Source organism: Saccoglossus kowalevskii, chromosome 14 (assembly GCF_978046115.1).
Source record: "Saccoglossus kowalevskii chromosome 14, keSacKowa6.1, whole genome shotgun sequence".
Classification (NCBI taxonomy): Eukaryota; Metazoa; Hemichordata; class Enteropneusta; family Harrimaniidae; genus Saccoglossus; species Saccoglossus kowalevskii.
The window spans coordinates 30,845,722-30,917,810 of NC_140654.1; positions in this window are offsets into that span (position 1 = coordinate 30,845,722).

Sequence of the window (72,089 nt, forward strand, 5' to 3'; positions counted from 1 at the left end):
TACAAAGTAACTTATACCCTTTCAATCAGAAACGACGTTGTGAGTGGTAGTTTCCTAAATTGGTGATAGATAGGCCTTGGTAATATTGGTCATAATTTCTCGATACGAACTTTAAAACGGTTTCAATGTGTTGTTGTCCAGAGAATTGAGTTATTTTAAGCAGTGAAGTCATAAAGCAGGTGTGGGCAGGAGTGGTCAGTACATCCGACTTACTCACCAACAAACCAATTTTGCTGGTTACCAGCAAACCACTGTAAACACAGAATACGTTTCTGACACGATGAAACGTGTAAATATTTGACAGTAATTACATCTCTCACAAAGGGGATATATTGCAATTCATATGTATACAAAGAACAAATCGTGCATCTATTTTAAGAGTACGTTTCATTTAAATTGACATTAATTGTTCCATTGTTGAATATAAAATGTAAAACTTGGTGATAGTAGCAAACATTCATTTATAATTGAATTAGCTTTTGAGCAAATAATTTTTCAACAAAAGACTGGGCTGCCCGCAATATTTTGGACAGTTCAATTGACTGTGGACAGGCAAAAGATGTCAGTTTGAAAACAATGGGTTGTGCAAGAGCCGGCTTGTCTTGTATACAATGTATGTTATTTATATTTCAATCCAGAAAAATAGTTATTTCTGTATCTTGCACTTTCAACGGTGTTCGAGTAAAGTACACAGAATTGCATTTGCGCATGTTCATGGCTTGGTAAACATGTTATGTATATAGCCTGGCAGACACAGGCAGTGTACCACAATGCAACATTCACGATTCACTGGCAATTAAAAAAAGCCTAATGTGAAATACCTCGCTGAAAAAGCTTATTGGGTGTTTTGTATGAAATTTATTTTCACTGATTTTTGATGAGTTGAATGTGAGACATAGGAAAAAAGAATATTCCCTGGATTTTATTTTCACTGAAGCATCCCTTCAGCAAAAATAGCAAAAATAAATTCCAAGCGGAAATAAAGTATTCTACAGTATTTACATAAACATACATGCAAAACTAATGAGAACTGAAAATATGTTTACAAATTGAAAATGTTATGTCCATTAATATCGTTAAGAGGTTCACTGACCTGTGACATCACAGGTTGCCGTCTCGTATTGGCAGTACAAGACAATTTAATTGAATTCAGTTCCAATCACCATTACTCATCTTTATGCGTTCGAACTAAAACAGTATCATGGTATGGACAATACTTTGGAATAAATTAATTTATCTTGACATCACATTATGATAAAACCGTCAAAAACATGTCGCGATTGGCGAAACATAAATAAAATGTATGTGCAACTGCATTCTTAACTTTGTATAAACATGTCAAACATGACATTGATTTATATTCTATTCATTTTAAGAAACTTACGGTTGGGTGGATGACCAGATGAATTAACCATACACATGAGTGTGAAAGGAAAACATATGTGCAATTAGAGGGTATTACATTTGTGGTTGATGGCATTTATTATATGTGTAGTTGGCATTTAATTTTTAGTACAGAATGTTTAGATTTATGTTGTTTCATTTCATTACATGTATGACACACTAACGACGTAAATACGAAAAAGAGAAAATGGGAGAGTAATTCTTGCACATAATGGGAAAAATAAAACGCTAGAGCATTTTGTTCTTCGTTGCTAATGGACGTACTTCCTTTAATACCCGTATTTAACATTTCACTTTTGACATTTCACTTTTGACATTTCACTTTTGACATTTTCTTTTTTTTGTATTTTTTCCCTAATTCTAATCCCTAATTTGATCCAATTTGTGTTGTTTGATTTGCAATTTATGCAGCTTCTATTTATTTATTTATTTATTTATTTATTTATTTATTTATTTATTTATTTATTTATTTATTTATTTATTTATTTATTTATTTATTTATTTATTTATTTATTTATTTATTTATTTATTTATTTATTTATTTATTTATTTATTTATTTATTTATTTATTTATTTATTTATTTATTTATTTATTTATTTATTTATTTATTTATTTATTTATTTATTTATTTATTTATTTATTTATTTATTTATTTATTTATTTATTTATTTATTTATTTATTTATTTATTTATTTATTTATTTATTTATTTATTTATTTATTTATTTATTTATTTATTTATTTATTTATTTATTTATTTATTTATTTATTTATTTATTTATTTATTTATTTATTTATTTATTTATTTATTTATTTATTTATCATGCGCTCCCGATACAAAAGGTTGGAACAATGAATAAATACATAAACCATTTTACTATATAAGTGAAACAGTTTAAAATATTTTGGAAGACAATACAACTTTAACAATAAAATACGTGTTATCCATATTCCCCCAGTCATTCCATTCATCACACGTCAAGTGTGTGCGTATAGCATTACATTACATTATTACATTTGTTCCACACACTGTCATAGTAGACAAACACTCAGGCATTTTCAGGACTATGGTGACTAAGCTAAACTCATTTATTTTAGATTTGTGTGAGAGCCATGGTTCAAACGCCACAGTCGTGTTGCCGCATTCAATATTAAACGTAACGTGACGTAATGGCGCGTATAAATACAGTGTTTGCACAAAATTCAAACACGCCCTTGGCGACGACGTAGCGTTTTTATATTAATCGCACTTCAAATTCTGAATGTAAATGTCAGCGTGCAAGCTTTGAAAAAAGTACACCAATGATCTTTTTCTGTTTTTATTCCCAAAATACTAAATGTAAATATAACATTGTTTCTTAAGTAAACCCATAAACTATAACAAATAGTGAGACATTGCACAGAATGACAGAGGCTGTATTTAACCAAGATATACCAAGTCAGCCATCATTCAGACTAGTCATTACGCATTCAGCTCATGCCGCAAACGAAATGTAAAGAGAAGTGAATTTTGCTTGGCCCACAGCACATCCATATCAATGGCACCATGCATCATAAAGAAGCTAATACACAAGTCTTCAATATCGCTCATACGTAATATAATATAATATCATATCATGTCATAACTTCCAAACAAGCATTTGTAAACTGGCAAATTTCATTGGTAAACCGTTGTACTTAATAACTGTTAAACGAGGGAGATATAAAAGGTTGCCAGATTGATGAGACAATTATGGCAAGGATACAAATATTCATATTTCCAGAGCTTCTCAATATATAATTATATCGTCATCTATAATTCAGATTGTAAGTCTGACTGTCTGTCGGTCTGTAGAAAATAAATCATCGCAGACCATTGTCTGCGTCATTAATGGCATTTTTTCAGCGAAGAAACAATCTGAAAGCATAGCTCAGTGGTTTTCAACGATCTAGGACGCAATACATTTGCAACTGAACATGTTCTGCTCATATCATTATTTTAACATTTTTTACAGGTTGCCATGTTACCGAGAGCTTATTCTAGGATCGCAGAGACGCGATTCGTTTGTGACGTCAGTATAGTATGATATTCATAACACGAGTTCTAAAGCGAGATTTATCCCAATTTCTTCGTTATCGATTCAGAATATGCAAAGTGAAGAAGACGATAATTAGAACAAACATGGCATAAACTAGTTTCAACTATCACTTACCTATCGACTATTTAAATATCGAATAATAGATTGTAAACATGCTTCACAGTTAAAACTAAGATCTTGGTTCAATGTTCTTTTTATTGGACATTCTAAACTACATTCTATCAAAGAAAATATTCCTTCATAGCACGTGGTGGTGTCCTGTTGATTTTCACCAAGACAGGTCAATCAATTCAATGATTGACGATGTTCCCATGCGGTGTTTAATAATTAGGGTTTTCACTAGAGCAACATTCAGATCCAACCTTGCAATATGGAGTTGGTAATATAGTCATTCGAAATATAATTGGGAGCACATTATCCAGATATACAATTTAATAACACAACCAGACTGCATGATTAAATATCGTTTTTCATGAACTGTAAAACACATCTAGCTGACTCCAGCAATCACCATAAACGGCATTTCATTTTCCATAGAAAGCTGGTACAACAGAATCCGGAAATCGAATTTAGAAGTACCTTATAAAATAGAAATAAAAAGTCACATTTAAATTGATTGATTACAAATTATGTTTTTCTTCTGAAGAGTATAGGCCATTGCTTGGAATATTACACAATTTGTATAGGTAATGGCACGACTAGTCGTTGTGTTTCAATGTAACAGCCACGCAAAATATGGTAAATGTTCATGGGCACTGGATAAGAGATTCGAGTAGCGAATATTTCTGATTGTTGAAAGTGCAAACTAGATCCACCAATCAATACAAATGCTGGAATGCTATCACATGATATGGGTCTGGAAAGTGCCATGAATCATGGACTAAAATGTTGTATTCACAATTACACTAATCTATTAGAAATCAGTTCTGGTAGGTGGAACAAAAAAAAACATAATTTGTGATTGCAATTAATCCTTAATTATGTTAAATAACTGTGCCTCGCAGAGTTCTAGTTCATCAATTTTAAATCGAATATTTAATCTGGAGGATGAAATAGGTATTGGAAAAGTCCTGGATTAAATGATTCATTAAAAGTGAGCAGTGCGTATCATATGACCTTAAATGTGTGACGCTGTTACCATTTATACCTAATACAAAATAATGAAATGAAACAATGACACACATATGAATTCGTAGCAAAAAACTTAATTACGTGATCTGTGTGAATATCAATAATTAAAATAAGCTGAGAGCCTCTCAGCAAATCAGAATACTTCACCTCCGGGGTTCATACACAAAAACGACCAGCTTTAAAGTCTCATTAATAGGTCAAAATTGAATAGGATAATTGTATTTGCTTGGAGGTTGTATCATATATATTGACCAACTCAAACTTTGGAATGAATGTTGGAATACACATTATAGTGTGAAGCCGAGTAATAATGTTCGATATCACTACACTATGTAACGTAAATTACGGCTATCATATTGTACTTTTGAAATCATAGCTGACATTCTCTGTTGTAGTTGTACATCATATTTTATAAACACAGTTAATAATAAATTTCAGTGTAAACCCATGTACACGTGAGATAACGTTTCTATTTCATCCAACTTCACTCATGTGTATTTCATCTATCTTGCAGTAACATAATTTAGTAATTTAGTTCGGCTTCTGGTTTCTGTAATAATCAATGTTTTATAGGAATGATTTATCAGCCCATAGCTCAAGATGGAGTTACAAAGATGGAGTGACCACTTCGAGGAAGTGTTAAACAGAAAAGATTCCGACGAACCTAATAATGATGATGATGCAAATTAGAGCATATAGACATTGAAGAAATTGACATCAGAGAACCAAGCAAAGTTGAATCAAGGTTGCATTTAAACAATTAAAGAATGGAAGTTGTTGCACCTGAAGTTGTTTCAATTACAGCAGAACTCCATGAAGCAGATATAGATGTTGACAAACAGACAACAGTTCAACACCTAATTGAAAAGACATGGACAGAAGAAGGAATACACATGAAATGGAAACATAGTTTGATAATAAAACTACACTAATTCCAATCGTAAGCAAAGTGCCGAGCCAAGTCATCATAGACAGAATAAAAAACGGAGTTTATAAAAATCTCAGAAACGTAATATTATTGTGAACAAATGGCACGCAACAAATTACGTTAATTTCACTGACTTTGGAAAACCATTTGATTCTGTGAACCGGGACATCCTTTGGAGAATAATGAGAATGTATGGTACGATAACAAGTCTTGTGAAAGCTTTTTATAATGACTTCAATTGTGCAGTGATGCAACATGGAGAAACATCGTAATAGTTTGGTCAATTGGATAATGACAAGGATTCTACAAAATGGCGAAACATTTGACGCTGATAACATCCACAAAACAACATATCCAACAAAAACAGACATGCTATACGAGTTGGCCAAAAAGAAACAAGGCTGGATGGAAGTCATGTGCTGAAGACAGAGTTACATCAGCTGATAGGACAGAATAGAGACATCAGTGGTGGCCCTATGTGCCACTAAGCATCTGCAGAATAGTTAGTATTTCTCCCTGAATTGACTGTGTTGTGTTTGTCCCCTTTGTTTGATTGTAAATTCACTGGTGGATTCTGTTGTCTGAGTTTGCACGTTGGGTATTGATATTCTATTTAACACCAATGCGTCTCTGGAATCCCAAATATACATTTACGCATGAGCGTAAACAAAAGATGATTCAAATGTTATATTTTGCGTGTTAATAATACCGCGGAATTAAAACAGTTTGAAGCAAAATCCTGCCCTATGTATGTACACATGAAAGTTGCCACACTTGTGTAATAGGTCTGATATAGTAGGGTCACTCGTTCCAATATCTTCTCTCGATATATAGATATAATCAGCTATACATCAGATCATAACATTTTGTAATGTGTAGGAGAGTGTAGATAAGATTACATGAACATTGTATAATCAATGGTGTATTATATCTCGTTAAACAGTCAAATGTTACAAGAATGTCAGTGTACTATAAGATATTGCAATACCGCAAAGTAGACACAGTACAACTAGTGCGACCAGTTCGTATGCGACACTGTATTACTGTAGTGAGTACTTAGCGGCACCCACGTATTAATATTATTATTATACATCTTCTCGATTCCAATCGCTTTGTGTGGGAAGCTTTAGGAATGTAGTAGAGGTTGTTTTGAATCATACCAAACTATGCATTTTATGAAGGTTTATGATTCACACTAACCTTTATGTAGCCATGTGACTTCTAAGTAAATAAATCCTTTATTGCAGATTCAAATGAGTACTGTTGATTAAAAGGGATACCATATTTTTTTTGGAATAAGAAAAAAAAACAGTCACATCAATTTTGCCTACTTTTCTTCCCGTTCAAATGTCAAGTAAATATAGATGATTTGTAAGCAACTAAAGACGTGACTGTGTGATTTATTAATTATTTAAAATACATGCAAACATTCCAATATACTTAGGATTTTGTATTAACATTCAAGGTTCACCATCTTGGAAATACTATAAATCATTTCTCTTAGTATGGAATATGCAATAACGCGAAATTATGACATATTGTACTTCAGAGAGATGCCGTGACAAAATACTAGACAAAGAACGTAAAAAACACTAATGTTATTTAAAATTATATACATAAAACCACAAGCCAAATTAACAACATTAACTTACTTCTAGTAAGACTACAATTAGGGAAAACAAGGTTATGGGCAGTATAAATAATTTACCTCTAGTAAGACTACAATTAGGGAGAACAAGGTTACGGGTAGTATAAATAATTTATCATCTAGGTATTGTCAAGAGAAATCATTTTGTCGTACCTTTACGTGATAAGAAATTCTAGCAACAATAAAGCGAATGTAAATCCCCATTAATCTACATCTTTAACCCACAACATATTTGTTCGTTTTCTTTGCCGTTTGACATACAATCTTAATACATGTATTACTGGTACATAAACAAAGATGACATATTTAGTCTACCATTCTTGGTACAGTAACTCGATGTTTCGGGCATTATTCTTATACATGTTTTGTTCGTATGAAGTTTACTAATTAATCACATCTGTATTCAGAAATAAGAAAACCGTCTCTATATGCATAAATATTACGATTTTAAATGTAACACATGTGGTTTTTGTACACTGCGTATCCGTTTTGGAGCTCTTCATATTATTCTGTGCATTACGTATTTAATTTTACGTATCTCGTTTGAGCACTACACATAGGCACTATGTATATCGTGTGTGAGCACTGTGTTATATCCTTTGTACGGACACCCATCATGGGCGTTGACGGGATTATTATGGGTAACGCTTGTATTGAAACAATATCAAGCATATCTTTACATTGCTATCAATCAACGTGGTTTCTAAAACAAAATCCGTGACGCTTTTAGCAAACATGTGGTATATGGGCAGCTGACAGTGAATGGCACCACGTGTATTAATATAATTGGTAAAACATGTGACGCTTTTAGCAAACATGTGGTATATGGGTAGCTGACAGTGAATGGCACCACGTGTATTAATATAATTGGTAAAACATGTGGTATATGGGTAGCTGACAGTGAATGGCACCACGTGTATTAATATAATTGGTAAAACATGTGGTATATGGGTAGCTGACAGTGAATGGCACCACGTGTATTAATATAATTGGTAAAACATTATCACCTGCTACAAATCAGCCTATAGAGCATTTCACCAAAAAGTGGAGGTGCTAAAATCACTTTTGTATTTTTTATTATTTTATTATTTTTTATACTTATGCTTATGTATTGAATCACTTTCTTATCATAAAATGTGTTTTGAGTCATGTGATGTATCATTTTGGATACGTGATTTACCTTATTAAAAACATGTTACTAGAGATTCAGGCAGACTCAGATACATACACAGATACACCGGACCTGGTCCACTTGTTTGCGTTCTGGGCTTGGCCAACGCCCAGATACAACTTTTGTACTCTCTGCTTCACAGTCTAAATCCATTATTGACACGAAATTCACTGTTGACAATTGAATAAATATTTGTGTACACGATGTATCTCACAGTGTTGAATGCCTTCAATTCAATTCAACATAGTAATGAAGATATGTAGATTATGTCAGAGTCGTCGCAACATTTTGGAAGCAAGATTACGTTCTATTTATTCAATGTGTAAAGTAAATTTAGTATTATAAAACCAAAATAAAGTTTTGCCCAAACTAAATTCAAATAATCTGAATTTATTATATGATTGATTTGCACATTTTATTCGCCTGGCAACGTGTATACAACCGGAATAGGGGATTTTAACTAATCGGCTTAGGGGCGAATTACACAGATTTCAATTATACTTTACTGTGCTAGGTGGCCCAATGTTTTTAATGCATTTTTATTTTCTACAATAATCTTTTTGCGATTAGCCAAATCGGATTCTAATTTCACTTCTTCCTGGTTACACTGAGAGTGTTTGTCACACATTACGTGTCATCAAAACTGCAGTTATGCTTATTTGAAATTGATTGGCACAGTTCAGTTTTACTGGTGCATAGAGCGTATGGCAGCGAAAACGCAGCCAATCCGACACAGAATGATGACAAGAAGAAACTGAAATAAATCACTTCATGTAGACAACGCATGGATCATTGTTATAATTTTGTGTTCTATGTGTCAGCGTAAGTACGTGGTATACATAGTACGCATGTTCAGCTCCATGAGAGATTTATTCTGTTGTTGGCATGGCACCAACAGAGTTGCTATGGCAACACATATTATGTATTGGGATATTATAAATATCGTAACCCTATAGCTCGCACGATATCTCACATATCATTATTTCGTTCTGTATATGATCACCTGTCATCTGTCTAATTTTTTTATGCATGAATTTCACAACTAAAATATTGAACTATCTACAGTTGGATTCATAAAATTGAGAATGTTTGCTTCATTGAACACGACAGTGTCAGTGCATTGTTAAGTAAACACTATCAACCACCAGGGACAGCAACACTGTTAAATGTATCACATCTTTGTGAAAATCACCATCACCGCGACCATTCAACACGTACACAGTAAATCAATTGAAACCCGACATTGTTGAAATTAAACCCAAGTGTATAATATTACAATACACCGGCCATTTCAATGAAAATAGTATTGTTTTAGTATTTTTCGGAGTAATTTACACTTGAAAATTAAGCAATTGTAAACACACACAAAATTATTTTTGTTTAAATAAGTGTTCTACATGGACATAAATGTTTCATTAAAGTGATATACTATTTATATAATCTAATAATACTAACAAAATTAAGTAAAAGTACTCGAACTACGAAAACCCCGGATAGACTTTAATATGTATGTGTATTATTGTATTGCCTTAGCCGCCTATGAGTTCAGTTTGAAATCAAAACACGTGGCGACGTAAAGACGTAATTGATTGAGGCTTGTGACGGTGATCACTGTAATACCATACATTTATCATCTTGTTCAAATACCTTAATTTCAAGTGAACATTATTTGTGTAATTTAAACATCGAACATTCGAGAAATCAAACCCACCTAAAATATTTTGACCTGTCACACAAAAGTGGAGACACTTTTTAAAATGTGTCTCTGATACATGAACCGTTGTGATAATAAGCACGTTTCAATACATGTATCCAGGAACAGGTCGCAGCATGTGTCTCGTGGAAAAACATTTAAAACACTTTCCAAGACGTGTTCCCGGCGTGTTATATGCAAAATACTCCCCAAAATGCTGCAATCAAAGACACTGACAACAAGTGGTTTCATCATATACACTTTTCATGAGTATGTGCATTTTAATCACTTTAAATGTTTTTTAAGTGAGGACAAGCTAATAAACACTTTAAGTGTTTATTAACAAAACAGTAATAATGTATATTTATGAATCACCTAATTTGATTATACAACACACACTAATTACTATATATCTAGGTACACTTTTGCGGCCGGTATTGTCTGTTTCGTCACTGTAAATTGTGATTAGAAGTTTGGAGAAAAAAAGAAAGAAAAAATCACTACTAACAATTTACTTCCAATTGAATTGACATTGAGTTTGATTAATGCTTATTGTTCACTTTTATGTGGGTATGCATTTATTTGGTATTTGTTTGTATTTAACAGCCAAATACGTACGTACATATACATAGTGGTATACATTCAATTCAATTTCTAGAGAGCATGTTTTATTCTTAAATTAATGGGTTTTTTTCTTTGTTCCACTATTTTTTTGTTTTTTCCAATGAATTTGAAGTGTCCGGAGAGACTGTATTCGGAACTTTCAGTTCATTACCTATTAATATTAATTAATATCAATGTTCACAATTATTAGGTATTGTGTCCACAGTTTCAAGAAAGGTTTAAATCTCAGTAACCACGCTTATTTAACTGCACACAAGTAGAGGACACTTCTTCATGCGATCGATATTCGTTACAACTATATATGTCTGTTTTTAAAAATTATTTACCTTATTAATGTTTATATTTACGAAAAAATACTGTGATAAGTTTTCGTATGTTATGATTGCTAATTCCTTGATAATGAAACTCATCATATGATACATTTTGCTCATTAATACTTTTTCAAAAAATGATTATTTATCAGGTTATCAGTGAAAACACTTTTGAATTGTGTCTGTTACAAGCACTTGTCAATGCTCAGATTGTGATTTGCATGAAAGCAGCATTTTTTGAACGCCTTTTCAATACATATTTTTGTTGGAAACACACAAAATGTGTGTCTAGTGAAATCAGTTGTTGTGATAGTAAACACTTCATTAAATCATATCATCGGTTGAAACAATTGTCTACTTGTCGTAATCGAAAATTCTTTACAACATGTGTGTCTAGTAAAGACACTTTTAAAGTTTTGTGATAATACGCACTTTTGTAAACACGTTCCTGGTGGAAACACTTTTCAATACGTGTTTCTAATGGAAACACTTTAATAATGTGTTCTGGGCGAAAACAAGTGTTTTCATAATATACACTTTTCGTAAATATACAGTATATAAACACTTTAAGTGTATTGTATTTTAAAACAGTAGTGCTGTAAAATAACTCATTTGCGATTTAAAAAAAACAAACACTTAATGTGTTTAATTATAAAACACTTAAAGTGATGTTAAGGTGGGGACATAAATGTGCCATATTTCAAAACATTAAGATTCTCAGAGAACCTGTCACTGGTAGCATAGTGGTTGTCGCATCAGACTTATGATCGGTAGATCCAAGTTCAAATCCTACCATAAGCTGAACATTAACAGTGTCCACCACTACCCTGGGTGAGTGTGCCACAGACTCAATGGGAAGGCCAATTCCACTGGCCGAGATTCATTCACTAACGAATGCGACTTTTGGGGAACCTTGGTTAAGGTCCGCTGGTGCTTGTGTTCGGCCGAGCCTGGTTGACGCCAGAATAGCGCCTTAAATTGCCATTTGATAGGGAGATGGCCGCACAGCCCTGTCATGTAGTCCCAAACATGAATATGACTTCTGTGGCAAAATGCACTATGTGTCAGCACCAGCACTTGCAATTTACACAAACAAAAAAAGTCAGGAGAGACAACAGTGACAGATTCACAGCGAACTTATGTTAAATATTACATTATTCTAGTTTGAATCTACCGTGATTTGTATAGCCTCACAAATTGAACAGGAAACATTATAAATATTTATAAATGGAAAATAAAATGTGCACAGGAAAATTGCACTATATTTATATAAAAAAATATTTCCGATGCTTCAGTTTTAGTTGAGATGAATCTATTATTAAATCTATTAAATTAATTTTTATTTTATATTTTTAGTATTTTTGTGTTTTGGTTATTGTTACGTACACCTTATTTTGTATTACACATATTCTCGCGCTATTACAATTTTTTTTAAATCTGCCACCAAATAAATATTAAATTCAAATAAAATGAAGGAAAGGTGTATGATCAAAACTATTAGAAACATATTCAGACAAAAAATGAGAAAAAGATAAAGTAGTGTCTTATTTTGATCGGATTGCGAGGACATGACAATCAGGCCATGTGTTTATCATCACTTAACATTTATCGATAATTCGTCCTGTTCAGATTTAGCCCAGAGACAGATTTGACATTTGAAGCAACATAAATTACTAATAACTCCTAGTCTCTTATCTCCTTCTGTTCATGGAATATCACGATTATTTTATAGAAGAATAGATGGAAACGGATTATTATCAAGATAGATCGTGAAAGCGATATATATCCCTAAGCATAGTTTTTGTGACCGCAGTAGAGTAGCGTTCAGTCTCGATCAGGCAACATATTAACATAATAAGAGTATCAATATTTGTAATGAAGAGCTAAAACTAACCCAATATGTGGAGGACACAAATGTTTTTTTTTTAGCCGGTCGGTATTGATTCTGCAAAATTATTTTTTCTAACCGTGGAAGAATTAGATTATTTTTCGGGTTTAAATATTAACAAACACAACATGAAAGCTATATGGCTTGGTTCATTGCGCATGTGCAAAATGAAACCACTTGACTTGGTCTGAAAAAAGAATTAGGCAAACAATATTAGGCATATTTGATATGATATGAACGAAACATATTTAGATAAAAAACACTATCATCCGAGTACAGTACGAACGGTCTACGAGCACCAATTCTCCCTCATATGATTATGTCATCGAGAAATATATGGGTTAACAAATATATTTCAGTACAAGGCATCTGCTGGAAAGTATTTTGTTATGAATTTATGAAATATTATTGCGGGGTTGAACTTCTATTAAGCAGCAGTTATAATTTAGAAATCTAAAACAATTAATTCGGTTTTCTGGAAAGATTTATTTCAAGCCAGAATATGCCTAATTCAGAATCTATTTGACTCTAGGGATCATGTGGTCCCATTTGCTATTTGGCAATCAAGAGGTATTTAATCTTACCATTGGCTGAGCTGGGCTAGTTTGATTACCAGACAGTGTGGTTGACTTTCATAAATCAAATGACTTCCAGATCCAGACATGGCCAGCACCATGGGAAGTGCATTGTATAATTTCTTATATACAACATTTGATTTACTATTAAATGATGCACTCGACACAGTAACAGAAATAGTCCAATTCAGTGTTTTGCACGTTTTGGTAAAATGGTAATTTTTTTATTTCAGGCCTCATAAGTTTTATTATTTATGCAAAGACTTGCAAGGTAAGTGGCAGTGGCAGTGTTGGGGTTTTGGGGTCGAACACACCTGCGAACCCCAATCAAAGCTTTCTAAATGCACATCATGTGATTAGACCTCAGCCTGTGTTTTTGGACACCCCGATGAGCTTGTGACATGAACCTTTCTTGTGTTCAACCCAGATAAGAATTGTGTATAACAGTTAAATAATAATATTAGCTAAATTATAACACAGAATTGTAATGTGGAAAATGGTTGAAGTCCGTCTGTATGCATCCTCTTTTTAGATGAATAACTAACTACCTGTAATAGTTTTGTTAGAAACCCAGTATTAGCATACTGTAATAGTTGATGTACGATCAAAGGTGTATGAAAGGGACTTTTACATTTTTTTTGATTTTGTTGGTTATCAACACAGGCACTAATTCGCCTTAGCTATGAATTAGGTACACTATCTGCCTGACCATTTTGATATACGCAAAACCAAAGTTTTGACAATTAGGTTATAGCTGTTTACTTGTTATTTCTTGTTGTAAACAAATGTTTGTCTGATTTCTGTTTTTCGAATTTGTTTTTCCAATAGGAAACAGTGTCTACCTACACTTATGCAGTGATGGTAATAATATAGGATACTTTTGAACTTCCATTTATTTATAATTAATATTAGTAGACATTCATTGGAAACTTCTATTACATAACTGTAAGATATTACCAGTATACTTTTGAATGTAAATAGGATACTTCTGAACTTCCATTTATTTCTAATTAATATTAATATACATTCATTGAAATCTTCTATTACCTAACTGTAAGATATTACCAGTATACTTTTGAATGTAAATAGGATACTTTTGAACTTCCATTTATTTATAATTAATATTAGTAGACATTTATTGAAATCTTCTAATACATAACATTAAGATATTACGAGTATACTTTTGAATGCAAAGGATACTTTTGAACTTCCATTTATTTATAATTAATATTAGTAGACATTTATTGAAATCTTCTAATACATAACATTAAGATATTACGAGTATACTTTTGAATGCAAAGGATACTTTTGAACTTCCATTTATTTATAATTAATATTAGTAGATATTTATTGAAATCTTCTATTACACAACTGTAAGATATTACGAGTATACTTTTGAATGTAAATAGGATACTTTTGAACTTCCATTTATTCTTATTTAATATTAGTAGACATTTATTGAAATCTTCTATTACACAACTGTAAGATACTACGAGTATACTTTTGAATGTAATTAGGATACTTTTGAACTTCCATTTATTTATAATTAATATTAGTAGATATTTATTGAAATCTTCTATTACACAACTGTAAGATATTACGAGTATACTTCTGAATGTAAATAGGATACATTTGAACTTCCATTTATTTATAATTAATATTAGTAGACATTCATTGGAAACTTCTATTGCATAACTGTAAGATATTACCAGTATACTTTTGAATGTAAATAGGATACTTCTGAACTTCCATTTATTTCTAATTAATATTAATATACATTCATTGAAATCTTCTATTACCTAACTGTAAGATATTACCAGTATACTTTTGAATGTAAATAGGATACTTTTGAACTTCCATTTATTTATAATTAATATTAGTAGACATTTATTGAAATCTTCTATTACCTAACTAAGATATTACGAGTATACTTTTGAATGTAAATAGGATACTTTTGAACTTCCATTTATTTATAATTAATATTAGTAGACATTTATTGAAATCTTCTATTACCTAACTAAGATATTACGGGTATACTTTTGAATGTAAATAGGATACTTTTGAACTTCCATTTATTTATAATTAATATTAGTAGACATTTATTGAAATCTTCTATTACACAACTGTAAGATATTACGAGTATACTTTTGAATGTAAATATAATACTTTTGAACTTGCATTTATTAATAATTAATATTAGTAGACATTTATTGAAATCTTCTATTACATAACATTATGATATTACGAGTATACTTTTGAACGTAAATAGGATACTTTTGAACTTCCATTACTTTATAATTAATATTAGTAGACATTTATTGAAATCTTCTATTACCTAACTAAGATATTACGAGTATACTTTTGAATGTAAATAGGATACTTTTGAACTTCCATTTATTTATAATTAATATTAGCAGACATCTATTGAAATCTTCTATTACCTAACTAAGATATTACGAGTATACTTTTGAATGTAAATAGGATACTTTTGAACTTCCATTTATTTATAATTAATATTAGTAGACATTTATTGAAATCTTCTATTACCTAACTAAGATATTACGAGTATACTTTTGAATGTAAATAGGATACTTTTGAACTTCTATTTATTTATAATTAATATTAGTAGACATGTATTGAAATATTCTATTACACAACTGTCAGATATTACGAGTATACATTTGAATGTAAATAGGATACTTTTGAACTTCCATTTATTTATAATTAATATTAGTAGACATTTATTGAAATCTTCTATTACCTAACTAAGATATTACGAGTATACTTTTGAATGTAAATAGGATACTTTTGAACTTCCATTTATTTATAATTCATATTAGTAGACATTTATTGAAATCTTCTATTACCTAACTAATATATTGCGAGTATACTGTTGAATGTAAATAGGATACTTTTGAACTTCCATTTATTTATAATTAATATTAGTAGACATTTATTGAAATCTTCTATTACACAACTGTAAGATATTACGAGTATACTTTTGAATGTAAATATGATACTTTTGAACTTCCATTTACTTATAATTAATGTTAGTAGACATTTATTGAAATCTTCTAATACATAACATTACGATATTACGAGTATACTTTTGACTGTAAATAGGATACTTTTGAACTTCCATTTATTTATAATTAATATTAGTAAACATTTATTGAAATCTTCTAATACATAACATTACGATATTACGAGTATACTTTTGAACGTAAATAGGATACTTTTGAACTTCCATTTATTTATAATTAATATTAGTAGATATTTATTGAAATCTTCTATTACACAACTGTAAGATATTACGAGTATACTTTTGAATGTAAATAGGATACTTTTGAACTTCCATTTATTCTTATTTAATATTAGTAGACATTTATTGAAATCTTCTATTACATAACTGTAAGATATTACCAGTATACTTTTGAACGTAAATAGGATACTTTTGAACTTCCATTTATTTATAATTAATATTAGTAGACATTTATTGAAATCTTCTATTACACAACTGTAAGATATTACCAGTATACTTTTGAATGTAAATAGGATACTTTTGAACTTCCATTTATTTATAATTAATATTAGTAGACATTCATTGGAAACTTCTATTACATAACTGTAAGATATTACCAGTATACTTTTGAATGCAAATAGGATACTTCTGAACTTCCATTTATTTCTAATTAATATTAATATACATTCATTGAAATCTTCTATTACCTAACTGTAAGATATTACCAGTATACTTTTGAATGTAAATAGGATACTTTTGAACTTCCATTTATTTATAATTAATATTAGTAGACATTTAATGAAATCTTCTAATACATAACATTAAGATATTACGAGTATACTTTTGAATGCAAAGGATACTTTTGAACTTCAATTTATTTATAATTAATATTAGTAGACATTTATTGAAATCTTCTAATACATAACATTAAGATATTACGAGTATACTTTTGAATGCAAAGGATACTTTTGAACTTCCATTTATTTATAATTAATATTAGTAGACATTTATTGAAATCTTCTATTACATAACTGTAAGATATTACCAGTATACTTTTGAATGTAAATAGGATACTTTTGAACTTCCATTTATTTATAATTAATATCAGTAGACATTTATTGAGGGCACTTTTGAACATCATGTTTTATAAATTATTGAACTATTCGTGAAGTAGACGGGGAAACAAAACAAACACCTAAAATGTATCATTTGAGAAAATCATTTATTCAAGTTAATATTAAACATACATTTGCAAAACGAACAATAATATCAGGTTGCATGTATGCAAGGTTCAGGAGGGTCAGAATCTGACAATATTCCACCAATCCGGTCTTCATTACAACTCCTTAGTTAATTGGTGTACTGCATTTATCCTGTGAATAAAAAGAAATGTACAATAAACCTGAATTTAAACCGTACAGAAATATACTACAACATTTTATTTTGTGCCAGCTTTCTTGAGAAGTAAATATATAATATAAAACATGTAATATATATGCTCCTAATGCAGATATCAGAATAGCTTGTTGACATACGGTTACTGCATATCTACTACTTAAATATTAAGATTAGTTATCAAGGTACAATTGGAACAAGAATTTATTCATACAAAAAAGTTATAAGTTAAAGTGAATTAATTATGCACAGATTGACACCAACAACTAGTTAGATCTTATATAAGTGCCTTAAATTATCTGTGATTTCATTCTGTTTTTAGAAGTATATTTTTCAGTGTTCTGGGTTGTATGTGACGATTTTGTTTTGAGATATTAGCACCAGAAGAATTCAGTATAATGCAAATTTTCCTGATTAAATATGCACAGATTTGTAACAAAACCTTTCGTTTGTCCCATACTGTCCGATTGCCGAGTTTTGTCTGAATATGATCACTGGTCCTAGATTTATATTTATATTTATTTATTTCACCAGTATACAAACAAAATATTTACATGTTCATGTACGGGACAAAATTGTATAACTGGTGGGGACCAAGGAAATAGTCCATTTGAAGTAGTCTAGTCCATGGCCCTTAATATTAAATAAAAAAAATAAGTCGTCATAAAAGTCACAGTAAACAAACAAAAGTAATGAATTACATAAATGAGATCAACCATTAAATAGTATATGAGGAGCATTTTCTTCAGCTCTTGTTTGAAAATGCTTCCGCTGCCCATGCCTTTTAGGGTTGGGGGGGCAGAGTTCAGATGTTTAATAGTGGCGTATTGAAAATTATGCTGTGTAATGGTTAAACACATGTAAGGGACAGTGAAGTTACCAGTAGCACCATATGTGGTTGGAAAGGGATGGATGTGCTGGGGGAAATAATCGTTGACACCGTGGACAAATCGATTTGTTTTGAGGTCAAAATTTGTAATTGTAATTTGTAATTTATTCATTTAAAACAGTACATCCGTAAATGGTTTTTCATGCACAGCATATAGATATAAAATTTTACATAAAATTGAACAATCCACTGCAAAAATGACGAGAACACAATAGGGTATAAAATAAAATGACTACGAAATAATATGATAAAATTACAATTAAAAACAAGTCATTGAAAATGACACAGTCCCCGTCTAATTTTTCAAAGTTCGCTTTGTGCTCGTCATATTAAAGCGGGGGGGGGGGGGTTTGTCGCGAGCGTGTTCTTGAAACTTGAGTTCCAAGTGGCGTATACAAAAGATTGTTTATTTACATCAAAACATGTGTTCCGTGTAGTAGTAATATGGCCAAAAATAAAAACAGTCGTTATTCGGCCATCTTTGATCTGATTATGAAACACACTTGATATGTATGGTGTATGCCAAATACGAATGAAAATGGTACATAAATTGTGGAAATATAGTAGTAAGGCTAAAAAGTCAGATGGCTGTCAAATTGTCATGGACATACATCCAAACATGTATAAAGTACATGTATGTGCGAAATTTGAATGAAAACTGACAGAGCACGTCCAAGATACCGCATAAAAAAACAAGATGCCTGCCAGTCGACAATCTTTGATCTAATTGCGAAATAAATCGTCATGGACATGTATCCTAATATGTATAAACTATGTACCAAGTTTGAATGACAACTGACAAAACATGTCCAAAATACAACATTTTCAGAAAACAAGATGGCTGCCAGTCGGCCATTTTGAATCGAATCACGAAACCACGGCATGTGCATATGCCCCACATAAGGTACTAGGCACATGCAAAGAATGAACGGGGTCAGCCCACAGAATTCTGAAATATGACTCTGGACAGAGGGACACACGGACGGACACACGGACAGATGGACGGACAGACTCGGGAACTCACGGACGGCCAGGGACATGTATCCTAACATGTATAATCTATGTACCAAGTTTGAATGAAAACTGACAAAGCATGTCCAAAATACAACATTTTCAAAAAACAAGGTGGCTGCCAGTCGGCCATTTTGAATCGAATCACTAAACCACTGCATGTGCATATGTCCCACATAAAGTACTAGAATGAACGTAATCGGTCCAAGGGATTCTGAGATGACTCTGGACGGACGGCCGGACGCACATACGCACGGACGCACGGACGGAGACCGAATTATAAGTCCCCGTTTTCAGACTTCGTCCGAACGGGAACTAAAAACATAGCAGTCCGAAAAACGATAAAATGCATAAATAGGGTAAAATATGAATTTACAACAAAGTGGTAAGATAAAATTATACAATATTGTTAGCAGCTGTAGTAATACATTTGTAAGTGAGAAAACTAAAACCCTTTTCAGATAGAAGTTTTTAACAAGCAGCCTCTCGGTTGAGATAGCTCCGCTGTTAGCAATGCACATTTCAATTAAAGAACAGAAGATATCATTAGAAAATGAACAATATGCATAGTATCAATGCAATGGGACTTGTTGCCAACAAGAATTCAAAAATATCATTTTTCACCATATATGATTGTGGTTTTTAACAAGAAGTCGAAAATGTCACTTTTACTAAAAATGATAAAAATATTCATCAAAATTAGAGAACTGAAGTGTCATCATGAAATGAACAAATTTGAGAGTGGTCCACATGTAGTACCTATATATGTAATATCAAAGCATTTAGACTTGTGGTTTTTAACAAGAAGCCGAAAATATTACTTTTTACCAAAAATGATAAAAATATTCACCAAAATTAGAGAATTAAAGATATCATTACAAAATGAACAAATCTGAGAGAGGTCCACATGTAGTATCTATATATGTAATATCAAAGCAATTGGACTTGTGGTTTTTAACAAGAAGTCGAAAATATCACTTTTTACCAAAAATGGCAAAAATATTCACTAAAATTAGAAAATTGAGAATTGTCTTCTTGAAACAAATATAAATATTTTCATTAAAGACTGTGGTTGTCTTTATGAATTCCATGAATGATTTGGATATGTATACATCACATTATCTAATCCTTCTACGATATTTTGAGCAGAACATGCAGGTAAAATTGGATAGAAAATAATCAGGCGAGTTGGCACATAAAAAGATTATTGAGAATGACGACATCAGAACATTGTCAAACGATTGCCTCGTTCGACTGCAACAGTTGCACGAGATTATTGATAGTTTGGCTTGTTTGTGGGTCCGACCGATTCCTGGTTATCAGCACGATACTGACTTCTGCGTGTGAGAAAACGTACTATTTAATGACGGGTAGTATCATCAACAAATACCTAACCTTCGATGTTCAGTTTATCTACTAGTTCGTTTGCCATTTGTCTTGCTTCCTCCGCATAGTGCCACAATTTTAATCTTTTTATTAGAATACGCTTGAATAAGTCGTTAGTAACACGATATTGAGAGCCTTCCGGTAGCTTTCCATCGATACTATAGCTTTATCTCTATGTCACACGCAACGTAATATTACCGTAATTGATATTGTACAGGTCTGATGGTTCAAATACCAAAATGGCAACAGTAACAAAAAGACTTCCCTGGCGGCGATGATAAAATACGAACACGGAGCCAACAGATGAGGTTTCAACTGGTACTGGTATTATTATACTCTGCAAACATCAAGTACAATAATGCGGTAAAACTCCACTACTCCAATGACTAGATACTTGAACTCCAATACAATTCAACGAGATCTACGATCTGATCTCAGTGCTGAACAACTCCCCTATATATACCCCCACTGTCTATAAATAGACTATTACATCAGCATACATAATGAGTCTGAAACTTACTACAAATTTCTAGAATGTTCCATTACCTTCTATTGCCTTCTACAGTGTTCTATTACCTATTCAACCAGTTCCTAAAAATCTTGAATATTCTACCCAGACACAGTACGTTTCTAGATCATTCTCAGTGACACGGAAGTGGTAAACAAGTCGTATGCGACACTCTATAGCTAGTAAACTCGGCTATTATTAGCTCTGGATTTGCTTCCGATGCAGTTAGTCGTTGAAGTCGCTTAAATTCGATATTGTCGCCTATGTTCACTTCGTTCGTCGTGAAATTAATTACCTTTTTTGACCGATGTTCGAATTTTAGTCGTCGTCTGATTATCACGGAAGATCAGTTTATTGTTTTTGTATTGTCTGTTTTGCTTTTTCATTTCAACATTTGTCAACATTTTTTTTTTCAGATCACAGATATGTATTTTTCCAGAATGTCTGCCTGTTTACTGATGACATCGGTCTTATCGTGTACTGCCTTAATGTCTTTACTAAGTTAAAGCGGGAGGGTCGTTATCTGCGCACGCGCGGGAATTGAGTCCCAATCGACGATAACAACACACGCAAAAACGCTTCTCCGCATAAGCTTATCTAGGTTTATAATATTTAAAAGAACGGTTGTAGGTTGTTGCTTACCGTCTAGTTTAGATGGGTCTAAGGTTTATTCTATATCTTCACTCCTAATCGAATGCATTACAATTACTTGTATCAGTATAATCCTTGGATACTGTATAAGTCACTGTTCATCTCTAATATGACAACTATCATGCGAAAACAATTTGTCCAGTTGACAGACCCCCCCCCCCTCCAAATCTGACACACACTATTGAAAACATACGTCCATTTCGACAAAGTAATACACAGCACGTGCTATACAACAAATTCCAGTTTTGGAGTGTATTAGCACTATTACAATAGTAAAACAATGAAGTCGGAGCTAAATTTGCACAATATTGGTATACATGAAGCGTCCTCTCTTATGGTGCATTGTCTTGATTAAAATGGGAGACAAATATTGTCAACAAATTATGGTTTTTGTTTTTGTTTTGCAACAATTGCTATTTTTCACCTATTCTTTTCGAGATTTCATACTGACAAAGCATGGTAGATTGTTTACAAGAGTCTCCCTACTATTGCAAATTTGTCAAAACTCTCCGAGGCATGCGGTTCCTAATTTGAAAACCCACGATGAAATACAGTTAAACGTACTTGAAGGAAATAACAAAATATAAAAACATATCCCTTTTGTTATAGAAGCTCTTAAAGAACTTGAAGTAGAAATCTGAATACTTACTGATGTACATTGGATACGTTATATGTGTCATGGAAATCAAAAGTTATTTGAGAGTTCTGATATTACATCTAACATCAAGATACAATTACGCAATATAGCTCAGGTTGTTTGTTAATTCATAGACATTCATATACACTAGATTCAATGCAGTCACTCATTTAGATCGATAACATCGAACATGGGTTTAGATATAAAATCGTAAATGACACAATAGTCCAGAGAATAAATCTGAATAAATATGTTCTCGACAGCAACGCTCAATCAACTTTTAATCTGACGATCATCTTTCGAAAGTGACTTCGATATTTCGCCTCAAAATAGCGATGTGTGGTGACAGAGATACTTTCGGTTATTCTTGGAAGGAGAATAAGTTCACAACAATACACAATGACCCTGGCAACCATTGCAACGTCCATAGCAATCAATTTTAACATTATATTTCTCTAAATTGTTAGCTCTGTCGTCTTTGATGATTGCTCACCTTTTTTCTCTCAGATATTTGAATAAATCGATAACCAGACTTCTTGAAAACCACTTAAGCAATCTTAAGCAATCAGGATTATTTACGTTCTGATATCTGCAGTTTTTTGTTTTAGCTAATAATGCACTTTTAAACCAATCATTTTTACCTTTTCGCAAGCTAAAACAGTCTTCACATGCTTAAAATGTTTTCTGATAGAGATATACTATTGTCTTCTTTCAGCTAAACTAGTATTCCTTTACTAAATGATAAAAGGCTGTGTTTAAACTGCAGTCGAAGTAATAACGACAGATATTCAAATCCTGCTTTTTCTACCAGTTCCACATAACTACTTGGAGACATTTATAGCTTTCATAATAACTGAACCTCACGTTGAAGCTGTCCCATTAGAGATTACGCCAGAGTAAAGATGTATGACTGAGACGTTTGTTATGTTGATTTACGAGGGCTGTGTCATACAAATACCTGTTCAATTATAACGCTCTTAGAAAAATGTATATCATACGTATCAGATTACGTTAACTTACATTCTGTGGGATCTGTGCACTCATTTTCCTAATCTTGACAAGCAAATCCTCATTTACGAGGTGCATCTGTACACCTGCCACTTAATAAACCTATAAAGTCATAAAATGTACCGGCACTGCTCACGATTACGAGATTACCTTTACTGGATGGCTTCCACAACAGTAATAACGAGATGAATAATAAAACAAAGCTGAGTTTTACTTGCACAATTGACATGATCAATGGATAGATCGTCGATACACCATAAACAGACGAACCTATATTATTGTGCGTGAACAGTGTCGCGTGTGGTAAGAACGCGAAAATTACACATTCATTCTATCAACAACATGATTAATGACTAATTACTGCCGGTGACTCCTTCGATACCTTCCAATCCCCTACAAATTTCTAATTAAAGCTTGGTAACGTCTCATTGTGAACTCGTTGATCTGCACAACAGTCAAAGTTGCCATCTTTGTTTATATGAAACATATATATATCTCGCGCATGCGTAGCGCGACGACTATAGCCCTTTAAATAGCGAGTATCATGAGGTCGGGTAAAATGTTAACCCAAACACCTAATAAAACCACTTAACCAATTTAGAATTACGCAATTCGTGTAACATAGGGGTAATTTTGTTCCAGGCTTTGGCGGCGTCGGATATAATCAGTTTACATGCTGTACAGTCTGAATAATACATTTAGACAGTTTTGGTGTGTGCACGTTGGACACTGTTTTGTACTTGCCACGTAACATAAGCGGGATATGCAATTTGATAATCTTCGAAACTGCATTATTAAGCAAGACATCAATTTATAGTAAAGTGACATAAATACAGTCATGATAAGATTATACTTTTGCTGAATTAGCAAAAGGAAAAAATAGTCAAGTTAAATTGACAATCTTGTCAGGTTTTGAATAACTAACTGTAAATTATACCAATATGTTAAAATACTAAATAATACGAATAAATTACACCTTTCTTATAAAGCGCGCCCTCTAGTGACGAAGTGCTCAAATGACGTATATTGCTGACATGAAGACAAAACAATTTGTCGATATTACTGTGATCTGTTGTTTATAAAAATTATTTTTCAGAGATTTTACTATATGATGAAGGACTACACAGCCAAACACTCCGGTCGATTTAAATAGTTATTGTACCCAAACGCCACGTGACAGACGTCACACATCATAGAAACTGTATTACAAAAATCATGAAAACTATTACCTTTAAAGATTACTGGTCGCGTAACAGACGTATTACAAAAATCATTGAAACTATTACCTTTAAAGATTACTGGTCGTGTAACAGGCGTATTACAAAAATCATTGAAAATATTACCCATAGAAATTACTGGTCGCGTAACAGGCGTATTACAAAAATCATTGAAAATATTACCCATAGAAATTACTGGTCGCCTAACAGGCGTATTACAAAAATCATGAAAACTATTACCCATAGAGATTACTGGTCGCGTAACAGGCGTATTGCAAAAATCATGAAAAATATTACTCATAAAATTACTGGTCGCGTAACAGACGTATTAGAAAAATCAGGAAAATTATTACCCATAGAGATTACTGGTCGCGTAACAGGCGTATTACAAAAATCATTGAAAATATTACCCATAGAAATTACTGGTCGCGTAACAGGCGTATTACAAAAATCATTGAAAATATTACCCATAGAAATTACTGGTCGCCTAACAGGCGTATTACAAAAATCATGAAAACTATTACCCATAGAGATTACTGGTCGCGTAACAGGCGTATTGCAAAAATCATGAAAAATATTACTCATAAAATTACTGGTCGCGTAACAGACGTATTAGAAAAATCAGGAAAATTATTACCCATAGAGATTACTGGTCGCGTAACAGGCGTATTGCAAAAATCATGAAAAATATTACTCATAAAATTACTGGTCGCGTAACAGACGTATTAGAAAAATCAGGAAAATTATTACCCATAGAAATTACTGGTCGCGTAACAGGCGTATTACAAAAATCATTGAAAATATTACCCTTAGAATTACTGGTCGCGTAACAGGCGTATTACAAAAATCATGAAAAATATTGCCCGTAGAATATACTGGTCGTGTAACAGGCGTATTACAAAAATCATGAAAACTATTACTCATAAAATTACTGGTCGCGTAACAGACGTATTAGAAAAATCAGGAAAACTATTACCTTTAAAGATTACTGGTCGCGTAACAGACGTATTAGAAAAATCAGGAAAACTATTACCTTTAAAGATTACTGGTCGTGTAACAGGCGTATTACAAAAATCACTGAAAATATTACCCTTAGAATTACTGGTCGCGTAACAGGCGTATTACAAAAATCATTGAAAATATTACCCATAGAAATTACTGGTCGCCTAACAGACGTATTACAAAAATCATGAAAACTATTACCCGTAGAGATTACTGATCGCGTAACAGGTGTATTACAAAAATCATGAAAAATATTACCCGTATAATATACTGGTCGTGTAACAGGCGTATTACAAAAATCATGAAAACTATTACTCATAAAATTACTGGTCGCGTAACAGGCGTATTACAAAAATCATGAAAAATATTACCCTTAGAATTACTGGTCGCGTAACAGGCGTATTACAAAAATCATGAAAAATATTACCCGTAGAATATACTGGTCGCGTAACAGACGTATTACACACATCGTGAAAACTATTACCTATATAAATTAATGGTCGCGTAACAGACGTATTACACGTATCATGAAAACTATTACCAATAGAAATTACTGGTTGCGTAACAGACGTATTACACGTATCATACAAACTATTACCCACAGAAATTACTGGTCGCGTAACAGGCGTATTACACACATAAAAGCTATTGGCTATAGGGGTCACTGATCGCGCGATGGGCGTTTTACTATACACATCATGAAAGCTATTACCCATTGGGGTTTCTGATTTCTTGACATGAGCATTACACAAATCAAGAAATCTATTTCCCATAGGGATCACTGACCTCGCGACGGGAGTATTATACACACCAAGAAAGCTATTTCTGTCTCATAGATTTTTTTTTTAAATTAGTTATTTAAAATCACATAAATATGCATTTAATACCAACTCACATGGCTATCGTGTGGCTGTATTCATACAATCGATATATGATAAAAAGCCGTGTATTGCGTAGTCTAGTTGAATCACTGTACGACATTCATTGAGAATGTGTACTGCACAGGAGATAAATGTATTATGTATCTTCGTTGTGTAAACGTACGAGCCTTTCGTTGTATAGAATATAACACTAGAATAAAATATTTAGCATACCACATTTGGTCTTGGGTGTAATTCAGAAGATGTGCTAATCCTTTTTCAACAATGTATATTTCCTTTTACAGGGGAATCCTGTCCGAAGTCAGACCTTTTAAACGAGTGTACACATTGTCATTTGTTCCATCTTTGCAATCTGCCATTAGTTCAGTGTAAGGATGTATATTTATATATTACTTATAAATCTATTGTCAGATTAACAGTTGTATAACATCACGTTTTCTCTCGTGCTTTGTGATATACGTTTGTATTACTTGGGGGTCTTGGTGAATGAGTGTTCGACTTGTGTTAAATGGCTACACTAATCACCCATGCACAATTAGTTAAAGTCATGGTAACGTAAAGTTATGTTTTTGTTCATTAAGAATTCATATAAATGCTCATATCCGTCTTGTTTACTGCGTCTCGATGCCCTTGGTCCAAATACAAACAATACAGTGAGTAACTACTAATAAAGAATAAAAACAGGCTGCATAAATATAATTTAGTTGTCTCGTTTCGTTTTAAACATCTCACCCATGTTCCAAAGCGTCATATAGTAGATTGTAATGCTGACGACCCGATTACATAAATATTGTGATTTTAAAACAAATACATCAGGTGCTATCAAATTGGTCATGCATAGAATATGACTCATTTTATACAATTTGATTACTTTATCAGTACACATGGCAGTCTTCATCAGATTGTTATACTACGTAATATATCCATTATCTTGAGACTATTTCATCAAAACCCTTGAGGCAGTGTTTATTTTAATTGTTGGGTGTAAAGAACAGTATAGTCTTCTCTAATAAATCAACTCAATGTCTGACATAAAATACGGGGGGAGTACATATTTGGAAAACGTTGGTTTGTGGGAAAATATAAATCAAAATAGATAAGATTTTTTTGAGTATTTTTAATAGCAGCATTGTTTTTTGTGATCTTTATTCGACTGTGACCAAAATTCAAAAAATACGTGCATGATTGATGCATAATTGGATGGCATACTTTCGGATTCAAGAAGCATGAATGAACCACCGCGGGAAAACAGACATATACAAACTGTTCATGTATAACCAAATGAGCCTTCCTGCACGTGCGTCGAATACAATTAAATTGGCAAGCGTATCAAATCGTGACACTTGCACGTTATATAACGTAGCAATATTGCAATGTGATCCATCACACCTTTACTAATGTAAAACATTGCAATAGTCGCTAAACATGAGTATACAAAAGTACAATGACCCAGTATATTACACACTTAATAACAACTGTACATTACCATAAACAACAAATAAATAATCTTCAACGTGTTCTTTTGCATATAATGCGTGATTCGTTGACATGTACACGATAAAGTCCTCTATAATGTTATACAGATGTTAACTATTATGTTTGTAGATGGAATTGAAGGTAATACTGGCTTGTTTTCTTCTTCAGTTAGCTGTCAGCTGCCAAGTTCAATGACACTCTGTCTGATTGCAAAACAATTACACCAATTAAATATAATTATTGAATTATATTATTTTTTATAAAATGTAATTCACATAGTCATTGCCTTGAGCAGAAGAGTATCTGAGATCAATATGCAAATCGTGGCACCTTGAATTACCAAGGTCATACATTGACATGATATCGCAAACAGTTTTTGTTATAAATATTTTATGCGTTCACCGCGGTGGGAGAATAAATTCACTGTAGCGTTGAGGTATGCGCAACATGATAATAAACTCGTTATAAAACGTTTGATTAATTTTACATTCACATAGTGATTATATGTATTTTTATTTTAAAATATCAAAAAAGTCATCCATAAGTTGATTTTTTTGATAATATAATGAAAATAAACAGTTTACAAAACAGCACTATCTGCACTATTGTTAAACCATGGACTGCCACAATTATTTGAATATTCTTAGATTATTAACACGCGCGTCTGTTGAACTCTCGAACATCTCCATCACTAACAAATCAATATTACTTCACTTAACCTTAGAGCGTTATTCTACTTTGTTTTTAGTCCGTTATACTGTTTTTTCAGCATAATTACATTTCTAATCTCCCTCTGAACGTTTCACGGAAAGCGTTGACACGAGCTAGACTAGCTCGTTATAAGACGTGAAGTCATTCATTTTTAAATGAATTACCATATATAAAACAATAAAATTGATCGGGCCAGTCCACTCAAAAGCTTGCCTACGTCGTTGTTTTTTGACAACATTTGCGTGACTATTTTTGTTGTTGATTTTTTACTTCATAATATATTTTTATGTATGTGCGAGCTATGAATAATGTGTGTATGCAGAAAAGCACAGAAATGCCTCGAAATGTCGTATGTTGTAGACTGATTTGAAATGACACAGACGCGCCACCAACGGCAATAGTAAGTGAATACTTGAGGAATGTGCGTCTGTCAAATTAAAATGTTCGGGATATTGCACAAATCCGATTTCCATGATTAACACTCTACATCGGCGTTGGCACCAAACCAGCATACACAAATAAGCGGTTTATTCAGAAGTAATACATTGTGTTAACGCTCGTTATCTCGGCACGTGCTGAATATTGTGTTAACGCTCGTTATCTCGGCACGTGCTGAATATTGTGTTAACGCTCGTTATCTCGGCACGTGCTGAATATTGTGTTAACGCTCGTTATCTCGGCACGTGCTGAATATTGTGTTAACGCTCGTTATCTCGGCACGTGCTGAATATTGTGTTAACGCTCGTTATCTCGGCACGTGCTGAATATTGTGTTAACGCTCGTTATCTCGGCACGTGCTGAATATTGTGTTAACGCTCGTTATCTCGGCACGTGCTGAATATTACTAACCTTCAGGCTTGTAGAGAGATTAATACAGTTGTGTTCATGTTCATTCTTGGCCCACTTGGAACCCACTCGACTCGTTCCACAATCACTTTATTTTAGACAAAAATATTTGATTTTACTATTACGGTATTTCTTATTAATGATCGTTCTCAGTGACGGCAAAGAAAATCCACTTCTTCGATTAGTATGTCTTCAGTCTGTTCGAATTTAAACATGAAAGGGTAGTGTTCGTCGCGCAGCGCATGTTCAAATTTCATGTACACAAACAATATACTTTTTCACGAATTGTGTACGTCGCTATTAGTCCTATATGCTTGTACCCCTTTACGCCATTCTCTCTTCAGGTCATCGCCCGTTTACATGTGATTTTTATGTCCATATACTTGTAATTAAAGACATATTTGCTTTCAGCACAACAACCATGTGGCTAATGGCAATACTATGATAGTTACGACCTATTGTTGAACAGTACATTTGTAAATTATGTGTCTGAAATGACAGTAGATTAATTGAGCTTCTATTTATCATAGACAATTTGAGAATAAGCGTAGAGTGGTTTATTGTATCATTCGATCCTGATTTCATCGTATATGTCACAATCGTTATTTGATGTTGTCCCCATACATAGCGTGTACACTTTGATGAGTGGCAGTGTCAATTTACAGCGAAATCATTTCAGTTTGAAAATTAGATAGTGTTGCCGTTTGTAATTTCAATTGAAAAAGGGCCAAGTTAAAGTAATGCCTAGAGATACAATATGATTTCAGCTTTGATATGCTTCCAACACAATGTTGGACGCTGCTCACATTGAACTGTCGAGTTGAACTGATTTCCGCTGTAGGCATAGCGATGTGGACGAGCTTGATGGTCTTTGCACTTTTACTCAAAGATGTACTATGGACGAAAACATATATCTTTTCAATATTGTAGTTCGATACGCCGAACTGCAAACCAAATAGCATTATTATTTATCATAGATTCAATATGTTGTATTTGCAGGGCACACGTGAACAGTATTCGTTAAAATAAAACTACTAATACGCATGTGCAGTAATTGTTTTTTGTACGTACAAAAACAACAAGTACGCATGCGTATTTGAGAATCTCATTGTTTCATCGAACGAATTCTCAGATGTGTGCTACAATGACAGCTTTTTCATGTCACACTCTAATATATCACCCAAAAAACAAATAAACAAATAAACAAACAAATTAAATAAATAAATAAATTTATGTCCTAATTTCTTTTCAATATTTAGGCTTAACATGGTAACCACAGTGACACCATTTGCCTCAAAAAATACAAATCATTGCACTCCTTCACTCGGTTAGGGAGAGAGTTCCACATTTTAGCACCATATTAGGACAATGACTCCAGTCCGTGGCGTTTTGTCCTTGGGCGCTTTAACTGTAATTGACGAGAATTTCTTAAATTGTACGATACATTTCTCCTTGTATAAAAACAACATAAAAGATGGGGAGAGTTTGTTCACACTTTTATAAACTTCAACAAGTATGTCACGATTCCTGGACATCTCTAGTGTTTGTAGTCCAGCACGTTCCAATAAAGTTTGATAGCTGAACTGAAAATCATTGTACACAAATTTCAGAGCTCTGTATTGAATACGATCCACCTTAGCAATGTTCACTTTAGCACAAAAAATCCAAACTAAAGAGCAATAGGTAAAATGTGATAAAATAAAACATCTAAATACACATAGTCGAGGCTCGATCTAAATAACCCGACAGTCTTTGCAAAATTTTCAATTGGGCACCTGCCCGTTTACACAGAACACTAACATGATGATGAAAATTTAAATTCTGATCAATATTAATCCAGAGCAATTTAACACTAGTTTCAGTGTTCCAGTGCCTATCTACTAAATATGGACAACATTGTTGGTATATATTTTTCTTACAGGTACGAGAGTGCCTATCTACTAAATATGGAAGCTCCTATTGACTCTCTTAATAAATGTTTGTATCTTTGGTCCTCACGTAGTCTGAGTCTTATTGGCAAAATTCAAATTATTAAATCACTGGTTATTCCAAAATTTCTCTATATATTTAATCTCATAATTGTCAAAATGGCGGATATTAAAAAAAATAAATAATAAACGTCATAAATTTATTTGGAAAGGCCCAGACAGAATTGCACGTAACACTTTGATTGGGGATGTTGGCCGGGGAGGTCTAAATATGCTGGACATTTTTGCTCTTTATCACGCGTTCAGAGTTGAATGGGTTCAGCGCTTTCTTAATCCAAAAATTAATCATCCCTGGAAACTTTTTTTATCACACTATCTGCTTCCCCTTGGTGGTTCCTTGATTTTTAGATGTAATTATAAAATTGAGCTATTACCTGTTACTCTACCCCCTTTCTATCACAGTCTATTGTGCAGTTGGTGGAAATTACATTGCCAGCAACCAGTTCAAACAGTTGCTAACAATATAATTTGGAATAACGCCAACATTCTCATTGATAACAAGAGTGTGTCTTATCTAGATTTCATTTTAAAGGGCATTGTCTATATCTCGGACCTTTATATCTCAAATGGAAAAATACAAAATTGGACACAACTACAAGAAATTGGGTTTACTCCTAGACAATATCTCCTTTGGCACGGCATAATTGCCGCTATACCACCAGAATGGAGAGGCTGTACTCCCTTTTTTTTGGACCAGAATTGCCCATTGGTTTGTACATTAACAACATATTTTGTCCATTGAATATGGTAACATGTAAAGTAATACGGAATGCTCTTTCATCTCTTTATTTTATTCCACCAAAATGTAAAACTTATTTTCAGCAGTTGTTTCAACTAAATGAAATTAAGTGGGAAATTATTTTCAAGTTACCATTTAGAGTTACCATTGAAACAAAACTCCAAAAATTCCAGTGGAAACTAAATCATGTTTTATTTACGAATACTATGCTTCACCGTATGAGACCTCCTCTAGTCACCTCTAGCCTTTGTTCTTTTTGTCATAATAGCGATGAAACTCTAACACATTTATTCGTTACATGCAACTATGTTACTGTTCTTTGGACATCAATATGTAATAGATGGGGTGAACTTTTAAATACCCCAGACACTTTCACAGATATTCAAATTTTGCTGGGCGATGATCAGTTCTCAAGTTTGTTGAACCATATCATTATTATAACTAAACAAATTATTCCTGTAAATTAAATGGCACTTCACCTTCATTTCGTCTGGTAGAAAAAAAAAAAGTTATGGAAACTAAAGAAGTGGAATATTGTATATGTAGTAAAAATAGCACTATCGAATTGTTTCAGGTGAAGTGGGGAAATTTTACCTAATGTTGGTTTGTGCATCTTCCAATTTACAATCCACAATTTTTTAATACAATTGGAGTTACATGGTAATCTGTCTTCATTATTTGTTGGTTTTGTTTTGTTTATTACTGTATTTATTAAAGTCCTGTAATTTTTTTGTTAGGGGTAATAAAAAATATTTATCAAAAAAACAAACAAAAAAAACCCACTAGTTTCAGTTTCAATAGCAACACCCACAGTACGAAAAGTGGTCATTTAATAATACTGCTTGAACCTTATTTATATTAGCTTGACAGTTATTTCTGACCTTTGAGTTAAGTTGTTTATCAGCTCATTTTTATTGATATAGTATTGTCATCAGCATAATTATTATAAAGTGATATATTTGTAGATATTGCAAAAAGGTCATTTACAAAAGTATTAAAAAGTACTGGCCCTAAAACATACCCATGTGGGACCCCCTTACATAAACTGAGTCAGTCACTAACATGTCTAGATAATTTGACTCTCTGCTTTCTAGATGTAAGATAAGACTAGATAAAAGCACATCCCTCCACTGACATGCCATAGGTCTCAACTTGACACTATGACACCAGTATCAAAATTAGAGTGATCCCGAAGTGAGTTTGTTGGGCCGTTTCCAAGGGCTCTTTGGGGTGAAATGTAATATAAAAGGCTGTTTAATACTAGAGAATGGTACGAATATATCGATACTAGACAGATGTAGTTTCCAAGGGCTCTGTTATTTTAGATCTCGAACACTCCCGGCTGATTCTGTCGGATATTGTCTAGTCTAGCACCAATGCGGTTTTCCAAATTTATAAAAACGTGCTCTAAACGTGTCTAGTCTATTTGGTCATGAATTTCATCTAGATCTAGTGAGTGAGAATCTAAAACATCAATAGTTATTTCTGCAACAATAATACACAAACTTACGTTAATTGAAGCATACCATGAACAAAATGTTACCAGACAACAGGGCATGTACGTTTTTATTGTTACCATCCCAGTTGTTATTGTTATCATACCAGTTGTTCGGAGGTCCACGAGGCCGAAGGTCGACGAGACAGAAATTGCAAAACAAAAATCTAAATCTAGAGAATACGTGTCACTGAATACATTTCTTGACAAAATTACTAGAAGAGGAATTACGTGCGGAAATGCGTCTTCATGTGGAATGAATATCCAGACTATATGCATATGTCGTCTGAACTAATAACTAATAAAAATAAACAAAATATTGTCTAGAAAATATATCTTCCTTTTAGTCAGAACGATAACCAATCATTTATGCTCGGCATATGGTCGATTTTTAAACGTTTTTTCACTTATGTGGGCACAATATCACACGGTTATATAAGTTAATGCAATGTTGTAATCCTCATTACATAGACATTATTTCATTATATTAATATTCATTCCGTTATACATTTCATTGTATATATACATTTCTGTCAAGTAAGATGAAATGTAAATGTTATTCTCTTTTCGAGACCCCCCTTTTTCATATAAGTCTGTTTTCCTCTTCATTTACATGTATAGTTTTATACCTTGCAGTGTCGAAAAATAAAAATGTTGACAAATCTGTCTCGTAGATCCACAGTTCTGGTTCACAACATTTCGGGTTTTGTTGAATTCGCAATGCAGTATTGTATTTTAAACGAAAGAAATGTTTAAATAATGATGTAGTAGAAGTGTATTGGGTAGAAATAACAACATCCACAAGCGATATGTGTATCTACAGCCATTAAAGCGAATCCAACAACACAAATCAAATATAACTGTCAAACAAATTACACTACAATCAACTGACACACACACACACACACATACATACACATACATACATACATACATTTCTGATTTTTATTCCTCAATAAAAAATAAAAAACGTATTTACAAATTAAAACTCGCTAAAATGCGAGTGAAAATTAGCTAAAATCGATAAAGAAGATAAACGAACGATTACGAATTAAAAGGTAAGGTAGGTAACGATTATACAGTAAAAGTTGAAGTTAACACAACGGAATAACATGATACGAGTAAACAAAATAACGAGTTGTATAAATGAATAATTAACAAAATAGTAACAATAGCGTTTAATAACTGAGTTAACTAAAGTTCATATGAAAATAATAACGGTCTTCTTTATCGATTTGAGGTAGTCTTTTCCATTGTAATATGGTTGGCATGTGGTCATCTCGGTAAGTTGTAGCACTGTATACGGGTTCCATCTTCAGGTGATTCCGTCTGCTATTTCCAGCTGTTTGTCAGTTACTATGGCGATGGCATTGTTGATGCAGTATAGATCGGTGAATAATTGAATGGAATTGTTGAGCAGATAGTAGTTAAACTCATTTTTCAACCGATTCCTAATCCTAGTTTTAAAGCACAGTAATGCATCAGTTTGGTCAAGATCTTTAAGCTTGTTATAGCGCGTAACGTGTATGGCCACCTTGGCCGTTGTAAATAGGTAGCATAACAATCTGTGCTCGTTGGTTATTCGTCTTGGTGTGGGCGGGCCAAATAAATACCACGTAAGAGGGATACCGTTTTGGTGGTCTTGTAATATGTTTATGATACCGTACCGTGTAGAGGAGCTAATCTGTCGCATTCTAGAAATAAATGGGAGAGGTCATCGACCTCGCCACAGAATGGACACTTGTTTGAGTCCCTTATACCTGACCGTAGCAAAAACACACCAGTAGGATAGCAGCCACGCGTTATCCGCCACTGCAAATCCCCATCCTTCTTTAGTGTGGGTGACAAATAGCTGTTTCCAAAGTTGGATTTCGTATCAGACGGGAGGGACAAGACATCATGCCACTCAGTGGTTACCTGTATATTTGGATGCTTGATATATTGTAAAAAACTAAAAATTTGTAAAGTGTTTTTTTTTCGATTTTGTACAGAGGATAATTCAGGAGGACATCGTTTTCTTCATCTTCATGTACAATGTGGAACGAATACCTGGGGTCACCAGTACTGGCAGGTGTACTCGGGTCTTGACTGTTTTTAATTATTTTTTTCCACTGTGTGGGAATGGCTTTCATTATTACATCGAGTGCTAAATTTAGCACCCGCTTTGAGTATATAGATATTTTATTGTGAAGGATATCAGTGTCTAGCCATACACCATTATTGAGCAATTGGCCAACTTTAGTTATGCCGGCCTCTATAAAGTGGCGCAAGTGTAATGGTTGTTTTCGCAGATAATGCTGTAAAAGTGGGTTGAAAAACAAAGGTTCCTGAAGAATATCACAATAACTAGACGGACCTGTCTTTCTCTTACATGGAAGTGAGAACCATAGGTTGAGAAGTTCTCGGTAAAAGACAGGCGTGTTACGGTTGATTTGTGGGTATGTTGTTACAAATATTTGTTTACTGTAATTTAAATTTTGAATTTTCTGCAGGAAGTAATCAGTGAAAATAAAAGATGGATGATCAGAGTTTGAATACAGGTACCGTTGTATGTATTGAAGCCGGAAAGTGGAAACACGTGTTAACAAGTCTATCAGTCCTTGCCCGCCTACATTCACAGGTAAGTAAAGTGTTTCTTTCTTTGTCCAGTGGCGACCTTGCCACAAAAAGTTTAAAAAAAGGTTTTGTAGCTTTTGTATCAATGATTTGGGCGGACACAATGATACGAATTTGTATAACAGCTTTGGCATGATTATATTATTAACAACTAAAGTGCGCCCCCTATAAGACATGTATGGCGCGTATTTATTGTACCTTTCAAGCTTGGCTTCCACCTTTTCAGTTATTCCTATCCAGTTGTTGTTTTCAAAGTCGGATGTATTGCCAAAGTATATACCAAGGATATTTAAGCCATCGCTGTTCCATTTTATGTTGAGTGGCTTATCGTCACGGAACCTCCATTTCCCAAGCCACAGACCTTGTGATTTTGTAAAATTCGTGCAGTGGAAAGACCACGTTTCGTATTTATTACGTTAGTCCTTCCACTTTCAGGTGAGTCAATTTCATTATTTTCACAATTTTTTTTACCATCCTTAATATATTTCCACAGCCTGGCCGTCAGTCGCTGTACACGTATTTTCTCCCTCGAAGGGATATCTTTGTTTTTACGGAAATGTTTGAGTGAGCGCACTAGGAGGCGCAGATCAGGACAGAACTTTGTAGCATCCTCCACCAGTCGTTTTGAGTTATATGAATCTTTTTAGAAAGGACGTGATTTTATCGTCCTCTAATAATCTGTCTTCGTCACCCTCAAACAACTGTGACAGATAAGACATTTCAGAGGAGACTGATCCGACTTCGTCTGTATCGTCCTGTGTTTCAGTTGTAGAGGCATGACCCTTATTACAAACGTCAAGTGAGACAGCCTCCGCGAAAGAAAAAGGAAAAGAGGAGGTTGAGGGGCGGGGTCGTACCACCTCCTCACCCGTAATACATAAAGACATGGATTGAGTTTCTGATAAAGGAGTTGAGCACTCAACACTAGTGCATTGACCTGATTGCGTTTCCATAGCAGCGCCATTGTCTTCCGTTGAGGAGGTGTCTGTGACATTCACGTTTCCATTGTTTTCGGTTTCTTTGTTTGTTTTTGCCTGCTCAGCTGCTTCAACGGATTTTTGTTTACTGTTTATAGTAGTTATTATTTCATTAGAATCTCCGATTTCATTTTGTACGTCATCGGAATTTTTATTACCATTTTCAGTAGTGGTTATTTCATTTATTGTACCGATTTTATGTTGTACACCGTTTTCCGTGATCTGTGTTTCCATATCGTTTTTATTACCATTATTTGTTTCAGACTCATTACTTAAATGCGTTCCTGTTTCAGAACGGTTTTGCGTTACAGAGATTGTATTTTGATTTACTGATGGTGGATTTTCTTGCAACGTGGTTCGGTCAATATTGTTTGGACAATTCCGCTGAATATGTCCTTTACGAAGGCATTTATGGCATATCGGCTCATCAGTAGAAAGGTAAATTCTATAGGTCCGTTCATTATGAACAACAAGAAACATACCTTCAAGCTTGCTTTGATCAGTGATAACGTAAACCTGTCTTCGAAAAGACAAAATGTGACGAAGCTCAGGTTTCTTCAGACCCAGTGGTATCAATCGTATAGAGCTTACAATTTTACCATATTTTTTCAACTGCTCTTCAAGTAAAGTATTTGGAATAAATGGCGGTACTCCAGAAAGTACAACCTTAGTCGCTGGTTTCATCAGCGGTTCTACATAAACAAAAGTGTCACCAATGTCTGTAATCCCAGACGCACACACCTGTTCCACTGTTTGAACAGAATCCAAAAAAACAATAACATTACCATTAGCTCTCGAGGCAGCAAGAATTTTTTCTGCCCCTACTATTTTGGAAATTGAGTCAACGTAGGTTTCAATTGGAACCCCGCTCACCGACCGCATTTGACACCATGATTTCGAGTCAAACTCAAAAGCGGTTTTACCCTGCGGGCAGCCATCCTGCTTGTTGACGTGCCAGACCACGACACCAGCACCAAAAACAATAAAACGCAAAGTAAGAGGCAGACTTATGCCTAAAACGCTCAAAACGATAACCAAAGTAACAACAAGATATTTACAAATAACTATGTATAGAAATAAAAATTCACTGACTTTGTAAAAACGGTATTTTCAGCGATTTTCCAGGAGCTCGGTGTACGTACGTCTGGAGTAGAGAACATACATACATACATACATACAAAACAAATATGACATCACAGTGCGTAGTAAGTCAGCGATAGAAAGCAAGTCAAAGCTTATCGTGTTATTGGTTATAATATGACATCACAGTGGGTAATAAGTCAGTGATAGAAAACAATTCAAAGCTTATCGTGTTATTAGTTATAATATGACATCACAGTGTGCAGTAAGTCAGTGATAGAAAACAATTCAAAGCTTATCGTGTCATTAGTTATAAAATAACATCACAGTGCGTAGTAAGTCAGTGATAGAAAACAATTCAAAGCTTATCGTGTTATTAGTTATGATATGACATCACAGTGCGCAGTAAGTCAGTGATAGAAAACAATTCAAAGCTTATCGTGTCATTAGTTATAATATGACATCACAGTGCGTAGTAAGTCAGTGATAGAAAACAATTCAAAGCTTATCGTGTTATTAGTAATAATATGACATCACAGTGCGTAGTAAGTCAGTGATAGAAAACAATTCAAAGCTTATCGTGTTATTAGTTATAATATGACATCACAGTGCGTAGTAAGTCAGTGATAGAAAACAATTCAAAGCTTATCGTGTTATTAGTTATAATATGACATCACAGTGCGTAGTAAGTCAGTGATAGAAAACAATTCAAAGCTTATCGTGTCATTAGTTATAAGATGACATCACAGTGCGCAGTAAGTCAGTGATAGAAAACAATTCAAAGCTTATTGTGTTATTAGTTATAATATGACATCACAGTGCGCAGTAAGTCAGTGATAGAAAACAATTCAAAGCTTATCGTGTCATTAGTTATAATATGACATCACAGTGCGTAGTAAGTCAGTGATAGAAAACAATTCAAAGCTTATCGTGTTATTACTTATAATATGACATCACAGTGCGTAGTAAGTCAGCGATAGGAAACAATTCAAAGCTTATCGTGTTATTAGTTATAATATGACATCACAGTGTGCAGTAAGTCAGTTATAGAAAACAATTCAAAGCTTATCGTATCATTAGTTATAAAATAACATCACAGTGCGTAGTAAGTCAGTGATAGAAAACAATTCAAAGCTTATCGTGTCATTAGTTATAAAATAACATCACAGTGCGTAGTAAGTCAGTGATAGAAAACAATTCAAAGCTTATTGTGTTATTAGTTATAATATGACATCACAGTGCGCAGTAAGTCAGTGATAGAAAACAATTCAAAGCTTATCGTGTCATTAGTTATAATATGACATCACAGTGCGTAGTAAGTCAGTGATAGAAAACAATTCAAAGCGTATCGTGTCATTAGTTATAATATGACATCACAGTGCGTAGTAAGTCAGTGATAGAAAACAATTCAAAGCTTATCGTGTTATTACTTATAATATGACATCACAGTGCGTAGTAAGTCAGCGATAGAAAACAATTCAAAGCTTATCGTGTTATTAGTTATAATATGACATCACAGTGCGTAGTAAGTCAGTGATAGAAAACAATTCAAAGCTTATCGTGTTATTAGTTATAATATGACATCACAGTGCGTAGTAAGTCAGTGATAGAAAACAATTCAAAGCTTATCGTGTTATTAGTTATAATATGACATCACAGTGTGCAGTAAGTCAGTTATAGAAAACAATTCAAAGCTTATCGTATCATTAGTTATAAAATAACATCACAGTGCGTAGTAAGTCAGCGATAGAAAACAATTGAAAGCTTATCGTGTTATTATTTATAATATGACATCACAGTGTGTAGTAAGTCAGTGATAGAAAACAATTCAAAGCTTATCATAGTGCGCGGTAAGTCAGTGATAGAAAACAATTCAAAGCTTATCGTGTCATTAGTTATAATATGACATCACAGTGCGCAGTAAGTCAGTGATAGAAAACAATTCAAAGCTTATCGTGTTATTAGTTTTATTATGACATCACAGTGCGCAGTAAGTCAGTGATAGAAAGCAATTCAAAGCTTATCGTGTTATTAGTTATAATATGACATCACAGTGTGCAGTAAGTCAGAGATAGAAAACAATTCAAAGCTTATCGTGTTATTAGTTATAATATGACATCACAGTGTGCAGTAAGTCAGTGATAGAAAACAATTCAAAGCTTATGGTGTTATTAGTTATAATATGACATCACAGTGCGTAGTAAGTCAGTGATAGAAAACAATTCAAAGCTTATCGTGTCATTAGTTATAATATGACATCACAGTGCGCAGTAAGTCAGTGATAGAAAACAATTCAAAGCTTATCGTGTTATTAGTTATAATATGACATCACAGTGCGCAGTAAGTCAGTGATAGAAAGCAATTCAAAGCTTATCGTGTCATTAGTTATAATATGACATCACAGCGCGTAGTAAGTCAGTGATAGAAAACAATTCAAAGCTTATCGTGTTATTACTTATAATATGACATCACAGTGCGTAGTAAGTCAGCAATAGAAAACAATTCAAAGCTTATCGTGTTATTAGTTATAATATGACATCACAGTGCGTAGTAAGTCAGTGATAGAAAACAATTCAAAGCTTATCGTGTCATTAGTTATAATATGACATCACAGTGCGTAGTAAGTCAGTGATAGAAAACAATTCAAAGCTTATCGTGTTATTACTTATAATATGACATCACAGTGCGTAGTAAGTCAGCGATAGAAAACAATTCAAAGCTTATCGTGTTATTAGTTATAATATGACATCACAGTGCGTAGTAAGTCAGTGATAGAAAACAATTCAAAGCTTATCGTGTTATTAGTTATAATATGACATCACAGTGTGCAGTAAGTCAGTGATAGAAAACAATTCAAAGCTTATCGTGTCATTAGTTATAAAATAACATCACAGTGCGTAGTAAGTCAGTGATAGAAAACAATTCAAAGCTTATCGTGTTATTAGTTATAATATGACATCACAGTGCGCAGTAAGTCAGTGATAGAAAACAATTCAAAGCTTATCGTGTCATTAGTTATAATATGACATCACAGTGCGTAGTAAGTCAGTGATAGAAAACAATTCAAAGCTTATCGTGTCATTAGTTATAAAATAACATCACAGTGCGTAGTAAGTCAGTGATAGAAAACAATTCAAAGCTTATGGTGTTATTAGTTATAATATGACATCACAGTGCGTAGTAAGTCAGTGATAGAAAACAATTCAAAGCTTATCGTGTCATTAGTTATAAGATGACATCACAGTGCGCAGTAAGTCAGTGATAGAAAACAATTTAAAGCTTATCGTGTTATTAGTTATAATATGACATCACAGTGCGCAGTAAGTCAGTGATAGAAAACAATTCAAAGTTTATCGTGTCATTAGTTATAATATGACATCACAGTGCGTAGTAAGTCAGTGATAGAAAACAATTCAAAGCTTATCGTGTTATTACTTATAATATGACATCACAGTGCGTAGTAAGTCAGCGATAGAAAACAATTCAAAGCTTATCGTGTTATTAGTTATAATATGACATCACAGTGCGTAGTAAGTCAGTGATAGAAAGCAATTCAAAGCTTATCGTGTTATTACTTATAATATGACATCACAGTGCGTAGTAAGTCAGTGATAGAAAACAAGTCAAAGCTTATCGTGTTATTAGTTATAATATGACATCACAGTGTGTAGTAAGTCAGTGATAGAAAACAATTCAAAGCGTATCGTGTCATTAGTTATAATATGACATCACAGTGCGTAGTAAGTCAGTGATAGAAAACAATTCTAAGCTTATCGTGTTATTACTTATAATATGACATCACAGTGCGTAGTAAGTCAGCGATAGAAAACAATTCAAAGCTTATCGTGTTATTAGTTATAATATGACATCACAGTGCGTAGTAAGTCAGTGATAGAAAACAAGTCAAAGCTTATCGTGTTATTAGTTATAATATGACATCACAGTGTGCAGTAAGTCAGTTATAGAAAACAATTCAAAGCTTATCGTATCATTAGTTATAAAATAACATCACAGTGCGTAGTAAGTCAGCGATAGAAAACAATTCAAAGCTTATCGTGTTATTAGTTATAATATGACATCACAGTGCGTAGTAAGTCAGCGATAGAAAACAATTCAAAGCTTATCGTGTTATTAGTTATAATATGACATCACAGTGTGTAGTAAGTCAGTGATAGAAAACAATTCAAAGCTTATCATAGTGCGCGGTAAGTCAGTGATAGAAAACAATTCAAAGCTTATCGTGTCATTAGTTATAATATGACATCACAGTGCGCAGTAAGTCAGTGATAGAAAACAATTCAAAGCTTATCGTGTCATTAGTTATAAAATAACATCACATTGCGTAGTAAGTCAGTGATAGAAAACAATTCAAAGCTTATCGTGTTATTAGTTTTACTATGACATCACAGTGCGCAGTAAGTCAGTGATAGAAAACAATTCAAAACTTATCGTGATATTAGTTATAATATGACATCACAGTGCGCAGTAAGTCAGAGATAGAAAACAATTCAAAGCTTATCATGTTATTAGTTATAATATGACATCACAGTGCGCAGTAAGTCAGTGATAGAAAACAATTCAAAGCTTATCGTGTTATTAGTTATAATATGACATCACAGTGCGCAGTAAGTCAGTGATAGAAAGCAACTCAAAGCTTATCGTGTTATTAGTTATAATATGACATCACAGTGCGTAGTAAGTCAGTGATAGAAAGCAATTCAAAGCTTATCGTGTTATTAGTTATAATATGACATCATAGTGCGCGGTAAGACAGTGATAGAAAACAATTCAAAGCTTATCATAGTGCGCGGTAAGTCAGTGATAGAAAACAATTCAAAGTTTATCGTGTTATTAGTTATAATATGACATCACAGTGCGCAGTAAGTCAGAGATAGAAAACAATTCAAAGCATATCATAGTGCGTAGTAAGTCAGTGATAGAAAACAATTCAAAGCTTATCGTGTTATTAGTTATAATATGACATCACAGTGCGTGGTAAGTCAGTGATAGAAAACAATTCAAAGCTTATCGTGTTATTAGTTATAATATGACATCACAGTGCGCAGTAAGTCAGAGATAGAAAACAATTCAAAGCATATCATAGTGCGTAGTAAGTCAGTGATAGAAAACAATTTAAAGCTTATCGTGTTATTAGTTATAATATGACATCACAGTGCGTGGTAAGTCAGTGATAGAAAACAATTCAAAGCTTATCGTGTTATTAGTTATAATATGACATCACAGTGCGCAGTAAGTCGGTGATAGAAAACAATTCAAAGCTTATCGTGTTATTAGTTATAATATGACATCACAGTGTGCAGTAAGTCAGTGATAGAAAACAATTCAAAGCTTATCGTGTCATTAGTTATAATATGACGTCACAGTGCGCAGTAAGTCAGTGATAGAAAACAATTCAAAGCTTATCGTGTCATTAGTTATAATATGACATCACAGTGCGTAGGAAGTCAGTGATAGAAAACAATTCAAAGCTTATCGTGTTATTAGTTATAATATGACATCACAGTGCGTGGTAAGTCAGTGATAGAAAACAATTCAAAGCTTATCGTGTTATTAGTTATAATATGACATCACAGTGCGCAGTAAGTCAGTGATAGAAAACAATTCAAAGCTTATCGTGTTATTAGTTATAATATGACATCACAGTGCGCAGTAAGTCAGTGATAGAAAACAATTCAAAGCTTATCGTGTTATTAGTTATAATATGACATCACAGTGCGTAGTAAGTCAGTGATAGAAAACAATTCAAAGCTTATCGTGTTATTAGTTATAATATGACATCACAGTGCGTGGTAAGTCAGTGATAGAAAACAATTCAAAGCTTATCGTGTTATTAGTTATAATATGACATCACAGTGCGCAGTAAGTCAGTGATAGAAAACAATTCAAAGCTTATCGTGTTATTAGTTATAATATGACATCACAGTGCGCAGTAAGTCAAAGATAGAAAACAATTCAAAGCTTATCGTGTTATTAGTTATATTATGACATCACAGTGCGTAGTAAGTCAGTGATAGAAAACAATTCAAAGCTTATCGTGTCATTAGTTTTAATATGACATCACAGTGCGCAGTAAGTCAGTGATAGAAAACAATTGAAAGCTTATCGTGTTATTAGTTATAATATGACATCTCAGTGCGCAGTAAGTCAGTGATAGAAAACAATTCAAAGCTTATCGTGTCATTAGTTATAATATGACATCACAGTGCGTAGTAAGTCAGTGATAGAAAATAATTCAAAGCTTATCGTGTTATTACTTATAATATGACATCACAGTGCGTAGGAAGTCAGCGATAGAAAACAATTCAAAGCTTATCGTGTTATTAGTTATAATATGACCTCACAGTGCGTAGTAAGTCAGTGATAGAAAACAATTCAAAGCTTATCGTGTCATTAGTTATAATATGACATCACAGTGCGTAGTAAGTCAGTGATAGAAAACAATTCAAAGCTTATCGTGTTATTACTTATAATATGACATCACAGTGCGTAGTAAGTCAGCGATAGAAAACAATTCAAAGCTTATCGTGTTATTAGTTATAATATGACATCACAGTGCGTAGTAAGTCAGCGATAGAAAACAATTCAAAGCTTATCGTGTTATTAGTTATAATATGACATCACAGTGCGTAGTAAGTCAGCGATAGAAAACAATTCAAAGCTTATCGTGTTATTAGTTATAATATGACATCACAGTGCGCAGTAAGTCAAAGATAGAAAACAATTCAAAGCTTATCGTGTTATTAGTTATATTATGACATCACAGTGCGTAGTAAGTCAGTGATAGAAAACAATTCAAAGCTTATCGTGTCATTAGTTTTAATATGACATCACAGTGCGCAGTAAGTCAGTGATAGAAAACAATTGAAAGCTTATCGTGTTATTAGTTATAATATGACATCTCAGTGCGCAGTAAGTCAGTGATAGAAAACAATTCAAAGCTTATCGTGTCATTAGTTATAATATGACATCACAGTGCGTAGTAAGTCAGTGATAGAAAATAATTCAAAGCTTATCGTGTTATTACTTATAATATGACATCACAGTGCGTAGGAAGTCAGCGATAGAAAACAATTCAAAGCTTATCGTGTTATTAGTTATAATATGACCTCACAGTGCGTAGTAAGTCAGTGATAGAAAACAATTCAAAGCTTATCGTGTCATTAGTTATAATATGACATCACAGTGCGTAGTAAGTCAGTGATAGAAAACAATTCAAAGCTTATCGTGTTATTACTTATAATATGACATCACAGTGCGTAGTAAGTCAGCGATAGAAAACAATTCAAAGCTTATCGTGTTATTAGTTATAATATGACATCACAGTGCGTAGTAAGTCAGTGATAGAAAACAATTCAAAGCTGATCGTGTTATTAGTTATAATATGACATCACATTGTGCAGTTAGTCAGTGATAGAAAACAATTCAAAGCTTATCGTGTCATTAGTTATAAAATAACATCACAGTGCGTAGTAAGTCAGTGATAGAAAACAATTCAAAGCTTATCGTATTATTACTTATAATATGACATCACAGTGCGTAATAATTCAGCGATAGAAAACAATTCAAAGCTTATCGTGTTATTAGTTATAATATGACATCACAGTGCGCAGTAAGTCAGTGATAGAAAACAATTCAAAGCTTATCGTGTCATTAGTTATAATATGACATCACAGTGCGTAGTAAGTCAGTGATAGAAAACAATTCAAAGCTTATCGTGTCATTAGTTATAAAATAACATCACAGTGCGTAGCAAGTCAGCGATAGAAAACAATTCAAAGCTTATCGTGTTATTAGTTATAATATGACATCACAGTGCGTAGTAAGTCAGCGATAGAAAACAATTCAAAGCTTATCGTGTTATTAGTTATAATATGACATCACAGTGTGTAGTAAGTCAGTGATAGAAAACAATTCAAAGCTTATCATAGTGCGCGGTAAGTCAGTGAAAGAAAACAATTCAAAGCTTATCGTGTCATTAGTTATAATATGACATCACAGTGCGCAGTAAGTCAGTGATAGAAAACAATTCAAAGCTTATCGTGTCATTAGTTATAAAATAACATCACAGTGCGTAGTAAGTCAGTGATAGAAAACAATTCAAAGCTTATCGTGTTATTAGTTATAATATGACATCACAGTGCGCAGTAAGTCAGAGATAGAAAAAAATTCAAAGCTTATCGTGTTATTAGTTATAATATGACATCACAGTGCGCAGTAAGTCAGTGATAGAAAACAATTCAAAGCTTATCGTGTTATTAGTTATAATATGACATCACAGTGCGCAGTAAGTCAGTGATAGAAAGCAACTCAAAGCTTATCGTGTTATTAGTTATAATATGACATCACAGTGCGTAGTAAGTCAGCGATAGAAAACAATTCAAAGCTTATCGTGTTATTAGTTATAATATGACATCACAGTGCGTAGTAAGTCAGTGATAGAAAACAATTCAAAGCTGATCGTGTTATTAGTTATAATATGACATCACATTGTGCAGTTAGTCAGTGATAGAAAACAATTCAAAGCTTATCGTGTCATTAGTTATAAAATAACATCACAGTGCGTAGTAAGTCAGTGATAGAAAACAATTCAAAGCTTATCGTGTTATTACTTATAATATGACATCACAGTGCGTAATAAGTCAGCGATAGAAAACAATTCAAAGCTTATCGTGTTATTAGTTATAATATGACATCACAGTGCGCAGTAAGTCAGTGATAGAAAACAATTCAAAGCTTATCGTGTCATTAGTTATAATATGACATCACAGTGCGTAGTAAGTCAGTGATAGAAAACAATTCAAAGCTTATCGTGTCATTAGTTATAAAATAACATCACAGTGCGTAGCAAGTCAGCGATAGAAAACAATTCAAAGCTTATCGTGTTATTAGTTATAATATGACATCACAGTGCGTAGTAAGTCAGCGATAGAAAACAATTCAAAGCTTATCGTGTTATTAGTTATAATATGACATCACAGTGTGTAGTAAGTCAGTGATAGAAAACAATTCAAAGCTTATCATAGTGCGCGGTAAGTCAGTGATAGAAAACAATTCAAAGCTTATCGTGTCATTAGTTATAATATGACATCACAGTGCGCAGTAAGTCAGTGATAGAAAACAATTCAAAGCTTATCGTGTCATTAGTTATAAAATAACATCACAGTGCGTAGTAAGTCAGTGATAGAAAACAATTCAAAGCTTATCGTGTTATTAGTTATAATATGACATCACAGTGCGCAGTAAGTCAGAGATAGAAAAAAATTCAAAGCTTATCGTGTTATTAGTTATAATATGACATCACAGTGCGCAGTAAGTCAGTGATAGAAAACAATTCAAAGCTTATCGTGTTATTAGTTATAATATGACATCACAGTGCGCAGTAAGTCAGTGATAGAAAGCAACTCAAAGCTTATCGTGTTATTAGTTATAATATGACATCACAGTGCGTAGTAAGTCAGTGATAGAAAGCAATTCAAATCTTATCGTGTTATTAGTTATAATATGACATCAGTGCACAGTAAGTCGGTGATAGAAAACAATTCAAAGCTTATCATAGTGCGCGGTAAGTCAGTGATAGAAAACAATTCAAGGTTTATCGTGTTATTAGTTATAATATGACATCACCGTGCGCAGTAAGTCAGAGATAGAAAACAATTCAAAGCATATCATAGTGCGTAATAAGTCAGTGATTGAAAACAATTCAAAGCTTATCGTGTTATTATTTATAATATGACATCACAGTGCGTGGTAAGTCAGTGATAGAAAACAATTCAAAGCTTATCGTGTTATTAGTTATAATATGACATAACAGTGCGTAGTAAGTCAGTGATAGAAAACAATTCAAAGCTTATCGTGCTTTTTGTTATAATATGACATCATAGTGCGCAGTAAGTCAGTGATAGAAAACAATTCAAAGCTTATCGTGTCATAAGTTATAATATGACATCACAGTGCGTAGTAAGTCAGTGATAGAAAACAATTCAAAGCTTATCGTGTCATTAGTTATAAGATGACATCACAGTGCGTAGTAAGTCAGCGATAGAAAACAATTCAAAGCTTATCGTGTTATTAGTTATAATATGACATCACAGTGTGTAGTAAGTCAGCGATAGAAAACAATTCAAAGCTTATCGTGTTATTAGTTATAATATGACATAACAGTGCGTAGTAAGTCAGTGATAGAAAACAATTCAAAGCTTATCGTGCTTTTTGTTATAATATGACATCATAGTGCGCAGTAAGTCAGTGATAGAAAACAATTCAAAGCTTATCGTGTCATAAGTTATAATATGACATCACAGTGCGTAGTAAGTCAGTGATAGAAAACAATTCAAAGCTTATCGTGTCATTAGTTATAAGATGACATCACAGTGCGTAGTAAGTCAGCGATAGAAAACAATTCAAAGCTTATCGTGTTATTAGTTATAATATGACATCACAGTGCGTAGTAAGTCAGTGATAGAAAACAATTCAAAGCTTATCGTGTCATTAGTTATAAAATAACATCACAGTGCGTAGTAAGTCAGCGATAGAAAACAATTCAAAGCTTATCGTGTTATTAGTTATAATATGACATCACAGTGCGTAGTAAGTCAGCGATAGAAAACAATTCAAAGCTTATCGTGTTATTAGTTATAATATGACATCACAGTGTGTAGTAAGTCAGTGATTGAAAACAATTCAAAGCTTATCATAGTGCGCGGTAATTAAGTGATAGAAAACAATTCAAATCTTATCGTGTCATTAGTTATAATATGACATCACAGTGCGCAGTAAGTCAGTGATAGAAAACAATTCAAAGCTTATCGTGTCATTAGTTATAAAATAACATCACAGTGCGTAGTAAGTCAGTGATAGAAAACAACTCAAAGCTTATCGTGTTATTAGTTATAATATGACATCACAGTGCGCAGTAAGTCAGTGATAGAAAACAATTCAAAACTTATCGTGTTATTAGTTATAATATGACATCACAGTGCGTAGTAAGTCAGTGATAGAAAACAATTCAAAGCTTATCGTGTCATTAGTTATAATATGACATCACAGTGCGTAGTAAGTCAGTGATAGAAAACAATTCAAAGCTTATCGTGTTATTACTTATAATATGACATCACAGTGCGTAGTAAGTCAGCGATAGAAAACAATTCAAAGCTTATCGTGTTATTACTTATAATATGACATCACAGTGCGTAGTAAGTCAGTGATAGAAAACAATTCAAAGCTTATCGTGTTATTAGTTATAATATGACATCACAGTGCGTAGTAAGTCAGTGATAGAAAACAATTCAAAGCTGATCGTGTTATTAGTTATAATATGACATCACATTGTGCAGTTAGTCAGTGATAGAAAACAATTCAAAGCTTATCGTGTCATTAGTTATAAAATAACATCACAGTGCGTAGTAAGTCAGTGATTGAAAACAATTCAAAGCTTATCGTGTTATTACTTATAATATGACATCACAGTTCGTAATAAGTCAGCGATAGAAAACAATTCAAAGCTTATCGTGTTATTAGTTATAATATGACATCACAGTGCGCAGTAAGTCAGTGATAGAAAACAATTCAAAGCTTATCGTGTTATTATTTATAATATGACATCACAGTGCGTGGTAAGTCAGTGATAGAAAACAATTCAAAGCTTATCGTGTTATTAGTTATAATATGACATCACAGTGCGCAGTAAGTCGGTGATAGAAAACAATTCAAAGCTTATCGTGTTATTAGTTATAATATGACATCACAGTGTGCAGTAAGTCAGTGATAGAAAGCAATTCAAAGCTTATTGGGTCATTAGTTATAATATGACTTCACAGTGCGCAGTAAGTCAGTGATAGAAAACAATTCAAAGCTTATCGTGTCATTAGTTATAATATGACATAACAGTGCGTAGTAAGTCAGTGATAGAAAACAATTCAAAGCTTATCGTGCTTTTTGTTATAATATGACATCATAGTGCGCAGTAAGTCAGTGATAGAAAACAATTCAAAGCTTATCGTGTCATAAGTTATAATATGACATCACAGTGCGTAGTAAGTCAGTGATAGAAAACAATTCAAAGCTTATCGTGTCATTAGTTATAAAATAACATCACAGTGCGTAGTAAGTCAGCGATAGAAAACAATTCAAAGCTTATCGTGTTATTAGTTATAATATGACATCACAGTGCGTAGTAAGTCAGCGATAGAAAACAATTCAAAGCTTATCGTGTTATTAGTTATAATATGACATCACAGTGTGTAGTAAGTCAGCGATAGAAAACAATTCAAAGCTTATCGTGTTATTAGTTATAATATGACATCACAGTGTGTAGTAAGTCAGTGATAGAAAACAATTCAAAGCTTATCATAGTGCGCGGTAATTCAGTGATAGAAAACAATTCAAATCTTATCGTGTCATTAGTTATAATATGACATCACAGTGCGCAGTAAGTCAGTGATAGAAAACAATTCAAAGCTTATCGTGTCATTAGTTATAAAATAACATCACAGTGCGTAGTAAGTCAGTGATAGAAAACAACTCAAAGCTTATCGTGTTATTAGTTATAATATGACATCACAGTGCGCAGTATGTCAGTGATAGAAAACAATTCAAAACTTATCGTGTTATTAGTTATAATATGACATCACAGTGCGCAGTAAGTCAGAGATAGAAAACAATTCAAAGCTTATCGTGTTATTAGTTATAATATGACATCACAGTGCGCAGTAAGTCAGTGATAGAAAACAATTCAAAGCTTATCGTGTTATTAGTTATAATATGACATCACAGTGCGCAGTAAGTCAGTGATAGAAAGCAACTCAAAGCTTATCGTGTTATTAGTTATAATATGACATCACAGTGCGTAGTAAGTCAGTGATAGAAAGCAATTCAAAGCTTATCGTGTTATTAGTTATAATATGACATCAGTGCACAGTAAGTCGGTGATAGAAAACAATTCAAAGCTTATCATAGTGCGCGGTAAGTCAGTGATAGAAAACAATTCAAAGTTTATCGTGTTATTAGTTATAATATGACATCACAGTGCGCAGTAAGTCAGAGATAGAAAACAATTCAAAGCATAACATAGTGCGTAGTAAGTCAGTGATAGAAAACAATTCAAAGCTTATCGTGTTATTAGTTATAATATGACATCACAGTGCGTGGTAAGTCAGTGATAGAAAACAATTCAAAGCTTATCGTTTTATTAGTTATAATATGACATCACAGTGCGTAGTGAGTCAGCGATAGAAAACAATTCAAAGCTTATCGTGTTATTAGTTATAATATGACATCACAGTGTGTAGTAAGTCAGTGATAGAAAACAATTCAAAGCTTATCATAGTGCGCGGTAATTCAGTGATAGAAAACAATTCAAAGCTTATCGTGTCATTAGTTATAATATGACATCACAGTGCGTAGTAAGTCTGTGATAGAAAACAATTCAAAGCTTATCGTGTTATTAGTTATAATATGACATCACAGTGTGTAGTAAGTCAGTGATAGAAAACAATTCAAAGCTTATCGTGTCATTAGTTATAAAATAACATCACAGTGCGTAGTAAGTCAGTGATAGAAAACAACTCAAAACTTATCGTGTTATTAGTTATAATATGACATCACAGTGCGCAGTAAGTCAGTGATAGAAAACAATTCAAAACTTATCGTGTTATTAGTTATAATATGACATCACAGTGCGTAGTAAGTCAGTGATAGAAAACAATTCAAAGCTTATCGTGTCATTAGTTATAATATGACATCACAGTGCGTAGTAAGTCAGTGATAGAAAACAATTCAAAGCTTATCGTGTTATTACTTATAATATGACATCACAGTGCGTAGTAAGTCAGCGATAGAAAACAATTCAAAGCTTATCGTGTTATTAGTTATAATATGACATCACAGTGCGTGGTAAGTCAGTGATAGAAAACAATTCAAAGCTTATCGTGTTATTAGTTATAACATGACATCACAGTGCGCAGTAAGTCGGTGATAGAAAACAATTCAAAGCTTATCGTGTCATTAGTTATAATATGACATCACAGTGCGTAGTAAGTCAGTGATAGAAAACAATTCAAAGCTTATCGTGTCATTAGTTATAAAATAACATCACAGTGCGTAGTAAGTCAGTGATAGAAAACAATTCAAAGCTTATCGTGTTATTAGTTATAATATGACATCACAGTGTGCAGTAAGTCAGTGATAGAAAGCAATTCAAAGCTTATTGGGTCATTAGTTATAATATGACTTCACAGTGCGCAGTAAGTCAGTGATAGAAAACAATTCAAAGCTTATCGTGTCATTAGTTATAATATGACATAACAGTGCGTAGTAAGTCAGTGATAGAAAACAATTCAAAGCTTATCGTGCTTTTTGTTATAATATGACATCATAGTGCGCAGTAAGTCAGTGATAGAAAACAATTCAAAGCTTATCGTGTCATAAGTTATAAAATAACATCACAGTGCGTAGTAAGTCAGCGATATAAAACAATTCAAAGCTTATCGTGTTATTAGTTATAATATGACATCACAGTGCGTAGTAAGTCAGCGATAGAAAACAATTCAAAGCTTATCGTGTTATCAGTTATAATATGACATCACAGTGCGTAGTAAGTCAGTGATAGAAAACAATTCAAAGCTTATCGTGTTATTAGTTATAAAATAACATCACAGTGCGTAGTAAGTCAGCGATAGAAAACAATTCAAAGCTTATCGTGTTATTAGTTATAATATGACATCACAGTGCGTAGTAAGTCAGCGATAGAAAACAATTCAAAGCTTATCGTGTTATTAGTTATAATATGACATCACAGTGTGTAGTAAGTCAGTGATAGAAAACAATTCAAAGCTTATCATAGTGCGCGGTTATTCAGTGATAGAAAACAATTCAAATCTTATCGTGTCATTAGTTATAATATGACATCACAGTGCGCAGTAAGTCAGTGATAGAAAACAATTCAAAGCTTATCGTGTCATTAGTTATAAAATAACATCACAGTGCGTAGTAAGTCAGTGATAGAAAACAACTCAAAGCTTATCGTGTTATTAGTTATAATATGACATCACAGTGCGCAGTAAGTCAGTGATAGAAAACAATTCAAAACTTATCGTGTTATTAGTTATAATATGACATCACAGTGCGCAGTAAGTCAGAGATAGAAAACAATTCAAAGCTTATCGTGTTATTAGTTATAATATGACATCACAGTGCGCAGTAAGTCAGTGATAGAAAACAATTCAAAGCTTATCGTGTTATTAGTTATAATATGACATCACAGTGCGCAGTAAGTCAGTGATAGAAAGCAACTCAAAGCTTATCGTGTTATTAGTTATAATATGACATCACAGTGCGTAGTAAGTCAGTGATAGAAAGCAATTCAAAGCTTATCGTGTTATTAGTTAAAATATGACATCACAGTGCGCAGTAAGTCAGAGATAGAAAACAATTCAAAGCATAACATAGTGCGTAGTAAGTCAGTGATAGAAAACAATTCAAAGCTTATCGTGTTATTAGTTATAATATGACATCACAGTGCGTGGTAAGTCAGTGATAGAAAACAATTCAAAGCTTATCGTTTTATTAGTTATAATATGACATCACAGTGCGTAGTGAGTCAGCGATAGAAAACAATTCAAAGCTTATCGTGTTATTAGTTATAATATGACATCACAGTGTGTAGTAAGTCAGTGATAGAAAACAATTCAAAGCTTATCGTGTTATTAGTTATAATATGACATCACAGTGCGTAGTATGTCAGTGATAGAAAGCAATTCAAAGCTTATCGTGTTATTAGTTATAATATGACATCACAGTGCGTAGTATGTCAGTGATAGAAAACAATTCAAAGCTTATCGTGTTATTAGTTATAATATGACATCACAGTGCGTAGTATGTCAGTGATAGAAAACAATTCAAAGCTTATCGTGTTATTACTTATAATATGACATCACAGTGCGTAGTAAGTCAGCGATAGAAAACAATTCAAAGCTTATCGTGTTATTAGTTATAATATGACATCACAGTGTGTAGTAAGTCAGTGATAGAAAACAATTCAAAGCTTATCATAGTGCGCGGTAATTCAGTGATAGAAAACAATTCAAAGCTTATCGTGTCATTAGTTATAATATGACATCACAGTGCGTTGTAAGTCTGTGATAGAAAACAATTCAAAGCTTATCGTGTTATTAGTTATAATATGACATCACAGTGCGCAGTAAGTCAGTGATAGAAAACAATTCAAAGCTTATCGTGTCATTAGTTATAAAATAACATCACAGTGCGTAGTAAGTCAGTGATAGAAAACAACTCAAAGCTTATCGTGTTATTAGTTATAATATGACATCACAGTGCGCAGTAAGTCAGTGATAGAAAACAATTCAAAACTTATCGTGTTATTAGTTATAATATGACATCACAGTGCGTAGTAAGTCAGTGATAGAAAACAATTCAAAGCTTATCGTGTCATTAGTTATAATATGACATCACAGTGCGTAGTAAGTCAGTGATAGAAAACAATTCAAAGCTGATCGTGTTATTAGTTATAATATGACATCACATTGTGCAGTTAGTCAGTGATAGAAAACAATTCAAAGCTTATCGTGTCATTAGTTATAAAATAAAATCACAGTGCGTAGTAAGTCAGTGATAGAAAACAATTCAAAGCTTATCGTGTTATTACTTATAATATGACATCACAGTGCGTAATAAGTCAGCGATAGAAAACAATTCAAAGCTTATCGTGTTATTAGTTATAATATGACATCACAGTGCGCAGTAAGTCAGTGATAGAAAACAATTCAAAGCTTATCGTGTCATTAGTTATAATATGACATCACAGTGCGTAGTAAGTCAGTGATAGAAAACAATTCAAAGCTTATCGTGTCATTAGTTATAAAATAACATCACAGTGCGTAGTAAGTCAGTGATAGAAAACAATTCAAAGCTTATCGTGTTATTAGTTATAATATGACATCACAGTGCGTAGTAAGTCAGCGATAGAAAACAATTCAAAGCTTATCGTGTTATTAGTTATAATATGACATCACAGTGTGTAGTAAGTCAGTGATAGAAAACAATTCAAAGCTTATCATAGTGCGCGGTAAGTCAGTGATAGAAAACAATTCAAAGCTTATCGTGTCATTAGTTATAATATGACATCACAGTGCGCAGTAAGTCAGTGATAGAAAACAATTCAAAGCTTATCGTGTCATTAGTTATAAAATAACATCACAGTGCGTAGTAAGTCAGTGATAGAAAACAATTCAAAGCTTATCGTGTTATTAGTTATAATATGACATCACAGTGCGCAGTAAGTCAGTGATAGAAAACAATTCAAAACTTATCGTGTTATTAGTTATAATATGACATCACAGTGCCAGTAAGTCAGAGATAGAAAAAAATTCAAAGCTTATCGTGTTATTAGTTATAATATGACATCACAGTGCGCAGTAAGTCAGTGATAGAAAACAATTCAAAGCTTATCGTGTTATTAGTTATAATATGACATCACAGTGCGCAGTAAGTCAGTGATAGAAAGCAACTCAAAGCTTATCGTGTTATTAGTTATAATATGACATCACAGTGCGTAGTAAGTCAGTGATAGAAAGCAATTCAAATCTTATCGTGTTATTAGTTATAATATGACATCAGTGCACAGTAAGTCGGTGATAGAAAACAATTCAAAGCTTATCATAGTGCGCGGTAAGTCAGTGATAGAAAACAATTCAAGGTTTATCGTGTTATTAGTTATAATATGACATCACCGTGCGCAGTAAGTCAGAGATAGAAAACAATTCAAAGCATATCATAGTGCGTAGTAAGTCAGTGATAGAAAACAATTCAAAGCTTATCGTGTTATTATTTATAATATGACATCACAGTGCGTGGTAAGTCAGTGATAGAAAACAATTCAAAGCTTATCGTGTTATTAGTTATAATATGACATCACAGTGCGCAGTAAGTCGGTGATAGAAAACAATTCAAAGCTTATCGTGTTATTAGTTATAATATGACATCACAGTGTGCAGTAAGTCAGTGATAGAAAGCAATTCAAAGCTTATTGGGTCATTAGTTATAATATGACTTCACAGTGCGCAGTAAGTCAGTGATAGAAAACAATTCAAAGCTTATCGTGTCATTAGTTATAATATGACATCACAGTGCGTAGTAAGTCAGTGATAGAAAACAATTCAAAGCTTATCGTGTTATTAGTTATAATATGACATCAGTGCACAGTAAGTCGGTGATAGAAAACAATTCAAAGCTTATCATAGTGCGCGGTAAGTCAGTGATAGAAAACAATTCAAAGTTTATCGTGTTATTAGTTATAATATGACATCACAGTGCGCAGTAAGTCAGAGATAGAAAACAATTCAAAGCATAACATAGTGCGTAGTAAGTCAGTGATAGAAAACAATTCAAAGCTTATCGTGTTATTAGTTATAATATGACATCACAGTGCGTGGTAAGTCAGTGATAGAAAACAATTCAAAGCTTATCGTTTTATTAGTTATAATATGACATCACAGTGCGTAGTGAGTCAGCGATAGAAAACAATTCAAAGCTTATCGTGTTATTAGTTATAATATGACATCACAGTGTGTAGTAAGTCAGTGATAGAAAACAATTCAAAGCTTATCATAGTGCGCGGTAATTCAGTGATAGAAAACAATTCAAAGCTTATCGTGTCATTAGTTATAATATGACATCACAGTGCGTAGTAAGTCTGTGATAGAAAACAATTCAAAGCTTATCGTGTTATTAGTTATAATATGACATCACAGTGTGTAGTAAGTCAGTGATAGAAAACAATTCAAAGCTTATCGTGTCATTAGTTATAAAATAACATCACAGTGCGTAGTAAGTCAGTGATAGAAAACAACTCAAAACTTATCGTGTTATTAGTTATAATATGACATCACAGTGCGCAGTAAGTCAGTGATAGAAAACAATTCAAAACTTATCGTGTTATTAGTTATAATATGACATCACAGTGCGCAGTAAGTCAGTGATAGAAAACAATTCAAAACTTATCGTGTTATTAGTTATAATATGACATCACAGTGCGCAGTAAGTCAGTGATAGAAAACAACTCAAAACTTATCGTGTTATTAGTTATAATATGACATCACAGTGCGCAGTAAGTCAGTGATAGAAAACAATTCAAAACTTATCGTGTTATTAGTTATAATATGACATCACAGTGCGTAGTAAGTCAGTGATAGAAAACAATTCAAAGCTTATCGTGTTATTACTTATAATATGACATCACAGTGCGTAGTAAGTCAGCGATAGAAAACAATTCAAAGCTTATCGTGTTATTAGTTATAATATGACATCACAGTGCGTGGTAAGTCAGTGATAGAAAACAATTCAAAGCTTATCGTGTTATTAGTTATAACATGACATCACAGTGCGCAGTAAGTCGGTGATAGAAAACAATTCAAAGCTTATCGTGTCATTAGTTATAATATGACATCACAGTGCGTAGTAAGTCAGTGATAGAAAACAATTCAAAGCTTATCGTGTCATTAGTTATAAAATAACATCACAGTGCGTAGTAAGTCAGTGATAGAAAACAATTCAAAGCTTATCGTGTTATTAGTTATAATATGACATCACAGTGTGCAGTAAGTCAGTGATAGAAAGCAATTCAAAGCTTATTGGGTCATTAGTTATAATATGACTTCACAGTGCGCAGTAAGTCAGTGATAGAAAACAATTCAAAGCTTATCGTGTCATTAGTTATAATATGACATAACAGTGCGTAGTAAGTCAGTGATAGAAAACAATTCAAAGCTTATCGTGCTTTTTGTTATAATATGACATCATAGTGCGCAGTAAGTCAGTGATAGAAAACAATTCAAAGCTTATCGTGTCATAAGTTATAAAATAACATCACAGTGCGTAGTAAGTCAGCGATATAAAACAATTCAAAGCTTATCGTGTTATTAGTTATAATATGACATCACAGTGCGTAGTAAGTCAGCGATAGAAAACAATTCAAAGCTTATCGTGTTATCAGTTATAATATGACATCACAGTGCGTAGTAAGTCAGTGATAGAAAACAATTCAAAGCTTATCGTGTTATTAGTTATAAAATAACATCACAGTGCGTAGTAAGTCAGCGATAGAAAACAATTCAAAGCTTATCGTGTTATTAGTTATAATATGACATCACAGTGCGTAGTAAGTCAGCGATAGAAAACAATTCAAAGCTTATCGTGTTATTAGTTATAATATGACATCACAGTGTGTAGTAAGTCAGTGATAGAAAACAATTCAAAGCTTATCATAGTGCGCGGTTATTCAGTGATAGAAAACAATTCAAATCTTATCGTGTCATTAGTTATAATATGACATCACAGTGCGCAGTAAGTCAGTGATAGAAAACAATTCAAAGCTTATCGTGTCATTAGTTATAAAATAACATCACAGTGCGTAGTAAGTCAGTGATAGAAAACAACTCAAAGCTTATCGTGTTATTAGTTATAATATGACATCACAGTGCGCAGTAAGTCAGTGATAGAAAACAATTCAAAACTTATCGTGTTATTAGTTATAATATGACATCACAGTGCGCAGTAAGTCAGAGATAGAAAACAATTCAAAGCTTATCGTGTTATTAGTTATAATATGACATCACAGTGCGCAGTAAGTCAGTGATAGAAAACAATTCAAAGCTTATCGTGTTATTAGTTATAATATGACATCACAGTGCGCAGTAAGTCAGTGATAGAAAGCAACTCAAAGCTTATCGTGTTATTAGTTATAATATGACATCACAGTGCGTAGTAAGTCAGTGATAGAAAGCAATTCAAAGCTTATCGTGTTATTAGTTATAATATGACATCACAGTGCGCAGTAAGTCAGAGATAGAAAACAATTCAAAGCATAACATAGTGCGTAGTAAGTCAGTGATAGAAAACAATTCAAAGCTTATCGTGTTATTAGTTATAATATGACATCACAGTGCGTGGTAAGTCAGTGATAGAAAACAATTCAAAGCTTATCGTTTTATTAGTTATAATATGACATCACAGTGCGTAGTGAGTCAGCGATAGAAAACAATTCAAAGCTTATCGTGTTATTAGTTATAATATGACATCACAGTGTGTAGTAAGTCAGTGATAGAAAACAATTCAAAGCTTATCGTGTTATTAGTTATAATATGACATCACAGTGCGTAGTATGTCAGTGATAGAAAGCAATTCAAAGCTTATCGTGTTATTAGTTATAATATGACATCACAGTGCGTAGTATGTCAGTGATAGAAAACAATTCAAAGCTTATCGTGTTATTAGTTATAATATGACATCACAGTGCGTAGTATGTCAGTGATAGAAAACAATTCAAAGCTTATCGTGTTATTACTTATAATATGACATCACAGTGCGTAGTAAGTCAGCGATAGAAAACAATTCAAAGCTTATCGTGTTATTAGTTATAATATGACATCACAGTGTGTAGTAAGTCAGTGATAGAAAACAATTCAAAGCTTATCATAGTGCGCGGTAATTCAGTGATAGAAAACAATTCAAAGCTTATCGTGTCATTAGTTATAATATGACATCACAGTGCGCAGTAAGTCAGTGATAGAAAACAATTCAAAGCTTATCGTGTCATTAGTTATAAAATAACATCACAGTGCGTAGTAAGTCAGTGATAGAAAACAATTCAAAGCTTATCGTGTTATTAGTTATAATATGACATCACAGTGCGCAGTAAGTCAGTGATAGAAAACAATTCAAAACTTATCGTGTTATTAGTTATAATATGACATCACAGTGCCAGTAAGTCAGAGATAGAAAAAAATTCAAAGCTTATCGTGTTATTAGTTATAATATGACATCACAGTGCGCAGTAAGTCAGTGATAGAAAACAATTCAAAGCTTATCGTGTTATTAGTTATAATATGACATCACAGTGCGCAGTAAGTCAGTGATAGAAAGCAACTCAAAGCTTATCGTGTTATTAGTTATAATATGACATCACAGTGCGTAGTAAGTCAGTGATAGAAAGCAATTCAAATCTTATCGTGTTATTAGTTATAATATGACATCAGTGCACAGTAAGTCGGTGATAGAAAACAATTCAAAGCTTATCATAGTGCGCGGTAAGTCAGTGATAGAAAACAATTCAAGGTTTATCGTGTTATTAGTTATAATATGACATCACCGTGCGCAGTAAGTCAGAGATAGAAAACAATTCAAAGCTTATCGTGTTATTAGTTATAATATGACATCACAGTGCGCAGTAAGTCAGTGATAGAAAACAATTCAAAGCTTATCGTGTTATTAGTTATAATATGACATCACAGTGCGCAGTAAGTCAGTGATAGAAAGCAACTCAAAGCTTATCGTGTTATTAGTTATAATATGACATCACAGTGCGTAGTAAGTCAGTGATAGAAAGCAATTCAAAGCTTATCGTGTTATTAGTTATAATATGACATCACAGTGCGCAGTAAGTCAGAGATAGAAAACAATTCAAAGCTTATCGTGTCATTAGTTATAAAATAACATCACAGTGCGTAGTAAGTCAGTGATAGAAAACAACTCAAAGCTTATCATAGTGCGCGGTTATTCAGTGATAGAAAACAATTCAAATCTTATCGTGTCATTAGTTATAATATGACATCACAGTGCGCAGTAAGTCAGTGATAGAAAACAATTCAAAGCTTATCGTGTCATTAGTTATAAAATAACATCACAGTGCGTAGTAAGTCAGTGATAGAAAACAACTCAAAGCTTATCGTGTTATTAGTTATAATATGACATCACAGTGCGCAGTAAGTCAGTGATAGAAAACAATTCAAAACTTATCGTGTTATTAGTTATAATATGACATCACAGTGCGCAGTAAGTCAGAGATAGAAAACAATTCAAAGCTTATCGTGTTATTAGTTATAATATGACATCACAGTGCGCAGTAAGTCAGTGATAGAAAACAATTCAAAGCTTATCGTGTTATTAGTTATAATATGACATCACAGTGCGCAGTAAGTCAGTGATAGAAAGCAACTCAAAGCTTATCGTGTTATTAGTTATAATATGACATCACAGTGCGTAGTAAGTCAGTGATAGAAAGCAATTCAAAGCTTATCGTGTTATTAGTTATAATATGACATCACAGTGCGCAGTAAGTCAGAGATAGAAAACAATTCAAAGCATAACATAGTGCGTAGTAAGTCAGTGATAGAAAACAATTCAAAGCTTATCGTGTTATTAGTTATAATATGACATCACAGTGCGTGGTAAGTCAGTGATAGAAAACAATTCAAAGCTTATCGTTTTATTAGTTATAATATGACATCACAGTGCGTAGTGAGTCAGCGATAGAAAACAATTCAAAGCTTATCGTGTTATTAGTTATAATATGACATCACAGTGTGTAGTAAGTCAGTGATAGAAAACAATTCAAAGCTTATCGTGTTATTAGTTATAATATGACATCACAGTGCGTAGTATGTCAGTGATAGAAAGCAATTCAAAGCTTATCGTGTTATTAGTTATAATATGACATCACAGTGCGTAGTATGTCAGTGATAGAAAACAATTCAAAGCTTATCGTGTTATTAGTTATAATATGACATCACAGTGCGTAGTATGTCAGTGATAGAAAACAATTCAAAGCTTATCGTGTTATTACTTATAATATGACATCACAGTGCGTAGTAAGTCAGCGATAGAAAACAATTCAAAGCTTATCGTGTTATTAGTTATAATATGACATCACAGTGTGTAGTAAGTCAGTGATAGAAAACAATTCAAAGCTTATCATAGTGCGCGGTAATTCAGTGATAGAAAACAATTCAAAGCTTATCGTGTCATTAGTTATAATATGACATCACAGTGCGTTGTAAGTCTGTGATAGAAAACAATTCAAAGCTTATCGTGTTATTAGTTATAATATGACATCACAGTGCGCAGTAAGTCAGTGATAGAAAACAATTCAAAGCTTATCGTGTCATTAGTTATAAAATAACATCACAGTGCGTAGTAAGTCAGTGATAGAAAACAACTCAAAGCTTATCGTGTTATTAGTTATAATATGACATCACAGTGCGCAGTAAGTCAGTGATAGAAAACAATTCAAAACTTATCGTGTTATTAGTTATAATATGACATCACAGTGCGTAGTAAGTCAGTGATAGAAAACAATTCAAAGCTTATCGTGTCATTAGTTATAATATGACATCACAGTGCGTAGTAAGTCAGTGATAGAAAACAATTCAAAGCTGATCGTGTTATTAGTTATAATATGACATCACATTGTGCAGTTAGTCAGTGATAGAAAACAATTCAAAGCTTATCGTGTCATTAGTTATAAAATAAAATCACAGTGCGTAGTAAGTCAGTGATAGAAAACAATTCAAAGCTTATCGTGTTATTACTTATAATATGACATCACAGTGCGTAATAAGTCAGCGATAGAAAACAATTCAAAGCTTATCGTGTTATTAGTTATAATATGACATCACAGTGCGCAGTAAGTCAGTGATAGAAAACAATTCAAAGCTTATCGTGTCATTAGTTATAATATGACATCACAGTGCGTAGTAAGTCAGTGATAGAAAACAATTCAAAGCTTATCGTGTCATTAGTTATAAAATAACATCACAGTGCGTAGTAAGTCAGTGATAGAAAACAATTCAAAGCTTATCATAGTGCGCGGTAAGTCAGTGATAGAAAACAATTCAAAGCTTATCGTGTCATTAGTTATAATATGACATCACAGTGCGCAGTAAGTCAGTGATAGAAAACAATTCAAAGCTTATCGTGTCATTAGTTATAAAATAACATCACAGTGCGTAGTAAGTCAGTGATAGAAAACAATTCAAAGCTTATCGTGTTATTAGTTATAATATGACATCACAGTGCGTAGTAAGTCAGCGATAGAAAACAATTCAAAGCTTATCGTGTTATTAGTTATAATATGACATCACAGTGTGTAGTAAGTCAGTGATAGAAAACAATTCAAAGCTTATCATAGTGCGCGGTAAGTCAGTGATAGAAAACAATTCAAAGCTTATCGTGTCATTAGTTATAATATGACATCACAGTGCGCAGTAAGTCAGTGATAGAAAACAATTCAAAGCTTATCGTGTCATTAGTTATAAAATAACATCACAGTGCGTAGTAAGTCAGTGATAGAAAACAATTCAAAGCTTATCGTGTTATTAGTTATAATATGACATCACAGTGCGCAGTAAGTCAGTGATAGAAAACAATTCAAAACTTATCGTGTTATTAGTTATAATATGACATCACAGTGCCAGTAAGTCAGAGATAGAAAAAAATTCAAAGCTTATCGTGTTATTAGTTATAATATGACATCACAGTGCGCAGTAAGTCAGTGATAGAAAACAATTCAAAGCTTATCGTGTTATTAGTTATAATATGACATCACAGTGCGCAGTAAGTCAGTGATAGAAAGCAACTCAAAGCTTATCGTGTTATTAGTTATAATATGACATCACAGTGCGTAGTAAGTCAGTGATAGAAAGCAATTCAAATCTTATCGTGTTATTAGTTATAATATGACATCAGTGCACAGTAAGTCGGTGATAGAAAACAATTCAAAGCTTATCATAGTGCGCGGTAAGTCAGTGATAGAAAACAATTCAAGGTTTATCGTGTTATTAGTTATAATATGACATCACCGTGCGCAGTAAGTCAGAGATAGAAAACAATTCAAAGCATATCATAGTGCGTAGTAAGTCAGTGATAGAAAACAATTCAAAGCTTATCGTGTTATTATTTATAATATGACATCACAGTGCGTGGTAAGTCAGTGATAGAAAACAATTCAAAGCTTATCGTGTTATTAGTTATAATATGACATCACAGTGCGCAGTAAGTCGGTGATAGAAAACAATTCAAAGCTTATCGTGTTATTAGTTATAATATGACATCACAGTGTGCAGTAAGTCAGTGATAGAAAGCAATTCAAAGCTTATTGGGTCATTAGTTATAATATGACTTCACAGTGCGCAGTAAGTCAGTGATAGAAAACAATTCAAAGCTTATCGTGTCATTAGTTATAATATGACATCACAGTGCGCAGTAAGTCAGTGATTGAAAACAATTCAAAGCTTATCGTGTCATTAGTTATAATATGACATAACAGTGCGTAGTAAGTCAGTGATAGAAAACAATTCAAAGCTTATCGTGCTTTTTGTTATAATATGACATCATAGTGCGCAGTAAGTCAGTGATAGAAAACAATTCAAAGCTTATCGTGTCATAAGTTATAATATGACATCACAGTGCGTAGTAAGTCAGTGATAGAAAACAATTCAAAGCTTATCGTGTCATTAGTTATAAAATAACATCACAGTGCGTAGTAAGTCAGCGATAGAAAACAATTCAAAGCTTATCGTGTTATTAGTTATAATATGACATCACAGTGCGTAGTAAGTCAGCGATAGAAAACAATTCAAAGCTTATCGTGTTATTAGTTATAATATGACATCACAGTGTGTAGTAAGTCAGTGATAGAAAACAATTCAAAGCTTATCATAGTGCGCGGTAATTCAGTGATAGAAAACAATTCAAATCTTATCGTGTCATTAGTTATAATATGACATCACAGTGCGCAGTAAGTCAGTGATAGAAAACAATTCAAAGCTTATCGTGTCATTAGTTATAAAATAACATCAGAGTGCGTAGTAAGTCAGTGATAGAAAACAACTCAAAGCTTATCGTGTTATTAGTTATAATATGACATCACAGTGCGCAGTAAGTCAGTGATAGAAAACAATTCAAAACTTATCGTGTTATTAGTTATAATATGACATCACAGTCCGCAGTAAGTCAGAGATAGAAAACAATTCAAAGCTTATCGTGTTATTAGTTATAATATGACATCACAGTGCGCAGTAAGTCAGTGATAGAAAACAATTCAAAGCTTATCGTGTTATTAGTTATAATATGACATCACAGTGCGCAGTAAGTCAGTGATAGAAAGCAACTCAAAGCTTATCGTGTTATTAGTTATAATATGACATCACAGTGCGTAGTAAGTCAGTGATAGAAAGCAATTCAATGCTTATCGTGTTATTAGTTATAATATGACATCAGTGCACAGTAAGTCGGTGATAGAAAACAATTCAAAGCATATCATAGTGCGTAGTAAGTCAGTGATAGAAAACAATTCAAAGTTTATCGTGTTATTAGTTATAATATGACATCACAGTGCGCAGTAAGTCAGAGATAGAAAACAATTCAAAGCATATCACAGTGCGTAGTAAGTCAGTGATAGAAAACAATTCAAAACTTGTCGTGTTATTAGTTATAATATGACATCACAGTGCGCAGTAAGTCAGTGATAGAAAACAATTCAAAACTTGTCGTGTTATTAGTTATAATATGACATCACAGTGCGCAGTAAGTCAGAGATAGAAAACAATTCAAAGCTTATCGTGTTATTAGTTATAATATGACATCACAGTGCGCAGTAAGTCAGTGATAGAAAACAATTCAAAGCTTATCGTGTTATTAGTTATAATATGACATCACAGTGCGTAGTAAGTCAGCGATAGAAAACAATTCAAAGCTTATCGTGTTATTAGTTATAATATGACATCACAGTGTGTAGTAAGTCAGTGATAGAAAACAATTCAAAGCTTATCGTGTTATTAGTTATAATATGACATCACAGTGTGCAGTAAGTCAGTGATAGAAAGCAATTCAAAGATTATTGGGTCATTAGTTATAATATGACTTCACAGTGCGCAGGAAGTCAGTGATAGAAAACAATTCAAAGCTTATCGTGTCATTAGTTATAATATGACATCACAGTGCGCAGTAAGTCAGTGATTGAAAACAATTCAAAGCTTATCGTGTCATTAGTTATAATATGACATAACAGTGCGTAGTAAGTCAGTGATAGAAAACAATTCAAAGCTTATCGTGCTTTTTGTTATAATATGACATCATAGTGCGCAGTAAGTCAGTGATAGAAAACAATTCAAAGCTTATCGTGCTTTTTGTTATAATATAACATCACAGTGCGTAGTAAGTCAGCGATAGAAAACAATTCAAAGCTTATCGTGTCATAAGTTATAATATGACATCACAGTGCGTAGTAAGTCAGTGATAGAAAACAATTCAAAGCTTATCGTGTCATTAGTTATAAAATAACATCACAGTGCGTAGTAAGTCAGCGATAGAAAACAATTCAAAGCTTATCGTGTTATTAGTTATAATATGACATCACAGTGCGTAGTAAGTCAGCGATAGAAAACAATTCAAAGCTTATCGTGTTATTAGTTATAATATGACATCACAGTGTGTAGTAAGTCAGTGATAGAAAACAATTCAAAGCTTATCATAGTGCGCGGTAATTCAGTGATAGAAAACAATTCAAATCTTATCGTGTCATTAGTTATAATATGACATCACAGTGCGCAGTAAGTCAGTGATAGAAAACAATTCAAAGCTTATCGTGTCATTAGTTATAAAATAACATCACAGTGCGTAGTAAGTCAGTGATAGAAAACAACTCAAAGCTTATCGTGTTATTAGTTATAATATGACATCACAGTGCGCAGTAAGTCAGTGATAGAAAACAATTCAAAACTTATCGTGTTATTAGTTATAATATGACATCACAGTCCGCAGTAAGTCAGAGATAGAAAACAATTCAAAGCTTATCGTGTTATTAGTTATAATATGACATCACAGTGCGCAGTAAGTCAGTGATAGAAAACAATTCAAAGCTTATCGTGTTATTAGTTATAATATGACATCACAGTGCGCAGTAAGTCAGTGATAGAAAGCAACTCAAAGCTTATCGTGTTATTAGTTATAATATGACATCACAGTGCGTAGTAAGTCAGTGATAGAAAGCAATTCAAAGCTTATCGTGTTATTAGTTATAATATGACATCACAGTGCGCAGTAAGTCAGAGATAGAAAACAATTCAAAGCATATCACAGTGCGTAGTAAGTCAGTGATAGAAAACAATTCAAAGCTTATCGTGTTATTAGTTATAATATGACATCACAGTGCGCAGTAAGTCAGTGATAGAAAACAATTCAAAACTTGTCGTGTTATTAGTTATAATATGACATCACAGTGCGCAGTAAGTCAGAGATAGAAAACAATTCAAAGCTTATCGTGTTATTAGTTATAATATGACATCACAGTGCGCAGTAAGTCAGTGATAGAAAACAATTCAAAGCTTATCGTGTTATTAGTTATAATATGACATCACAGTGCGTAGTAAGTCAGCGATAGAAAACAATTCAAAGCTTATCGTGTTATTAGTTATAATATGACATCACAGTGTGTAGTAAGTCAGTGATAGAAAACAATTCAAAGCTTATCATAGTGCGCGGTAATTCAGTGATAGAAAACAATTCAAAGCTTATCGTGTCATTAGTTATAATATGACATCACAGTGCGCAGTAAGTCAGTGATAGAAAACAATTCAAAGCTTATCGTGTCATTAGTTATAAAATAACATCACAGTGCGTAGTAAGTCAGTGATAGAAAACAATTCAAAGCTTATCGTGTTATTAGTTATAATATGACATCACAGTGCGCAGTAAGTCAGTGATAGAAAACAATTCAAAACTTATCGTGTTATTAGTTATAATATGACATCACAGTGCGCAGTAAGTCAGAGATAGAAAACAATTCAAAGCTTATCGTGTTATTAGTTATAATATGACATCACAGTGCGCAGTAAGTCAGTGATAGAAAACAATTCAAAGCTTATCGTGTTATTAGTTATAATATGACATCACAGTGCGCAGTAAGTCAGTGATAGAAAGCAACTCAAAGCTTATCGTGTTATTAGTTATAATATGACATCACAGTGCGTAGTAAGTCAGTGATAGAAAGCAATTCAAATCTTATCGTGTTATTAGTTATAATATGACATCAGTGCACAGTAAGTCGGTGATAGAAAACAATTCAAAGCTTATCATAGTGCGCGGTAAGTCAGTGATAGAAAACAATTCAAGGTTTATCGTGTTATTAGTTATAATATGACATCACCGTGCGCAGTAAGTCAGAGATAGAAAACAATTCAAAGCATATCATAGTGCGTAGTAAGTCAGTGATAGAAAACAATTCAAAGCTTATCGTGTTATTATTTATAATATGACATCACAGTGCGTGGTAAGTCAGTGATAGAAAACAATTCAAAGCTTATCGTGTTATTAGTTATAATATGACATCACAGTGCGCAGTAAGTCGGTGATAGAAAACAATTCAAAGCTTATCGTGTTATTAGTTATAATATGACATCACAGTGTGCAGTAAGTCAGTGATAGAAAGCAATTCAAAGCTTATTGGGTCATTAGTTATAATATGACTTCACAGTGCGCAGTAAGTCAGTGATAGAAAACAATTCAAAGCTTATCGTGTCATTAGTTATAATATGACATCACAGTGCGCAGTAAGTCAGTGATTGAAAACAATTCAAAGCTTATCGTGTCATTAGTTATAATATGACATAACAGTGCGTAGTAAGTCAGTGATAGAAAACAATTCAAAGCTTATCGTGCTTTTTGTTATAATATGACATCATAGTGCGCAGGAAGTCAGTGATAGAAAACAATTCAAAGCTTATCGTGTCATAAGTTATAATATGACATCACAGTGCGTAGTAAGTCAGTGATAGAAAACAATTCAAAGCTTATCGTGTCATTAGTTATAATATGACATCACAGTGCGTAGTAAGTCAGCGATAGAAAACAATTCAAAGCTTATCGTGTTATTAGTTATAATATGACATCACAGTGTGTAGTAAGTCAGTGATAGAAAACAATTCAAAGCTTATCATAGTGCGCGGTAATTCAGTGATAGAAAACAATTCAAATCTTATCGTGTCATTAGTTATAATATGACATCACAGTGCGCAGTAAGTCAGTGATAGAAAACAATTCAAAGCTTATTGTGTCATTAGTTATAAAATAACATCACAGTGCGTAGTAAGTCAGTGATAGAAAACAACTCAAAGCTTATCGTGTTATTAGTTATAATATGACATCACAGTGCGCAGTAAGTCAGTGATAGAAAACAATTCAAAACTTATCGTGTTATTAGTTATAATATGACATCACAGTCCGCAGTAAGTCAGAGATAGAAAACAATTCAAAGCTTATCGTGTTATTAGTTATAATATGACATCACAGTGCGCAGTAAGTCAGTGATAGAAAACAATTCAAAGCTTATCGTGTTATTAGTTATAATATGACATCACAGTGCGCAGTAAGTCAGTGATAGAAAGCAACCCAAAGCTTATCGTGTTATTAGTTATAATATGACATCACAGTGCGTAGTAAGTCAGTGATAGAAAGCAATTCAAAGCTTATCGTGTTATTAGTTATAATATGACATCAGTGCACAGTAAGTCGGTGATAGAAAACAATTCAAAGCATATCATAGTGCGTAGTAAGTCAGTGATAGAAAACAATTCAAAGTTTATCGTGTTATTAGTTATAATATGACATCACAGTGCGCAGTAAGTCAGAGATAGAAAACAATTCAAAGCATATCATAGTGCGTAGTAAGTCAGTGATAGAAAACAATTCAAAGCTTATCGTGTTATTAGTTATAATATGACATCACAGTGCGTGGTAAGTCAGTGATAGAAAACAATTCAAAGCTTATCGTTTTATTAGTTATAATATGACATCACAGTGCGTAGTAAGTCAGCGATAGAAAACAATTCAAAGCTTATCGTGTTATTAGTTATAATATGACATCTTAGTGCGCAGTAAGTCAGTGATAGAAAGCAACTCAAAGCTTATCGTGTTATTAGTTATAATATGACATCACAGTGCGTAGTAAGTCAGTGATAGAAAGCAATTCAAAGCTTATCGTGTTATTAGTTATAATATGACATCAGTGCACAGTAAGTCGGTGATAGAAAACAATTCAAAGCTTATCATAGTGCGCGGTAAGTCAGTGATAGAAAACAATTCAAAGTTTATCGTGTTATTAGTTATAATATGACATCACATTGCGCAGTAAGTCAGAGATAGAAAACAATTCAAAGCATAACATAGTGCGTAGTAAGTCAGTGATAGAAAACAATTCAAAGCTTATCGTGTTATTAGTTATAATATGACATCACAGTGCGTGGTAAGTCAGTGATAGAAAACAATTCAAAGCTTATCGTTTTATTAGTTATAATATGACATCACAGTGCGTAGTGAGTCAGCGATAGAAAACAATTCAAAGCTTATCGTGTTATTAGTTATAATATGACATCACAGTGTGTAGTAAGTCAGTGATAGAAAACAATTCAAAGCTTATCATAGTGCGCGGTAATTCAGTGATAGAAAACAATTCAAAGCTTATCGTGTCATTAGTTATAATATGACATCACAGTGCGTAGTAAGTCTGTGATAGAAAACAATTCAAAGCTTATCGTGTTATTAGTTATAATATGACATCACAGTGCGCAGTAAGTCAGTGATAGAAAACAATTCAAAGCTTATCGTGTCATTAGTTATAAAATAACATCACAGTGCGTAGTAAGTCAGTGATAGAAAACAACTCAAAGCTTATCGTGTTATTAGTTATAATATGACATCACAGTGCGCAGTAAGTCAGTGATAGAAAACAATTCAAAACTTATCGTGTTATTAGTTATAATATGACATCACAGTGCGTAGTAAGTCAGTGATAGAAAACAATTCAAAGCTTATCGTGTCATTAGTTATAACATGACATCACAGTGCGTAGTAAGTCAGTGATAGAAAACAATTCAAAGCTTATCGTGTTATTACTTATAATATGACATCACAGTGCGTAGTAAGTCAGCGATAGAAAACAATTCAAAGCTTATCGTGTTATTAGTTATAATATGACATCACAGTGCGTAGTAAGTCAGTGATAGAAAACAATTCAAAGCTGATCGTGTTATTAGTTATAATATGACATCACATTGTGCAGTTAGTCAGTGATTGAAAACAATTCAAAGCTTATCGTGTCATTAGTTATAAAATAACATCACAGTGCGTAGTAAGTCAGTGATAGAAAACAATTCAAAGCTTATCGTGTTATTACTTATAATATGACATCACAGTGCGTAATAAGTCAGCGATAGAAAACAATTCAAAGCTTATCGTGTTA